The 72,089-nt window shown below is 43.5% G+C and overlaps 1 protein-coding gene across 1 annotated transcript; it reads left to right on the top strand.

Annotated features, from left to right (window-relative positions):
- The first annotated feature begins 3,293 nt into the window (after positions 1 to 3,293).
- On the top strand, positions 3,294 to 27,352 carry LOC115465060 (aquaporin-5-like). The gene is made up of 4 exons (XM_030195458.1): positions 3,294 to 3,656; positions 11,350 to 11,514; positions 23,840 to 23,920; positions 27,030 to 27,352. Exons 1-4 carry the CDS (start codon positions 3,294 to 3,296, stop codon positions 27,216 to 27,218), a joined length of 798 nt encoding a protein of 265 aa, XP_030051318.1. The 3' UTR covers positions 27,219 to 27,352.
- The last annotated feature ends 44,737 nt before the right edge of the window (positions 27,353 to 72,089 follow it).

Genomic DNA, 72,089 nt, shown 5'->3' on the forward strand with positions numbered 1-72,089 from the left:
GCTCTCCCTCCAATTCCTCTGCCTCAGATCTTCCCCTCTCTGACCATCATCTAATAACATTCATACTTAAACTTCCTCCCGCCCAATCCCGTCCAATGTTAACCAATTTATCTAGGAATCTCCAGGCCATTGACCCTATTACCCTATCCTCTAATGTCTCTAACCTCTTCTCTACCACTGCACCATCCAAATTTGTCAATGACGTAATCTCTTCCTACAATACTATTCTATCCTCTGCCTTAGACACTCTTGCACCTCTCATGCCCCGTCCTATAAGACGTACCAAACCCCAGCCCTGGCAAACCCCTAAAATCCGCTACCTACGTTCCTGTACCCGTTCCGCCGAACACTTCTGGGTGAAATCTCGTGCCCTTGCTGACTTCGCACACTTCAAGTTCATGTTAACCTCCTTCCAATCTGCTTTCTTGCTTGCCAAACAGGACTACTACATCCAGCTGATTAATTCTCTCGGCTCAAACCCTCGACTTCTCTTCGCCACACTAAACTCTCTCTTCAAGGTGCCTCCACCCTCAACTCCTCCCTCACTATCTCCCCAGACCCTAGCTGAGTTCTTCCACGACAAAGTTCAGAAGATAAACCTCGAATTCTCTACCAAACCTCCCCCACCTCTCCCTCCCCTTGTCCCTCCCCTTGTCCGTTCTCCTATTTCCTCAACCCCTCCGTCCTTTTCCTCCTTTCCTGAAGTCACTAATGAAGAAACATCACATCTTCTCTCCTCCTCAAAACAAACTACCTGTTCCTCTGATCCCATTCCTACCCACCTTCTTATCACCATATCTCCTACTCTCACCCCTTTTCTGTCATATCCTCAATCTCTCTCTTTCCACTGCGACCGTTCCTGATGCCTTCAAACATGCTGTGGTCACACCACTCCTGAAGAAGTCTTCACTTGACCCTACCTGTCCTTCCAACTATCGACCCATCTCCCTCCTCCCCTTCCTTTCCAAATTACTTGAACGCGCCGTTCACCGCCGTTGCCTTGACTTTCTCTCATCTCAAGCTGTCCTTGACCCATTCCAATCTGGCTTTCACCCTCTTCATTCAACTGAAACTGCACTTACTAAAGTTTCCAACGACCTGTTCCTAGCCAAATCCAAAGGTCTCTATTCTATCCTCATCCTTCTCAATCTATCCGCCGCTTTTGACACTGTTGATCACAGCCTACTCCTTGATATGCTGTCTTCATTTGGATTCCAAGGCTCTGTTCTTTCCTGGTTCTCCTCCTACCTCTCACTTCGCACCTTTAGTGTACACTCTGGTGGATCCTCTTCCACTTCTATCCCTCTACCAATTGGTGTACCTCAGGGTTCTGTTCTCGGTCCTCTCCTGTTCTCCATCTACACTTCTTCCCTTGGCTCTCTGATATCATCCCAGGGCTTTCAATACCATCTCTATGCTGATGACTCCCAAATTTACCTCTCTACCCCTGAAATCTCAACCAGCATCCAGGCCAAGGTTTCAGCCTGCATATTTGATATCGCTGCCTGGATGTCTCAATGTCATCTAAAATTTAACATGGCCAAAACCGAGCTCCTCATATTTCCCCCTAAACCTACCTCTCCTCTCCCCCCTTTCTCTATTTCTGTGGATGGCACTCTAATTCTCCCTGTCTCATCAGCTTGTAACCTTGGGGTCATCTTTGACTCCTCTCTCGCCTTCTCTGCTCATATTCAACAGATTGCCAAAACCTGTCGTTTCTTTCTCTATAACATTAGCAAAATCTGTCCCTTCATCTCTGAGCACTGTACCATAACCCTTATCCACACTCTTATCCCCTCTCATCTTGATTATTGTAACCTGCTTCTCACCGGCCTCCCTCTTAGCCATCTCTCTCCTCTTCAATCAGTCCAAAACTCTGCTGCGCGACTCATTTTTTGCCAAAGTCGCTATGCTCACATTAGCCCCCTCCTTAAGTCACTTCACTGGCTCCCTATCCGTTTCTGTATTCAGTTCAAACTTTTCTTATTGAGTTATAAGTGTATTCACTCTGCCACTCCCCAGTACCTCTCCACTCTTGTCTCTCCCTATGCCCCCCCCCCCCCCTCGGGTACTCCGTTCTGTAGATAAATCTCTCTTATCCGTCCCCTTCTCCTCTACTGCTAATTCTAGACTCCGTTACTTTTGTCTTGCTGTACCTCATGCCTGGAATAGACTTCCCGAACCTGTGTGTCTAGCCCCGTCTTTGGCCGTTTTCAAGTCCAAACTTAAAGCCCACCTCTTTACCACTGCTTTTGACTCCTAACCATTACTCACTTGCCCTGTCCTTATCCTTACCTATTTATTCTCTTATCCTTATTTGTTCTGTCTGTTTACCTGTCTTATCTAGATTGTAAGCTCTTTGAGCAGGGACTGTCTTTTGTGTATGATGTACAGCGCTGCGTATGCCTTGTAGCACTATAGAAATGAGAAATAGTAGTAGTAGCTTTTCAAAAATGTAATTGTGTGCTTGCACTTCCTATTTTACCAGGGCATGCACACAAGAACTGCGTTTACTGTGAAACTCTTGTGCTCATGCTCCAGGCACGTTCCTCCCCCTTAACTTCCCAATGCTCAACGCTAACAGCGTGTATATAATTTGCATGCTATTAGTGTTGAGCTTTGGGAAGTTTTTTTTCTGCACAATTCCTGCAGTATTTCCTGGCGCTGTTTCCTACAGTGCTGGAGCTCCGTGCATCGGGCCATTAAAGCGCTATACATCTCTGCTTATCTCCCTCCCTCACCCTTCCCACTGTTTCTCCCCAACTGGATTGAATTCTATCTCTCTTTTCCATCCCTCCATCTGTGCTGGCAAGTGGTTTCAGGAATCCATTGCTCTCATCGAGTTGAAAGTGTTTTTAAACCCTGGACAGCAAAACTAGTATGAAAGAGAGTCAGCAGGAGAAACTAGCTCACTGCACTGTTGTTGCGTGAGGATAAAAGTTTATGAACTAGATAAAGAGTGTCACTGTTATACTAGATATGCTGTATAAAATTCCTTTAATGTGCGTCATTGGTTTAAAAAAATGTGAGCTTTTTCCAAATTGCTAATGGGTGGTGCAAGTTCTTTTAGGTTGGAACATTTTTGGCTGGTATAAGAAGGGGTGGGACAAGTTGATGTTTCTGTTCCAGCCCTTAATGGAATTACTGCCAGCTTGTCTTCTGTGTGTGTGTGTGTGTGTGAGTGAGTGTGTGTGTCTGTATGTTTATATAGATATCATTACCACCTTTCTGCTAAAATAAAAGAAGAGTCACGAAAGGTGCTTCCTGTTGGAGTTTTCTTCTCCATTAACACAATGAGGAAGGAACTATGCTCTTTCGCCTTTGCCCGTGCTGTTTTCGCCGAATTCCTTGCCACGATGATATTTGTCTTCCTCGGACTGGGCTCTGCTCTCAAATGGCCATCAGCTTTGCCCAGCGTCCTGCAGATCGCACTGTCCTTTGGCCTTGCCATTGGCACCCTGGTGCAGTCCCTGGGGCATGTCAGTGGCGCCCACATCAATCCTGCTGTGACAATGGCATTCCTCATCGGGTCCCACATTTCCATCTTGCGTGCCTTATTCTACATCATTGCCCAACTGGTGGGAGGGATAGCTGGAGCAGCTATACTCTACGGGTTGGCACCAATTGGTATCCGAGGAAATCTAGCTATGAACGCGGTATGTATATACAACTGATAAATGTATTGTTAGTGATGCAAAAGCTGTTAGTCACAATTAGGAGTGGGAAGCCAGTGGGATTTTTTGATCTTGCTGAGTATGGACTAGGCAGATGTTCTGACAACATCTGGAAGTTCTTTAATGGGAGATTGGCAGGGGTCAAGCAGATAAAGATGCCTCAATAGTTTCTAGAAGTGCAATGGAGAGATGGAAACTCTAAACAGTAGTAACATTGAAAAATAGAGTTTACCTGCTTGGGAGCTGACACCTCTAAGGTGGCTGATAATTGTACACAGGGAATAAACAGAAGCAAATGGTGCACACCAGGATATCTGGACTAAACAGAGGATCAACAATATATGACCAATTCAGAAATATCCTAGGCTGCCTATGGACTCGCTATTATTGTGTGGTGACATTTGCCATATTCTGGATACTAGGGCTTCACCGATTTATGATATGTATAATAAATTTATCTTTGGTGGCATTGAATTTATACAGTTATGGATGCCCTGATTGAAAAGAATTACTATTCCTAGGGTATTTCTGAGTTGGTCATACATCATTGGTCCTCTGGTTCTGAAAATTATATATGCAATTTGTATTGTAATGTGAGGACTGTAACAAGAACAGTCATTTTGTCCCTGACAAAACATGAAGCTGTCCAGAAAAAAAAGAAATGATGAATGGGAATATATACTCTCAAGATATCTTTGGTCCTTTGCTCTGTTTTTATTCTGCTGTCTTTGAGGTGTAGCTAGGGTCAGGGGTGATGCATTTAATTCTGGAAAGTAATGGAAGGCAGCTGCCACTACTGTGATGGCACCTCTGCCTAACTAAGAACCACTGAAAATCCCATAGACTCATTCCTACAACTTTATCTGTCATTAGGCACTAAGGGGTTAACAGACAAGCTGGACAACTTGCACAGAGATAGTAATAATTACCTTACGCAATGCCAATGTTAACATTATCTCAGATTTCCCTGATAAGGAGAGATTAATGCAAACTGCAAACACTGTGCTGCAAAACAACAGGATTGTTTTCACAAGTGCTGTAGGATGTCAATTGGTAATCAAATCAAATCAATTCTTGTATACCGCTAATATCCCCTTTCCAGGGTTCAGTGCGGTTTACATTCTAGGTGAGACAAAAACCGATAATGTTAGTGTGAGGTATGAGAACAATTAGAGACCATTGGTGTAATGCATCTCTTTTCAGTGTGAACAGGTTATACAGAGTAGTTAAGCACCTGTCTGTCAGAGGGACTACAGCATCGGCACTGGCAGTAGGATGCCATAGATAGAAGACTGTGTATGTCATAGGTTCATGTGGGGGGGGGGGGGGGGGGGGGTCAATTGAACTTATATTTAAAAAGGGGGTAGAGATGATAGAGGGGATGGTGGAAGCAGGGGAGGACAAGGAATCACACTGCCCTTCTAGCCAGCAGTTAAGTTAAACCGTTTGAAACGAAATACTCATGAGAAGCTTACCAGCTGGCTCCATTATTTTACAGGACTGCCAAAGGGATCATATTGGGTAAAGACTGCTGGCACAAATGTACATAAAAGAGAGGAAAAGTTCATTCATCTCTCAGAAATAAATCACCCAAAAATATTTAACGGTTCATGGAATTTGAAAACACCATAGCAGTGTGAGTCTGTGGATCTGCAAGAGGACAACTGATTTTGCTACTGTAAACTTCACCCCAAAGCCTATATTATTTAGGGTTTTACAATTTCTGTCTTGTGAGGTGTGCCTCTAGGTGGTATTTTGGGACTTGTTTTTAGCAGTTTGATAGTTTGTTGCAAAATGATGTTCATTGGGTTGGAGAGCCCAAAGTACATCGTCATGAAAACTGTAACATGGGATGTCAGTTATGCAGAAGCTAGTTGTGTTAAGAGGCGGTGCAGTGACTGTCTAAGGGACCCTTTGAATAAAGGGTTGCCACATTGCAACCTGGATCTACCGCCGGCCCAACACGGGTGCCAGCAGTAGTTTCACCCCCGTTGGTTTAGCACAGGAGCCCTTACCACCACCTCAATGGGTGGCGGTAAGTGCTCCCCCCTGAAATGGCCACACGGCAAGTGCAAACTTACCACACAGCCATTACGTTTTTGGTAATTTTTACCTGTTGTAGTAAAAGGGGCCCTGGCACGCAGCAAAAACGTCTGCGCAGGGCCCCTTTTACTGCAGCTTAGTAAAAGGGCCCCTAAATGAGCTGTAATCTACTTCTGAGACACATACATAATTTTAAGGTGCCCCAATTAGAGCACCACCTATAAACCAAAGATATATTTAATAATACCTAACAAAAGGAACACAATGAATGCACCAGTCACATATCGAACTTGTTACATAAATCAAAAGAAAGACAGAAAATGCCAGAACACCCAACCAAACCTGGCCTAACTGAATGCTTGCATTTTGCCCACTTTTCCAATTGCCCTGCTCCCTACCCTTAAATTACTGTTAGAAAAGTGCAGTAGTCCAAACATTCTGAGATGGGAAAGAGCGTTACATGCACCAGATGCTATTTCGTAAAGTGAATGTCACTAGATACACCGCTCTCAGGGATTGATTTCTTCTATATGACATTTTTATCTGAGACTTAGTACTAACAGTTTCTTGAAATTGGTACAATATATTTTTGTAAGTATCTTATATTGTACCAGGAGGTTTTCCACAGAGCTAATTACCTGGTCATCGATTGATCTGTCTTTACTGTATCATATGATGTGCATGTATATTTATTGACATTCTAAGAATTTAAAAGAAGTACATAGGAATGCAAAAATCTGATGCTCAATGTGTTCGACTTGGTATGAGTCATCTTGAAAAATATGATGTACTGATGTACATTTACTAAGCTTATTGGTGCTTTAGAAAAACAGGAATCGAAGAATTACCATAAAGTGTTGTAGCCTGTGAGTCGCTTGCTTAGAGATTTACCTAAGGAACTTTTCACAGAAAAAGGAAACATAAAAAAGCACTTGCATTTTTACCCCTTGTAGATTTGCCGTGTTTTGCTTTATTTCCCCATGCAAATTTTTACCAGATTCCGACTATTCGCACACAGCTCCCATTTCTACCCCTCTCCCTCACCCCCAACAGAGTGAGAACCATTTTGTAGCTAAATTTTACATGCCAAAAATGAACAATCTTCTGAAAGGTATTTGTAAAGGGAAGAATCTATACTTTCCAGATGTCCTTGTTGGGAAGCACTAGAGCCAATTATCCAGTGAGTACTGTGTCTCTGCAGCAGAGAACTACACCTGGGGATGACTATTTTCAAAGCCATTTGTATAGGTAAATACCAATTTATAGGAGTTAATTCTATAAAAGTCACCTAGAGTTAGGCAATTGACACACATGTGCTGAGTTAATTCTATCATGACAATCCCATGCATAATTCTCAATATAACATACTAGCAAGTTTGCATTTATCTGCTTAAGTTTAAGTGCATCCACTTATGTCAATCTTTTTGAATGTTTGTGTCATGCATGATCTTGCTCGGCCGCTTACCTTTCCTATCCAAGTAATGTATTTCTTTCCCTTATTATCTTATTTTGACTTTATTTTTAAACTTTTGTTAACCGCTTTGACCTATTACCGTAAAGACAGTATATCAAATAAAAGTAAAGATAAACATAAATGCCCTGAATGACATATGTAACTGACGGAATTGTAACAGTTAGTGCACAAGTGTTTGGCATGGCCCTGTCCTGACCATGCCCCTTCCACCTTGTCACTCCTCTCACAGTTATGCAGTATAGAATTCATGCACTAACATTATATACATGTAAGTGAAAATTGGTGCCAACTAAGTAGAAACGTAGAAAAATGAAGGCAGATAAAGACCATATGGCCTATCCAGTCTGCCCTTCTATGCCATCTACTCTCCCTATTACTCTTTTAGAAATCCTATGCACTTGTCTCAAGCTTTCTTGAGGCTGTTCCATGAATTCACCACCCTTTCCACGAAGAAGTATTTCCCTAGGTTACTTCTGAGTCTATTCCCTTTGACCTTCATCCTATGCCCCCTCATTCCAGAGCTTCCTTTCAATTGAAGAAGACTTGCCTCCTGTGCATTTATGCCAGGTAGGTATTTACACATCTCTATCATATCTCCCCTCTCCCACCTTTCTTCCAAAGTATATATATTGAGATCTTTAAGTCTGTCCTCATATGCTTTATGATGAAGTTCACTGACCATTTTAGTAGCCACTCTCTGGACCAACTCCATCCTGTTTATATCTTTTTGAAGGTACGGTCTGCAGAATTGTACACAATATTCTAAATCAGTTCTCACCAGAGTCTTATACAGGGGCATCATCAACTCTTTTTTCCTTCTAGTCATTCCTCTCCCTATGCTCCCAACCATCCTTCTAGGTTTTGCTATCACCTTTTCTACCTGTTTGGCCACCTTAGGATCATCACATACAATCACACCCAAGTTCCGCTCCTTTTTCATGCACAAAAGTTCTTCACCCCCTAAACTGTACCATTCTCTTTGGTTTCTGCAGCCCAAATGCACAACCCTGCATATTTTAGCATTAAATCTTAGCTGCCAAATTCCAGACCATTAGTCTAGATTTGCTAAGTCCTTCCTCATGCCAACCACAAAGAGGCAAACCTTACCAGATAGCCCTCCAGCAATATCACTCACAAAGTTGTTAAAAAGAACCAGCCCAAGAACTGAACCTTGCGGCACACCACCGGTAGCATCCTTTTCCTCAGAATGAGCTCCATTTGCCACAACACTCTGTCGCCTTCTATTCAGAACCATGTCAAAGGTTTTGCTAAAAACTAAATACACCACGTCTAGCCATCTTCATTGATCCAATTCTCTGGTCACCCAGTCAAAGAAATTAATCAGATTTGTCTGACAAGACCTGCCTCTAGTGAAACCATGTTGCCTCAAGTCCTGTAATCCATTGGATTCCAAAAACTTTACTATTTTTGTTTTAAAAGTGTTTCCATTAATTTACTTACCAGAGAAATCAGACTTACTGGCCTGTAGTTCCCATCCTCTTCCTTACTTCCACTTTTGTGGAGAGGGACCACATCTGCTCTTCTCCAGTCCTCAGGGACCACTCCCGACTCTAGAGAAGTATTAAAAAGGTCAGCCAGTGGAGCTGCTAGAAATTCCCTAAGTTCCTTCAATACCCTCAGATGTATGCCATCTGGCCCCATCATTTTGTCCACCTTCAGTGTAGCCAGCTCCTCATGAACATAGTCTTCTGAAATTCATCAGGGACTACCACCCCTCCATTCCTATTTGTGATTGTCTTCTGCAGTCCTGCTCCCGGCTCTTCAGCTGTGAACACAGAACAGAAATATCTGTTAAACAATTCAGCAGCTTCTACATATTCCTCCCCTTCACCAATTATCACTCATAATTGGTTGTTAGTGGCAATTTGTGCCATATTAATTAACTTGCATGTGTAACTGTCAAGTGTATTCTGTAACGTGGTGCGCTTAAATTCTAAGTCACATAGTCGAAAAGGGGGTGTGGCCGTGGGTGGGGCATGGGCGTTTCTAAACTCTATGCACTTTGTTATAGAATAGACCCGATCTGCACCTAATTTAGGCATCAGGATTTATGCCAAGTAAAACATGGTGCAAATGGCCATGACTAAATTTGGTCGAGTGGAGAGGTGCTCTGTGTATTCTATATACCGTGTGGAAATTTAATCCTATTCTATATAAAATATAGGCGTGTTTTAGGGAATATAGCTAGGCATACTTGTTTTCCACCTGGAATTTTCAGGTACCATATATAGAATGTAGCCCAAGTGTGAAAATATGGACACAGGACTATAGAATTAGAGGAATGGTGGCACATAAGAGAGGCATTCCTAGGGATGTGTTTTGGGTGGAATCAAATACACCTGTAGTTTGTATTAATGCTTTTCACTATTCACAGTTTTTACTTTATTGTTTGTATCTGGATTTTATGTAATTAGAATAGTGGTTAACTAATTGTTACATATGTATGTATATCTATCTATATCTATCTATATCTATATATATATAGAGAGAGAGAGAGGCATAGTTTTATGCATTTTGTGTATTTTTTGTTTTTAGAACATTCTGACCCCTAAGGCAGGCAGTTCTCCTCCGAAGCATGGTCCTGTGTCAGGTCTCTTCTAAATTTGGATGCTTTGTCAATAAAAATTCTGATTGTTTTATGCCTGGCAGCTGGAAGTCATTTTGGTCCACCCCTCCTTTTCCCTCTAGGTGGAATCATAAAACCGCATGGGTAGATTATATTTTCAAATCTACTTGGGTTATTCCTTTCATAATCCATCTAAACAAAAATCAGGTACAAAGATCCACAGATACTCTGTACCTGTAGCAAGTTGCAAAGTGAAAGTGTGCATGTACTTTCTCTTTTTAAACACGAATCACAGAGCGTGAGTATAAGGTACCATTACATTTTCCCCCATAGCAGACAGTCCGTAATTCTTCCAGTGCAAAAGGCACTTCTTTGTATCAGAGACATGAAGGCTGCTGCCAGTTGTGCATCCATCTTTAATATTTCTCTCATGGAGACAAGGACTGTATCAGAATTTAAGAAAGTGTGCAACAGACACGTGAGATCCCTTAGGAAAGGAAGAGTTAGTGGTTACTAAGGATGGGCAAACTGGATGGGCCACTTGGTCCTTATCTGCTGTCATGTTTCTCTGTTTCGAACTACATGGTCCTTGTTGCAGGTTGTTTACCCATTCCATTCCATTTAATTAGCAAGATAGACCATTACTGTATATGCAAAACAATTAAGTGGTCTACTATAAAATATTAAAACATTTTCTTCCATTCTTAGATTATTTTTCCTTAACTATTCTCCTCCTCTAAAAATATTAGTGGTCTTTTTACAAAGGCGTGCTGAAAAATGGCTTGCGGTAGTGTCGGCGTGGGTTTGGGGCACGTGCCAATCCATTTTTCAGCACACCTGTAAAAAAGACCTTAAAGTTTTTTCCAAAAATGGATATGCGGCAAAATCAGAATTGCCGTGCGTCCATTTTGAGTCTGAGACCTTACCACCAGCCATTGCCCTAGCAGTAAAGTCTCACGCGGTAACCGGGTGATAATGACATACACACATCAAATGCCACTTGGCATGTGTCCGATATGCATGGCTGAAAATAAAAAATATTTTTCAGACGCGCGTATCGGACACGCACCAAAAATTAAATTACCACAACAGCCACGCAGTAGCCGGGTGGTAACTGCATTTTGGGGAACATCGGGCACATGCAGACGCTTATGCATCTTAGTGAAAGGGCCCCTTTGTGAGGTTTCCAAAACCCCCACCTGAAGAAAGAATTGCACACTCTCTCAACAGCTTGTGTATATCATCGTCTTCGATATGTCTGATAAATAACTGTCTATCTAATAAAGCTTAAGGCAGTAAACAAAATTCTCAGAGTGGTGTACTATAAGATGTAACAGTTTGCAAAGAATGAATAGTCCAGTCTTCATTTAGACCCACATGGTTTACAAGTTTGTTCAGTGAGTATCCTCCATATTGCTTGGTTTTGTCTAGCCTCACCAGCATCGAGTACTTTGGGTCATTAATAAGCACATAACTGGCGTCAGCAGCAACCCATGTATATCTTTCTAACTCCATCTCTCAGACTAGGGAAAGCACTGTCAGGAAGTTGAAGGTGTTTTCTTATTCTGCAGCTCAACAACAACACTACTCCTGGACAAGCTGTAGCCATTGAAATCATTCTCACCTTCCAGCTGGTTCTCTGCATTTTTGCCTCTACTGATGGGCGCAGGACTGATGACCTGGGGTCTCCAGCCATATCCATTGGCTTTTCCGTTGTTCTGGGACACCTGATAGGGGTATGTACAATGCCCAAAATTTACAGCTATGATTTTTTAAATATATTCACGGATACTCACAAACTCCAGACCATGTAGTAGAAAACTGATGTAGGGAATGGTGAAGAGCACTGGCTATGTGGAAAGCACAAAAGAGAAGCCAACCTTATGAAGAAAAAGCAGTCTATTAATTCACAAAAGCTCCCAGGAATTCAAATACAGTTGCCTGACATGGCCATGTTTCGTCAAAATGTGGCTGCGTCAGAGGCAGAAAACCAGCTGGTTCAAAATCTCAGACTTCTCCACAGCTGGTGAAAATAGCCTCCCCGCAGAGATCTCTTGACCAGTTCTGGTGAAGTTTGAGATGTTATACCAGCTGTTTTTGTCTGCCCCTGACGCACCCAGATTTGCCCAAATCCAGCTGCATCGGGGGCAGAAAAACCAACTGGTGTAAAACCTCAAACTTCACCAGAACCGGTCAAACTAACTGAAAACGGCCACCCCGCAGAATTCTCTTGACCAGAGATCTCACCCCATCAGACATACTCGTGCAAATAAATTGACTAACGAGCATAGAAACATCAATAATTGGGTGCTAGCGACCAATTCATGATGTTAATTGGCAGTCTTAATAATTTATACGTGCATCTCATGGCACATTTTTCTATAACACATGGTGCCTAACTTCAATCGTGCATATCTGAAAGGGAGCGTGGCCATGGGGTGTATCAGGGTGTTCCAAAACGTTGCACACAGATGTATAGAATTCGTCCAAAGCGTGCCTAAGTTGGACACCGACATTTACACTTGCTTTTAGCAGGCATAAGTATAGCACCCAAAAGTTAGGCCCCAGATCTGTGCAGAATGCTACTCTGTAAAGGGTGAGCTCCCTGTATAGAATAACGCGTAGTGTTCAATTTTTAGGGTGCCAAATTTTCAGCGCCATTTACTGAATTCCCACCATATTCATTTTTGGCTAAAACTGAAAACACGGCAGAAAATTAAAATAACCTTTCAGTAAAAACTGAAAACAGGCAGAAAAATGATTTGGGGCCTCTAATAGCCTTGAGTCACTATCCATATAGCTAAGGAGTCCTTTTACTAAGGCTAATATAACAAACCAGTAAAATGGCTGATTTTTAAATATATTTTATTAATGGCCATGCACTAATTTCCCCATCGGCGCAAGGCTAGGTGGTGGTAAGGGCTCCCACGCTTCTCATGCGCTAATCAGGTAGTGTGCAGTAAATGTGCCCATGCTACCAGATTAGCACGGGCATGCCTGCTTTCTGGCCCCAGACATGCCTTCCGCGCCAAAAAATTAAAAAATATATTTTTAGATGTGGGATTAGCGCACGCTAATGCAAAAACCACTGCAGGATGCCTTAGCGCATCTCACAGTAGTACCCTTTTGGCACACGGTAGGCCTGTGTTAGGCCTACTGTACCTTAGTAAAAGACTACTTAAGGGGGCCCTTTTACTAAACTGCGGTAGGGCTAATAATGCATATGTAGCACACGCCAAATCGATACTACTGTTGGGCTAGCAAGTGCTCGCGGCAGTAATTTCAAAGCTGGCATGCGCTATGTCCCATGGTAGAAAATATTTTTTTATTTTCTACCACGGGGGCCTTCCCAGCGGTAATCAGCAGCTCAGCCACATTAGTATGTGCTGAATGATTACTGCTACTGTGACAGGAAAACAGCTCGCAGAAACCTTTTGTGCATGTTTCACTGAACTCCGTGCTCGCTAAACTGGCTAGAACCAGTGTAAAAACCACATTGCTGGCTCGTTAGATTTAGTGCATCTGGGTCTAAGTGGCTTCATTTAAAATAGCCTTTTTGTTGGCCTAAATTAAATCACTTAGAGGACCTTTTACTAAGCTGCGATAAAAAGTGTCCTGTGGTAGTCTGGATGCGTGAAATTGGTGCACACTGGGCCATTTTGTGCCATAGCTGGGAAAAAGGGCTTTTTAAAAAATGGGCCAGTAAATGGCCGTGTGCTAAAATTAAAGGTAGCGTGCAGCTATTTACGGCCTGAGCCCTTACTGATTGCTGACTGTGGCAATGAAGTAGATTGGAGGCCCACAGCAGTTTTGAAAAAACAAAAAAGCTGCACTGGCTTTCATACATACAGCTTCTTTGTATGTAGGAAACCCATATACAAGCACCGCTCTGATCATGCACAGGGCAGCCACACTTAGCGATTGGCTGTTCTGCGCATGCTCAGCTGATCAACTGGCTTCCCCCCTATCGAGCTGCTTGCTGCTTTTGCGAGCAGCTCATTTGCATACGAGTTGCTTTGGGAATCACTCTGTATTTCCAAATCAGTAATTTACCAAGGTGGAAATACAAAGCAATTCTTTATGGGGACCTTTGGGCATCTGGGCCTAAGTTATACAGAGAGCGGCTGAATATCAGCACTATACAAATAGCTGCCAATAGTGAGTATTTTTCACATATTTTCAGTGCCACCTATCCGATAGTGGTACTGTGTAAATCCTTCTGAAAGTAATTATTGCCTTCTGAAAGTCCACTTATTTTTGGCAGTCTCTTGTTCGTGTCATGCTGTTGACAGGGCAAGTTGCAACCAGCTCTGTGTTTATGGTTACAATGTTTCAAGTGTCAAGCTCTCATATAGCACAAAATGATGGTGACGCCAAACTATGGGGCCCTTTTACTAAGCTGTGTAAGCATCTATGCACGTCCAACGTGTGCCACAATGGAGTTACCGCCCAGATACCACGTGGCTCTTTCGGTAATTTCATTTTTAGTGAACGTCCGATACGTGCATCCAAAAATATTTTCAGACATGCGCATCAGACGCGTGCCAAGTGGCATTTTTTTTTTTTATTTATGAATTATTAGATTTATATTTATGCAATAATACATAGATACACACTTCAGACATTAACATATTAAGTATATATCACAGAAAGGAAAAACATCTCTTATTTAGTCCACAAATTATTGTTCCAAGATCTAGGAAATAAAAATAAAGGAAAAAAGAAAAAAAAAAGAAGTAGATAGAACCTTCAGTATCACAGCCGGGTTAAGCGCAAGCTATCAAGGAATTCACAGCAGTTATTCTTTAGTTGTAATAAACTCATTTAACTTCGCTGGATCAAAAAAAAAGTAATTAACAGCATTCAAGGAAATATAACATTTACAGGGAAACTTTAGTATAAAGGATCCTCCTATTCGGAGAACCCTCTCTTTTAAGGTCAAAAACTGCTTTCTTCTTTTTTGAGTCTCTCTACAGAGATCCGGAAATATCTGTATTTTTGATCCAAGAAAAGGAGAGTTCATGTGTCTGAAATAAAGTTTAAATATATTGTCCCGATCTAATTGTAAAGCAAATGTAACCAGCAGTGTAGTTCTTTCAGTAACTACCTCCAGAGATTGCTCTAAAAATTCTGTCAAGTTAACCTCAGATTGGGGCTTTATAGGCAACTTACTCAAAACAGCACCCGAAATATATTGTGTCCTGGTAATAGGTGGTAGTCCCTCAAGGGGGATACCTAATACCTCAAGAAAATATTTTTTAAGCATGTCTAGGGCTGGAGTAAGGGGAGCTTTAGGAAAGTTAAGAAATCGTAAATTGTTGCCTCTTATCTGGTTTTCTAGGTATTCTATTTTTCGCTGCTGGAGGTTACTATTATTTATCAACGTCAAAGATAAAGAGTTCACTGCTACTAAGTCTTTATCAAAAGTCTCCATTTTGATCTTCTGTTCTGCAATTTCAGATTTTACTACTATTTGATCTTGCTTTAGTTCAGTCACTTCTCCCCTCAATATACCTGAAATTTGCTGCAAATTGATGTTCAAACCTTGAATTGCTTCCCATAATAAGTCAAGTGTAACAGTCGGTGGTTTAATCAACCCTCCAGAGTTCCACAGGGGTTCGCCGGGCTTCCCTTCAGACAGCGAACCTGCCTGAGCTGTTGTTCTCACCGGCGTCGAAGAAGCGACGGGGTCTCCAGCCGCGCCTGCAGGGGACCGACTTCCGGATTCTGCCAAACGCTCCCACGTCGTCTTCGCCTCAACCCCTGGTCTGGGGGGCGCTGCTATCTGTGGAGGGCTTAACGAGATTCCCTCTGCGCTCCGGTCTTCAAGATCTCCCGGACCTCCCAAAGTGTTGCCTCCGGTTCCAAGCACTCGAAGGCCTGATTCCTGCAGCGTCTTCTGACGCAGCGGAGGTGGGTCGACCTTGCCCGTGGAGATAGGTAAGCCAGGCTTCCCTTTCCTCTTACCCATCGCGGGTTTGAGAGAACTCAGTTGCGCTAAAAACGAGCAGGGTTCAGGAGCTCCCACAAGTGCGTCTACTCACGCCGCCATCTTGGAACCCATCCCAAGTGGCATTTGACACACGTTGGTCATTGCCGCCCGGTTACCGCGTGAGTCTGTACCAGTAGATCAATGGCTGGTGGTAAAGTCTCAGACCCAAAATGGATGCGCACCAATTTTGATTTTACCACACGTCCATTTTCATCAAAAATTTTAAAAAGGGCATTTTTTGCAGGTGTGCTGAAAAATGGATCTGTGCGCGCCCAAAACATGTGCCTACACTACCGCAGACTATTTTTCAGTGCACCTTAGTAAAAGGACCCCTAAATCCCTTGCTTATTAGTTCAAAACAATTTGTTTCAATAACTCTTTGAAAAAGGTATTAGAAAAATTGGATGAATAGGTTTTTTTTTCCCATTTCAGTAAGGAAAGGGAAAAAAAGTATGCTCATAGCTCCAGTCTATCCTTTAACTATAATAGGGGGAATTAATTGTAATCATTATACCACAGAGAAGAAAAAACCCCATCCGTTAGCTTAGTAAACTGGTAAAATGTGTCAGATGTCAGGTATATTATCCAATATGTTCAACTGTGAAAAAACAAAACAAAAAAATATATAATAATTATTTTCTATTAAACCCAATTTGCCTTAACTAAGGGTATCTTTTACATTACAGAGTAATAGGGGCCCTATGGTAGCATCAGCACGTGGATTTGTCGTGCCAATGCCCCTTTTACCTCAGCAGGTTTTAAATTTGTTTTTATTTATAATCAGTTTATAATACATCTCAAGTATAACACTTGAAAGCAGAAAATGTCAGCTCTTCCAGGATAAAGGATAATAAAAATAACAATTAAAAAAAAAAAAAAAAACAAAGAAATTCAAACATGGGCATAGGCAGCATATACAACCTCAATAAAAAGGAAAAAGAAAGAGAAGGGGGCAAAGGAAAAATGGAGAAGGAGGAGTACTTAATCCAATATAAAGTAACATAACAGGAAATTTCTTCCAAAGGTTAACATTTGCATATTTCTACAAAAGACTATCTAATCTGTGACAGCTGGGAGAGGACGCTACAGTCAGAGCTGGTTTCTTCCTGTTTTTTTTTTTAAGGAAATGGCTGTGTAGTAAGTCTCTGCCAGGTCTCTCAGTCCTTGGCAATAGCAGGACCGGTGTAACCATTACACAAACTAGGCAGTTGCCTAGGATGGCACCTTCTTGGATGGGAGGGGATGGGAAAGAGCAGTTACAATCTAGCGCACGCTAAAAATTATCATGCGCGGGATTATGTATTGCGGGAGGAACGCAGGAGCCGGGTAGTAGTGCGTTTTTCCACATTAGATCAGGTATTTCTGCTGATGCCGTCCCGTTGTAACAAATTAACACAGTGGAGCAGAGTGATCAGAGAGAATCTGAAGGGCATCACCTCCTCAAACTAGCGGCATTGTGGAGCCAGGACGTAGTGGAGGCAGTCACGGTGGACCGACTGGGAGCCATTTTTGGGAACCTGTATAAACTAACTCCAAATGCTTCCTTGCAAGACATACAGTATAGAATTCTCTACAGAGTTGACATCACTAAGGAACGGGGAAAGAAGTTAGGGATGAGGGAGGATGCCACCTGTAATAAGTGTGGGAACAGAGTGGGCACATTTGTACATTCATTTATGGAATGTCCGGCTCTGTATGCATTATGGTCTGGGGCGCTGAGTGCACTGGAAGATATCTTACAATGCACTCTGGAGTGGAAGTACTCCGTCACATTAATGGGGTGTGGGACCTCACTCACGGAACAGGGGTTGGGGGCGGCGCAGAGTGCATTTGTTCTTTTAGCGATGGTATTAATTAAAAAGTGCATCCTGCAAGTCTGGGTTGATGCAGCTCCCCCGTCCTTGGACGCGTGGAAGAATAGCATGAGTGAAATGGCAAAGTGGGTGCTCCAAGCGCAAAAATCTGCTGTTTCTCTGGGCAAGCGGCAATATCGAGACATATGGGGAAGGGCGCTCTCCTCGTTCTCTAAAAACAAAGAGTCTTGAACTAGGAATTCGGGACACAGGGTGGGAGGGGAAGAGAGCGGGAGGGAGGGGTAGGCAGGGGGGGGGGATTGGGGGGGGGTCGACTATGGGAATAAGGGGAAGGGAATAGGAAAAAGCTATGAAGTTCAATATTATAGTGCTCACGATGCATAGAATATGTTTGGATTTCAATGTTGGAACATTTGGGGGGGTTTTCTCTTTTATGCTGTAATGTGGTTTGTGGTTGACTTCATACAACAATAAAGAAATTTAAAAAAAAATTATCATGCGCTAACAATAGAGACACTCATTATATTCCTATGGGTGTCTCTAGCGTTAGTGTATGCTAATTTTTAGCGCACGCTAAAAAGTTTGTGCACCTACAGTGCAGCTTAGCATGGCCCAAAGTGAAATAGATCCTGACTTGTAGAGGGCTTAACAGGGCTTTTGGAAAGATTCGTTTCTGAGTCGGCTTACTTTTGTATTACCTTCAGATAGGGATTGGTTGTTAGGTTTACTTTTGTTTTGTGACTTATTTGTTGGAATTCAATAAAGAAGATGTTCTAAAAGAAAAAAAAATCAAAAGTTCTTTTTACAGTTAAAGTGTGGAATTTTCCCGATGTTTCTAGCGAGACTCAAAAGAAGGGTAAACAGTTCGTGTTACTATGTCCAGAAGTTTTACAACTGCAAGGTTTGCTCTTTCTTAAATTTCCCTGTAAATGCATACAGTCAACTCTTAAAAATATATATGGTTGTAAGCAGGGGCGTATCTGGACTGGCGGTAGGGGGGGGGCCAGAGCCAGAGGAAGGGGGCACATTTTAGCCCCCCGCCATTTCCGGACCCCCCCCACCACTGCCAGACCCCCCTCGCCACCAATGACACTCTCCACCCCCTCCCGCCGCCGCCAACCCTCCCCCGCAGCTGTCACTTACCTTTGCTGGCAGGGGACCCCAACCCCCCACCAGCCGAGGTCCTCTCTTCCATGCAGGCTGCAAGTTGCAATGCTTCCTGTTCTTCTGAGTCTGACGTCCTGCACGTACAACGAGCAGGACGTCAGACTGAGTTCCAAATTCTGAGTCTGACGTCCTGCACGTTGTACGTGCAGGACGTCAGACTCAGAAGAACAGGAAGCGTTGCAACTTGCATCCTGCACGGAAGAGAGGACTTCGGCTGGCGGGGGCTTGGGGTCCCCCGCCAGCAAAGATTGGCGACGGGTTGGTGGCGGGCATGCGGGAGGGAGGGGGAGGTGGAGAGGGTCGATGGTAGGGGGGGTCCAGCACGAAATCTGCGGGGGCCCAGGCCCCTGTGGCCCCACGCAGATACGCCCCTGGTTGTAAGTTCTCAGTTATCAGCTGTGGGAGGTCCTGAAGTGCACCCAGTTAATGCTACTGACTGATATAACTTGACTCTCTTTCAGTGGCGTTCCTAGGGGGGCTGACACCCGGGTCGCATCGCCGATGCACCTCCCCCCCCCGGTGCAGCGCAACCCCTCCAGGTGAAAGGACACCCCCCACCCCGGCGAAAGAACCCCCCCGGGTGCACGTCGCTGGGGGGGGTGCCGCGCGCCGGTCAGCTTCGTTTGTTTCCATGCTCCCTCTGCCTCGGAACAGGGAGCATGAAAACGAACGAAGCTGACCGGCGCGCGGCACCCCCCCCCCCCAGCGGTGTGCACCCGGGGCGGACTGCCCCCACCACACCCCCTTGGTACACCACTGCTCTATTTAGTTAATGGCCTAAGGGGCCCTTTCACTAAGCTGTGTAGGCACCTATGCGTGCCCAACGTGTGTCAATTTGGAATTACTGCCCAGCTACCACGTGGCCTGGGTGGTAATTTCATTTTTTAATGTGCATCCACTACGTATGCCGGAAAATAATTTTATTGTCTGGTGCGCGGGTAGTGATCGGCATTTGAACACACATTGACCATTACCGCCCAGTTAAACGCGTGAGACCTTACTGCTGTGAATGAGTGGTGGTAAGGTCTCAGACCCAAAATGGGAGTGCACCAATTTTCATTTTGCCGCATGCCCATTTTTGGCCCCCAAAAAAGGCATTTTTTACAGGTGTGCTGAATAATGGATCTGCGTTCATCCAAAACAGGTGCCTACACTAGCGCAGGATACTTTTCAGTGCACCTTAGTAAAAGGACGCCTGAGTTTCTAGAGCAGGGGTTCTCAACCCAGTCCTCAGGACACACCTAGACAGTCAGGTTTTCAGGATATCTACAATGAATATGCATGATATACATTTGCATGCCCTACCTCCCTCCATTGTATGCAAATTTCTCATGCATATTCATTGTAGGTATCTTGAAAACCTGACTGTCTAGGTGTGTTCCGAGGACTGGGTTGAGAACCCCTGCTCTAGATGGAAGTCATTTAACCCTGATGTTTTGTCAGATTGCTTTTAATACCAGTATTTCCCCTTGAAATCTTGTGATCCTCCTTATGTGTGGACTTTAGGGAGTTATGAGGTGTGTTATTTTATAAGTAGTTTCCGTTAATTGTTTTGCTTCTTTATCTCCATTTCTGTACATGTAATTTATTTGGGGGCCCTTTTACAAAGGCGCGCTGAAAAATTGCCTGCGGTAGTGTAGACGTGTGTTTTGGGCGCGCGCAGAATCATTTTTCAGTGCACCTGTAAAAAATGCCTTTTTTAAATTTTTCACCAAAAATGGACGTGCGGCAAAATGAAAATTGCTGTGCATGCATTTTGGGTCTGAGATCTTTCCGCCAGCCATTGACCTAGCAGTAAAGTCTCACGTGGTAACTGGATGGTAATGACCTGCGCGCGTCCAATACTCACGTCTGAAAATAAAAATTATTTTTCGGACGCGCATATCAGACACACACCAAAAATGAAATTACCACAAAAGCCACGTGGTAGCCGGGTGGTAACAATGCAAACAACAGAGGAAACCAGTCTTCGCAAAACCATATACAGAAAACAAAAAAAACCAGCGAAGATGACCAAAAAATAAAATAGAAAGGACGATGCTTCAGTTTAAAAAAATCAAATAAACCAATTTAATGAAATACAATAAAATGTTTGGTGAGTTAGACTCGACACAGGTGTGTTTTGGCCTGTCTGGCTGGTGGTAACTCCATTTTGGTGCGTGTTGGGCACGTGTAGAACGGCTTAGTAAAAGGGCCACTGTATATTTTGAAATTGTATAAATAAAAAAAAAGAGATCTTGAGAACTACACAAACTCAGAAAACCATCAGCCTAAACTTGTAACTAATTAAGGTCCCCTTTTAATAAGCCGCATAGGCGCCTATGTACAGCCAATACGCGTTAAATTGGAGTTACTGCCAGGCTACCGTGTGGCCCTTCCAGTAATTTCAATTTTGGCACACATCCGCTATGCGTGTCTAAAAAATATTTTTTATTTTCTGTGGCGCGTAACGGATCTTACACGCGTAGGTCATCACCACACAGATTCTTTACTGCTAGGTCTATGGCTGGCGGTAAGGTCTCAGACCCAAAATGGACGTGCGGCAATTTTAATTTTGCTGCATATCCATTTTCGGCTAAAAAAAGGACTTTTTAAATGGTGCGCTGAAAAATGAATTGGCACACACCCAAAACCCAAACCTACACTACCGCAAACCACTTTTAAGCGCACCTTTGTAAATGGACTCCTAAATTTTAAAAGTATGCTGTCCAGCTCTGTTTTTCAAGGATCATTCTGAGAGGGATGATATTGGGATAATCATGTGGTCTTGGAAGCTCGCATACAAGATCTTTGGATAAGGCACCAAGCAGTGGAACTCAAATGAAATTTCTTTTAAATTGATCTGTGAGAGAGTTAAATGCAGACTGTGCTGTTACCAGAGAATGAATATCCAATGACTGACCTAATAGATAAGGTACCCTACTCTCATCCAGCAAAGCTTTAACACTTATGAGATGTTTTAATGTTTAATTCTAATTTTCTAAAGAGGTCAAAGTGGTTTATGATTACAATAGCAATAATATTTAGAAACCGTCGCCTCATTCGTGGATTATTTGTCTGACTCCTCTCCATTAGTAACTACTCGTGTGACCAATAAGGTAATCATATACAATGATAAACAAAAATTAGCAACATAACAATAGCATTATAATATTACCTAAGCAGTGTCTGAATAATAGCCTTAAAACATATCTAATAATAATTAATTTTTATTTATTTAGTTAGTTAGTTATTAGGATTTATTTACCGCCTTTTAGAAGGAATTCACTCAAGGCGATGTACAGTAAGAATAGATTGAACAGGCAGTTGGTAAAAATATTCAAAAAAACAATGCAAAATATGGCATGAAGGGGCATAATCGAACGTCGCTGGCCAAATAGTTCACCGGCGATCTATTGTGGCAGCGGCGCTACAGCTGGCCGGAACCGTATTATCGAAAAAGATGGCCGGCCATCTTTTTGTTCAATAATACGGTTTAGCCCGGCCAAATGCCAGAGTTCGCCGGGTTTGAGATGGCCGGTTTTGTTTTTCAGCGATAATGGAAAAAAAATGCCGGCCATCTCAAACCCGGCGAAATCCAAGGCATTTGGTCGTGGGAGGAGCCAGCATTTGTGGTGCACTGGTCCCCCTCACATTCCAGGACACCAACTGGGCACCCTAGGGGGCACTTCTAAAAATTTTAAAAAATACAAAAAAACCTCCCAGGTGCATAGCTCCCTTCCCTTGGGTGCTGAGCCCCCCAAATCCCCCCCCAAACCCACTCCCCACAACTCTACACCAATACCATAGTCCTTATGGGTGAAGGGGGGCACCTACATGTTGGTACAGTGGGTTTTGTGAGGGTTTGGAGGGCTCAACACTTAGCACTACAAGTGTAACAGGTGGGGGGTGGGGGAGGTGGACATGGGTCTGCCTGCTTGAAGTGCACTGCACCCATTAAAAACTGCTCCACGGACTTGCATACTGCTGTCAGGGAGCTGGGTATGACATTTGAGGCTGGCATACAGGCTGGCAAAAAAGGTTTTTATTTTAATTTTTTTTAGTATGGGAGGGGGTTGGTGACCACTGGGGGACTACGGGGAGGTCATCCCCCATTCCCTCCAGTGGTCATCTGGTGAGTTGGGGCACTTTTTTGAGGCTTGGTCGTGAAAATAAAAGGACAAAGTAAACCCAGCGAAATACTGATGAACACCGCTTTTTTTTGTTCCATTATCTGTGAAAGCCGGCCATCTGATAGCCACGACCATGCCCGCCCATGTCCCGCCTTCGCTAAGCCGCCGACACGCCCCCTTGAACTTTTGCTGGCTTGGCGACGGGAAAGTAGCGATGCTGTCAAAAATGCCGCTTTCGATTATACCGATTTCGCCGCTTTTGAGAGATCGCCGGCCATCTCCCGATTTATGTCGGGAAATGGCTGGTGATCACTTTCGAAAATAAGCCTGATAGTAAACTACTTACAATGTCAACATAATAGATAATAGAACATTTTAATTGATAGTGAAGGGTAAAGCATAGATGTCACATATAAATATATAAGAGAGTAAGAAGAGTTAGAAAGTAAAGTGACTGATTTAAAGAAAGTTGCACATAAGGTCAGAGAGATGGTTAAAGATCTCAGCTAGGGTAGGAGTGGATAAGCATAATATTATATATATCATAAAACATAGGCAAATTTCACATAAATATGAAGGGGGAAGTTATTAATTGGGTTAATTTATGCAATGTGACCTGTGCTAAAATAGAACAAATTGTGGTAAAATGACCCGTCTTAATGGTACCCTATGTTGATAATTTCCCCCCCCCCCCCACCACCACCACCAAAATGTTAATAAATCATACTACATAGGTTGTATGCGTAAAACGTCTTTATTTTAAAAAAAGAACATAAAAATAATTAAAAAATAGAAACAACAGAGCACATTAATAAATATCAGAAAGTATTTATATTCATGTATAGTATCAACAATGACAAATGCAGAAAAACAACTGGGCAACAATTATGCCTCTCTGTTTTCTATTCTCTTTTTTGAGTCTCTTTCTTCCTTTTTTTTCTCGTTTTTCTTTTCTTACGGTCTTTTTTCTCCCCAGATCTACTACACTGGCTGTTCCATGAATCCTGCCCGATCCTTTGGTCCTTCAGTAATAGTGAAAAAGTTTAACAACCAGTGGGTAAGTGAAGAACTTCTCCCCTCTAGTGGATAGCGGAGGACACATGCACTATACAAGAGAGGCTTTCATAATCACTGCAAAATAATTACATGCTGTTATGCAAGACTGTAGCAGCAACCTGGCCAAGATTAGCTTTAATCTTTGAACCAACACCAGTTCAAGGAAGGTGACAACAAGTTCAGAACTTCTTATTGACTAATATTAGGAGAGATTGGAAATTCATTCTAGGGTGACTGCAGAAGGGAAGGTTACCCACAATATTATGGGACTCAGGACACTGTGGGGCTCTTTTACTAAGCCACGTAGGCGCCTATGTGCACCCAGTATGTGCCAATTAAGAACTACCGCCCGGCTACCGCGTGGCTTTAGTAGTAATTTAATTTTTTACGCGCACTGGAAAATTTCCAGCATGCAGCACTAACCGGGCAGTAGTCGGCACTGTACACATGCTGACAATTACCACCCAGTTAACAAGTAAGAACTTATGGCTAAGAGAATGGGTGGCGGTAAGGTCTCATGCCCAAAATGGACGCGCACCAATTATCATTTTGCCGCACGTCTATTTTTGGCCAAAATAAAAAAAGTCTTTTTTGCAGGTACGCTGAAAAATAGACCTGTGCGTGCCCACGCATCTACACCAGTGCAGGCCACGTTTTGACGCACCTTAGTAAAAGGACCCCTATATATTCCATCAGGCTTTTCTTGTATGGTAGACAGAGGGCACTACATCCCCTGGCAAATGTACTGCATCAGGACACATTCAACTAATTCTAGTTTTATCCCCATTGCATCTAGGTACTTGCCCTGCTTTTCTTAGGTTAATAATAATTTTTAAAAAGCTAAAGAAGTAAAACCAGAATTGTCTGAGCACATCCAAATAACATGAGAACAGTTGCTATAATTCTATTGAAACAAATGATCTTTTGTATTCTTGGAAGAGTAACAGAGGAATGCTAAGTGACCCAGTTTTTTTTACCGCAATGGTTCCCGAACCTGTCTTGGGGGGATCCCCAGCCAGTTGGGCTTCCAGGACATCCACAATGACCATGCATGAGATAAATTTGTATGCAGTAGATGTAGAACATGCAACTCTATCTGATGAATATTCATTGTGTCTATCCTGAAAATCTTGTTGGTTGGGGGTCACCCATTACAAGATTGAGAACCACTGTCCTATGGGTTTGAACTTTCATTGTAATACAGGGTGGTAGTTAAAGCCCTTTCTTCTTCCATTTGAAATAAAGGGTAGGTCCTAGCAAGGACATTTTTGGGGTATATGACCTCTACAGCCACACAGGGTGCCAAGCACGAGGGGCTGCTGCCACATGAGTAGAGTACCACTTCCTCAACACTCTTCCACAACAAGGAGCAAAGAGATGGATAATGGTGCTGGGCAAGAAGTTAGGGATATAGCAAGAAGTGGAGGCTAGAAAGGGGGAGACCCACAAAACAGGAACTATGCTGGAGCCAACACCACTACCACTGAGGGGTTGGAAAGAACACTGGGCTGGAGATGCCACTGCCAAATGGGAATAGAGGCATCAACTTCCGTTTTAAACAGGGTACAAGTTACCTAGAGTGGGCCGCCCATGGTACTACAATACATCAGAAAAGAGGATAAAAAGAGTTCTGACTTTAAAGTCTCCTTCCACAAACTGTGTCACAAATTCTAGCCTGTCCATAATCATGGCATCCCTCCAAGTGAATGTAATTCATTGGATCTTGGTGACAAACAGATGACTTTGGGACCCATTTACTGACCTGCATTAAGCGCTAATAGGAGCTTAATGCAAGAAAATTGACCTAACAGGATGCGGTAAAGCATTTTGCATTAGTTTTGCCATTTGCACATGCTAACTGTGCAGTATTTATTTTTATTTTATTTTAATTTTGGATCAGGTGTATTGGGGTGGAGAACGGGCATGGAAGCACTATTCAGCTAGCAGCGTCAACTGAATAATACTGAGTTAATGCAGGAGCCCTAAGCCATAGGAGCCGACTGAACTAATTGACTTACCAGTTAGAAACACAATTGAATCAGCCAGAGCGTACTTCAGGCCCTTAAAACTTGGGAAGTGAAGGGTTAATATACTTAACTCTTCACTTCCCAAGTTGTAAGGGCCTGAAGTATAAATCAACATACATGTCAAGTTTCTCCTACATGTGCACACAGCTCTGGAATACACTACCAAAATGCCTGAAAACCAAGAATAATCATCTAAAATTCTGAAAAAACCTAAAGACTCACCTTTTCAAAAACGCATACCCCACAGAACTGACATAAATACCAAATCATGAAATATAACCAGGAAACGGACAGTACTCAACCCCGAAACATGATCCCACCCTAGTATTCTGCTTGGGATGAACCACCCCAACCTATTTACCGATACGTCTTTACTGTATTTGTCACTGTAACGGTACCCTTACACTGTATTTGTTCACACCGAGAGTCTGTAATCACCTCTCTGGAACTATGTAAGCCACTTTGAGCCTACTAATAAGTGGGAAAAGGTGGGATACAAATGTAACAAATAAATAAATAAAACTTTTCAAAATTATTGGGGGGTGCTAAGCCCAATGGAAATAACCCCTTGCTAGACACATACAAGGAATTTTCTCAATATTGGGGGTGCTCAAGAACCCACACACCCACAGAGCCGGCTCCTTTGCCCTTAGCGCCTCCTAAACAGGCCATGCTATGGCCATGCTAGAAATGTGCTTAGTAAACGGGAAAGTCTCGGGTTAGGATGTGCTAATCCCATTTACTAGTCCAGCATAGTAACAGGGCCCCTTTGTAATTTGTTTAAACCCAAGTTCTTGGGTTCCTGCAATCACTGGCCCATAGGTGAATGGCCATATTATGGATGGAATTTGTGATCATGGGTTGTAGGTCCTTCTTTACTTAAACCAGAGACAGTCTGTCTTTTTCATATGAGTAATACAGAAAGATGTGGATGGGTCAATTCCCACATTCTGGGGGGAAGCTTGGTATTTATCATTTGACTATCAGAGATAAAGGATCTGTTCAAATCCCTGCAGAGATATTTTTTCTCATTAACAAGGACCACTGACACTGTTAATAATTTATTTTCTTCTTGTTCACCAGGTGTTCTGGGTAGGACCTTTGGTTGGTGGAATCTTGGCTTCTGTGGTTTACAACTATCTTCTGTTCCCATACAAAAGGACTGCATCAGAGAGGCTAGCCATACTTTTAGGCAACTTGGAGCCTGAGGAAGAATGGGATGAGCGGCAAGAAACAAGGAAGAGGCGTTCCATAGATCTCCCTCCCCTCTGAAAACTGTGCAGAAAATCAGAACCCTGCATCTCAAAATCCACTGAACAAGTAGCTTACGGCAACTGTTAAGAAACCACACCGCCCTGTATCTCTTTTTAAAGATAGCCTATGTATATGTGAAAGGTAAACAAGCTGCACTAAAAGTGTATTAAAGCACTAACCTTTCACTCGTGGAATCAGATTTCAAATCCATCTTAAAGGCCTTAGGTGAGGAGACTTGACAGACTCATTTCCCCAGGACAGTTGGCCAGTTGAGCTCCATGGTGATAACTGATATGAAGACTGACGCTCTCCATTCCACCAGCCATCCTCAACCCTCTCAGTCAAGGACAAAGATAGGGCTATTGCTCGGGATGAGGGCTCAACTTGTTGATAGGGAAAAGTATGGTTTAAGTGGCTTCTGCTTTTACTGCTGGTGGCTCTTAAGTTTCCCATTCACTTAATCAAATATAATTTAAAACTGTAATCTCATGCTGTTCCCAAATGAATCTGTCAAAGACCTTTTAAACTTTGTGTACAAACATTTGGAAAGGAGAGTTCATGCATTCCAGGTCTCGCCTTGACATACAGCCTTACCCCTACCCCTAGGCTTTATGTACAGGAAGCAGGGGGTATTGGTTCAGTTCTTGGTTCAAGAAATGCCTCTCCTTCACTTAGTTGCAAGAGGTGGCTTCTGGGTTCCTGTCTAATTCTGAATCAACCCACTTCTCCTCTCCCTCCACTTTCTATCTCAGTCGATGCACCCTCAACCTCCCCGTCTCATCTGCCCGCAACCTCGGAGTCATCTTCGACTCCTCCCTCTCCTTCTCTGCGCATATGCAGCAGATAGCCAAGACCTGTCACTTCTTTCTCTATAACATCAGCAAAATTCGCCCTTTCCTCTCTGAGCACACCACCCGAACTCTCGTCCACTCTCTCATTACCTCTCGCCTTGACTACTGCAACCTACTCTTTACTGGCCTCCCACGTAGCCATCTATCCCCCCTTCAATCCGTTCAGAACTCTGCTGCACGTCTTATCTTCCGTCTGGACCGAAATGCTCATATCACCCCTCTCCTCAAGTCACTTCACTGGCTTCTGATCAGGTACCGCATCCAGTTCAAGCTTCTCCTACTAACCTACAAATGCACTCAATCTGCAGCCCCTCATTACCTCTCTACCCTTATCTCCCCTTACGCTCCTACCCGAAACCTCCGCTCACAGGACAAATCCCTCCTCTCTGCACCCTTCTCCACCACTGCCAATTCCAGGCTCCGCCCTTTCTGCCTTGCCTCTCCCTATGCTTGGAATAAACTTCCTGAGCCCATACGCCAAGCCCCCTCCCTGCCCATCTTCAAATCCTTGCTTAAAGCCCACCTCTTCAATGTCACCTTCAGCACCTAACCATTATACCTCTATTCAGGAAATCTAGACTGCCCCAATTGGATTGTCTGCACATTTTGTCCATTAGATTGTAAGCTCCTTTGAGCAGGGACTGTCCTTTGTTAAACTGTACAGCGCTGCGTAACTCTAGTAGCGCTCTAGAAATGTTAAGTAGTAGTAATAGTAATCATCCTGTATGGAGCTTATCCACATAATAATCAAAAAATATTCCAGCTCCCTGATTGCAGAGACTAAGTGTATGCCTGCAGATGGTTCTTATGGAATGAAAGTAGGTTTTAGCCCAAGCCTTACTGTGGATCAGTCCCTACTGTTTAGACACTGAATCTATGTGAAGTGGGAGAGTAGCCTAATGGGTTAGAGCCACAGATTAAGAAGCAAGGAAGTCAGTGTTCAAATCCTACTACTGTCCTTGTAATCTAGGGCAATTCACTCCCCCCCCCCCCTCGTTGCCTAAGGTACAAGATATGTTTTTTAAAAAAATGGCCTTAACACACTTTTATTTGAGCCTTTCCCATACACCATTACCATTTTTACCACGGCTATAAAAATATGATTTTTTTACTTATTTAATTAACGGTCATGCATTAATGTTGCCATTAGCATGTGGCCATTTAAAAAAATTACTATGGGAGCACTTACCGCTGACTATTTTGCAGGCAGTAAGGGCCCTCCGTGTTATCCATGCACTATCCAGTTAGCACCCAGTAACGTAGATACATTACTAGTTAGTACAGGAACTAAGAAATCACAAGAAAGGGGACGGGACTTGATATACTCCTTTTGTGAGGTTACAATCAAAGTGGTTTACATATTATATACAGGTACTTATTTCTTTTGTACCTGGGACAATGGAGAGATAAGGGGTCCCTTTACCAAGCTGTGGTAAAAAGAACCCTGTGGTAGCAGCAGGGGGCATTTTTCATGCGTGCCAGGGTCCTTTTTACCACAGCAGGTAAAAAGCCCGTAAAAAAATGCCCATGCGGTAAGACTGCGTGGCCATGCAATGGGGATCCCTTATTGCCACCTCAATGGGTGGCAGTAAGGGCTCCTGCGGTAACCTAGTCATAAGGGTTAGTGCCACAGTAAAAATAACAAAAATATTTTCCAGCACACTGGAAATGGTGTGCGCTCGAGGCAGAACTACCGCCAGTGGCTTCACTGGGCCGGCGGTAGTTCTGGTTTGTCGTGCGTGGCAAACCTCTTGTAAAATGGCCCCCGATTGACTTGTTCAAGGTCACAAGGAGCTGCAGTGGAAATTGAGCCCAGTTCCCTGAGTTCTAAGGCCACTGTTTTAACCATGTTCTAACCAAGGTTTGTGTGTACACATATGGGGGAAGGGACAGTTTGATCTGATTTCAAAGTCATACTGCAGATCACAGCTCCTTCAGGAGGTAGATATAGTGGCAAGATGGTGTTGATATGAAAAATAAGTAGCTGATAATCCCAGCTGAAGGAAGGCACATCATACAGCATTATAAAGAAGGCCAAAATAATTTCAGATTATTTTCTGATTCTTTGGCCAGGTTTTCAGAGGTTTATGTGCACCTTTTGATATTTTTTTTTCTAAAATGGGTATTCCTGCCACACGTAACTAGTGCATAAACATCCATGTCTCCATGTCTCTTAGAATGGGCTCTATGCTGGCAGCTCCTGTTCTAAAATACTTGATGTCTCAATTGCAATGTATATATCCTTTCTAAAATGCTGCTCTTTACGTGCATAAAATCAATGTTGTGCACATTCTTGACGTGTATAAAATTTTCCAAAGTGAAACCAGAATCTGAACACATATTCCTAGTTCTTATACATGTGCTGCCACTCATCCATGTTTCTTGGAGGACATTAGCCGGCTGATATTCAAAACCATTTAACTGGCAAGGAAGAGCACCTGGCTGGTTAAATGGTACTTAGCCAGCTATCGCCCACTGAATATCCCCAGTTAGGGCTTAGCAGATAGCCCATTGTTTTGCATGATATGACCAGCTGTCCGCCAATTTTCAGCTGGCTAAGTTTGGCAGCCAAATCTGGCAGCATCAATAGCAGGTCTATCTTTGGCCATGCTGAATATCAGCTTGGCTGGCTATGTTCTTAGAGGACAAAAATAAACTGTATATTCAATGCCACTCACCGGAAACGGCCTGGCATTGAATATTTGGGCGCAGCACTGACCGCGGGAGGCAGTCCGGCTACTTCCCATGGCCTGACTATCAGGCCCTAGAATTTTCTTACTAGTGTGTATGTCTCAGTGTGCCAAGAGCAGCCTTTAGAAATTGATCTCTGCAACATAGCCAGAGCTCAATTTCTAGGTGGGCCTGAAGGTGGAGTGGGTGGGCACAGCCCTTGCATTTCCTCTATGCCTGCTACACCCCCTCCTCCAAACTGGTAAAAAATAATACCTTGGCTCAAAACCCTGCCAGCTGGAATTCTCTCTGAAGCCCTGCCCCCTCTGAACTGTCTCAAACCCGGGGCAGTCAGCAGCTCGCTTCCAGCTGACGATGCTGACAATCCGCCCACACATGCTCAGTTCACACGCATGAACTGAGCATGCGTGTGGGAGCCGTCAGTGTCGGGAGCTGGAGGCACACCGCCGACTACCCCAGGTTTCCTTGACAATATCCTAATTCTCACCACCACCACCACACTAAAAGGATGATCATCACTTATCAGACTGTGCCTATGAAGAACTCAATACTGAAAAATCCCTCCCCTCCAAAACACACACACACCACACACACACACACACATATTTCTTTACAACTTGTGCTATATTTTTGGCATGATTTGAAGGACCAAGATTTATCTGTGTTGAACTTAATTTAAGAATTTATAGCACTCTATTTACTTACTCTGCTGCACGACTAATATTCCGCCAGTGTCGTTATGTTCATATTAGCCCTCTCCTCAAGTCACTTCACTGGCTTCCTATCCGTTTCCACATACAGTTCAAACTCCTCTTATTGACCTATAAGTGCATTCACGCTGCAGCTCCTCAGTACCTCTCCACTCTCATCTCTCCCTACATTCCTCCCCGGGAACTCCATTCACTGGATAAATCTCTCTTATCTGCACCCTTCTCCTCCACTGCTAACTCCAGATTCCGTTCCTTTTACCTTGCTGCACCATATGCCTGGAATAGACTTCCTGAGCCAGTACATCAGGCTCCATCTCTGGCCGCAGGGGCGTAGCCAGACAACAGATTTTGGGTGGGCCTAGGCAAGAATTGGGTGGGCACCAAGTGTTCTCCCTCCCTCCAAAAAAAAAAAAAAAAATTATCTCAGCTAGTGGAAAAACACTTCTTTCCACCTTGGCAGCAGGCATGCACTGAAAACTGAGCATGCGAAGGTGCCGGTGTTGTGGAGAGTAGTATTTTTGTTACCATCAGGGGGAAATCTTCAGCTGGCGGAGCTTGGGATTCCCACCAGTTACCACTAAACATGTGCTACTGTTGGGTGGGCCCGAGCCATAAATGGGTGGGCCCTGGCCCACCCAAGCCCACCTGTGGCTACGCCACTGTCTGGCCGTCTTCAAATCTAAGCTAAAAGCCCACCTTTTTGATGCTGCTTTTAACTCCTAACCCTTATTCACTTGTTCAGAACCCTTACTTTATCATCCTCACTTTAATATTCCCTTATCTCTTGTTTGTCTGTCCTAATTAGATTGTAAGCTCTGCAGGGACTGTCTCTTCATGTTCAAGTGTACAGCGCTGCGTACGTCTAGTAGCGCTATAGCAATGATAAGTAGTAGTAGTACTCCTGTGTTTTTGACTTTGAAAAAGTGATTATCTTGTAAAGCAGCAGGCTGACACGCACAGGTGTTTGAGAATACATAAGGAAATTGTTCCATGGTCTTGTTTGGAGCCCATTATTATACATAAACAAACTGGAAAAGATGGGATCAACAGTTCCCTCTTTTGCGTTCCCTCACCTTCTTCCCAATAGCTCTGTCTTTATGCTGCAAAGCACTTAAATGATGTAGACTTCATGTGTAGGATCTATGGCCTGCTGGCTTAGTATAGCAGTGATAGCCAGACACAGCGAAGGTGACTGGCAGAATCAAGACTAAACAAATTGTGTTTTGGCCGTAAGGCCTTCCTCAGGAGTCTTCAGCTGATTTTCCAGAATCGTTTTGTTGGTGAGCTAGCGATATTGTTGCTCGTTTTGCTGGTGTTCCAATTTTTTGCTTTTTAAGTGAGGTACTTGATGGTTATGTTGTATGAATGTGTATGGGTTTTTTTTTTTTTGTTACATTTGTACCCCGCACTTTCCCACTCATGGCAGGCTCAATGCGGCTTACATATTGTATACAGGTACTTATTTGTACCTGGGGCAATGGAGGGTTAAGTGACTTGCCCAGAGTCACAAGGAGCTGCCTGTGCCTGAAGTGGGAATCAAACTCAGTTCCCCAGGACCAAAGTCCACCACCCTAACCACTAGGCCACTCCTCCCTTTAGCACAACAACCCAGTTTTTCAGCGAGACTGCGGCAGTTTCACAGAGACTCCTGAGGAAGGCCATATGGCCAAAACACAATTCATGTACAGTCTTGATTCTGCCAATTAAATAAAGTCTGCTTTTACACCTTGGTATTTTGTTTAGCGTCATTCTTCACTTCGCTGTGTCTGGCTATCTTCAGTTTTGCAGAGGATTGTTCTTGTTTTTCTGTTAGTATTTGAGTGACTAATTCTGGTGCTAAAGGTCATAGGCCTGACATTTGGACTCTCAGCAATGTTTATGCTGCAGAACGAGTGGTCTAAGAATCATGTCCAGTTGCATATTTTTCTATGCTCACATGACAGACCTGCTTGTGGACCTTAAGGACCAGAACTCACCGTCACAAGCTTAGCCATTATTGCCGTTTCCTGTGATGTGGTGAGTGCAAAACTAGCATTTTTCACATTCTGGAGGATCACTGCTTGCTTTTAGAAAGATCATACTCAGCTCTTCTCGTGGGATTCCATGGAGCAGTTCAGGGCAGTTGATTCAAGCATGAAATTTCAGGGAACATGCCCTCAACGTTGCCAACTAGAATGTGCTACTTGATTTCTGATCCATAACAGTTCTGCATAAACAGAGCTTGTAATCAGTGGGAAAAGGCACTGTACTAATTACTCAGAAAAACGTTACCTGTATCTCACAGTTCCCCATGCATATGTGAATTATAAAAAGTGCAAGAAAGCATTTTTTTCCCTGTGTGCAATACATGTATCCTGAAATTTGAACTCTATTTCATGGACTGTTGAAAGGGTGCTTTTGGATTCATCTCTAGAGTCCACAGGATCTCTAAGTCACTGAATTGTAAGAAAGTATTTAGCCTGATGATCTCTTGTATATTTTTCTTGTCTTTTGGTTTGCCTGTTTATTTGGTGTGTTTTAAAATCGTCAATAAAAAGCCAAAAAAAACAATGGTAAAGTGAGAACAGAAGTTATTTTTTTCACCTGGCCAGTAGACAGAGTTCATTACAAGCTCATTTAGGCCCCAATATTCAAAGGATAGGCTCCTAACTTTCAGGCACTTTTAATAAAGCTTGGCACGCGCTAAATGCTAAGAAGCCCATTTATAACTATCGGCTTCTTAGCATTTCACACACGCTAATAGGCTCATTTTCGAAAGAGATGGACGTCCAAAAAGTGACATAAATCGGCACTTGGACGTCCATCTCACAGAGTTGTCCAAATCGGTATAATCGAAACCCGATTTTGGACGTCTTTCTCAGAAGTCCATCGTAAAGATGTCCAAATCTCAAGGGGGCATATCGGAGGCGTGGTCGAGGTGGGACTTGGGTGTTCCTAAGACTTGGATGTCTTTGAGCCATAATGGAAAAAAGCAAAGACGTCCAGGACTAAAACTTGGACATTTTCACCTAGACCTGTTTTTATTACGAATAAGGCACAAAAAGGTGCCCGAAATGACAAGATGACCACTGGAGGGAATCGGGGATGACCTCCCGTTTCTTCCCCAGTGGTCACTAACCACCTCCCACCCTCAAAAAACATGATTAAAAATATTACTTGCCAGCCTTTATGCCTCAGATGTCATACTCAAGTCCATGACAGCGCATGCAGGTCCCTAGAGTAGTTTAGTAGTAGGTGCAGTGCACTTCAGACAGATGGACCCAGGCCTACACCCCCCTACCTGTTACATTTGTGGAGGAAACAGCGAGCCCTCCTAAACCCACCAGAAACCCTCTGTACCCACATATAGGTGCCCCCTTCATCCGTAAGGGCTATGGTAGTGGTGTACATTTGAGGGTTTTGGGGGGGGCTCAACACACAAGGTAAGGAAGCTGTGTATCTGGGAGCATTTTATGAAGTCCACTGCAGTGCCTCCTAGGGTGCCCGATTGCTGTCCTGGCATGTCAGGTGGACCAGTGTACTAAAAATGCTGGCTCCTCCCACGTCCAAATGGCTTGAATTTGGATGTTTTAGACTTGGATGTCTTTGGTTTCGAAAATGGCCAAAAATCAAAGACATTCAAATCCAAGGATGTCCAAGGTATTTTCGAACACAAAGATGGATGTCCATCTTTTTTCGAAAATGACCTTTTCTCCGCCTCCGAATTTGGACGTTCTACAAAGAGGTCCAAATTCCAACTTAGACATTTCTTTCAAAAATGCCCCTCTAATTTTGTTAGCACATGCTAAGCTTTAGTCCAAGGGCCTCTTTGAGAGTTATGCTCATAAATTGGCCTTTTTGGAAATTTACTAGGGTTGAGTGCGTAAAAGTTTACTCAGAATTCCAATAAACTCTTATATTTAGGGGCATAAAACCTGGGTGGCAACAGAGGTGGATTTAGGGCGGTGAAAAGAAGCTAGGAAGTTAGCACTGATATTCAGCACTAGGTTCATAAATTAGACTCATAAATCTAGGCAAACAAATAGAAACATGACGGCAGATAAAGGCCATATGACCCATCCAGTCTGCCCATCCTCTGTAACCCCTAATTTTTCCTGTTCTTAAACGATCCCACATGCTTATTCCATGCCTTTTTAAATTCTAGAACAGTCCTTGACTCCACCACCTCCACCGGGAGGCCATTCCACACCTCCACCACCCTTTCTGTGAAATAGTACTTCCTTAGGTTACTCCTAAGCCTGTTCCCTCTTAACTTTGTCATATGCCCCCTCATTCCAGCGCTCTCCTTCATTTGAAAAAGGCTCTCTTCCTGTACATAAATGCCCTTGAGATATTTAAACATTTCTATCATGTCTCCTCTCTCCCTCCTCTCTTCCAGCGTTGAGGTTGATGTTGAGGTTTATAAGCCTGTCCCTATAATTTTTGCATTCAAGACCGCTTACTAATTTTGTAGCCGCCCTCTGGACCGACTCCATCCTGTTTATATCTTTCCGTAGGTGTGGTCTCCAGAACTGCACGCAGTACTCTACTACTACTACTACTACTTAGCATTTCTATAGCGCTGCTAGGGTTACGCAGCGCTGTACAATTTTAAACAAGGGGAAGGACAGTCCCTGCTCAAGAGAGCTTACAATCTAAAGGTAATAAACTATGTAGTCAGTGTAGGTATCATGAATGGGGAAGGTGGTTAGGCGCCAAAAGCAAGGGAGAAGAGATGGGCTTTGAGTAAGGACTTGAAAATGGGCAGGGAGGGCGCATGGCGTATGGGCTCGGGAAGTCTGTTCCAGGCATAAGGTGATGCGAGGCAGAAGGGGTGGAGTCTGGAGTTAGCGGTGGTGGAGAAGGGTACAGATAGGAGTGATATGTCCTGAGAGCGGAGATTACGGGTGGGGACATACAGGGAGAGGAGGGTAGAGAGGTAATGGGGGGCTGCAGATTGAGTGCACTTGAAGGTCAATAGGAGAAGCTTGAACTGTATACGGTAGCGGATCGGGAGCCAGTGAAGCGACTTGAGGAGAGGGGTGATATGAGAGTATCGGTTCACGCGGTGGATAAGACGTGCGGCGGAATTTTGGACAGATTGGAGGGGGGATAGGTGGCTAAGCGGGAGACCAGCGAGGAGAAGGTTGCAATAGTCAAGACGAGAGGTAACGAGCGAGTGGACGAGGGTTCGGGTGGTCTGTTCAGAGAGGAATGGGCGAATTTTGCTAATATTATAGAGGAAGTACTCCAAATGAGGCCTCACCAGAGACTTATACAACGGCACTATCACCTCCTTTTTCCTGCTGGTCATGCCTCTCTTTATGCACCCAAACATCCTTCTGACTTTGGCCGTCGCTTTTTCTACCTGTTTGAAAGCTTTAAGGTCATCAGACACAATCACCCCCAAGTCCTGCTCTTCCTTCGCACACTGACGCACTACACCCCCTATACTGTATCGTTCCATCGGATTTTTGTGACCCAAGTGCATGACCCTGCATTTTCTGGGATTAAGCCTTAGTTGCCAAATATCGGTCCATTCCTCTAGCTTTGCTAGGTCCTTCCTCATGTCATTCACACCCTCCAGGGTGTCCACCCTGTTGCAGAGTTTAGTATCATCCGCAAACAGACAAACCTTACCAGACAGCCCTTCCGCAATATCGCTGACAAATGACAGGGTCAATATTCAGCCAGCGGCGGTGAGCATTTTGCTGACCTTCTCCAGCATTATTCCTGGATATTTAAGGCTGGGACATGTCAGGGTTTCGGTATTATGAGCCGGCTAACACATAGCTGGTTAAGTCAATATTCAGCACTTAGGGGACCTTTTACTAAGCTGTGGTAAGCATTAACAGGCATGCGGTGGGGCGCACTGAGGCATTATGCAGTAATTTTGCCATGTGTGTGTGCTAAATAGCAAAAACCCACCCAAAAGGATAGATGAACATGTAAAAAATAATCTAACTTTAAGAAAATTTATTGTAAAATACTGGAAATTCATCAGTATGGACTCATCCGAGCCCGAGAGCTTAACACGAAATTGCCTGAATAATAGACCAATAGACAATGGGTGGTGGTAAGGTCTCAGGCCAAAAATGGATACGCACTGGTTTTAATTTTGCCGCACATCCATTCTTGGCCACAAAAAAAAATGCCTTTCTTCCATGCGTGCTGAAAAAATGACCTGTACATGCAGGACGTGAGGGGAAGACAGAGTAGGGCAGGCAACATGGAGGCGCTGGAGACTGGTGCTGGACAACGCTTCAGCTGACAGGGGTTGCTGCGGTAGTTGGTGGGGAGCGGCAGGGCAGTGGGGGTGTGGCAGGGTGGCGAGGTGGCAGGGGGCAGCGAGGCAGCAGGGGGATGGCGGCGGGGCAGCACATCAAAATGTGGCCCCCACCTCTGGCTCTAGCTCCCTCCCACTGTGAGGTCTGGCTACGCCCCTGCTCTGAGCATACACCAGGATCCTTCTTACAGGTAAGTGCCCAATGTGGGGAAGGCCGTAGCCGAGGCCCCATATTAATACTCTGCATCACACACAGGCTGCCCTTGCATGTGTTGTGTTTGAGGAAACTCTTGAAGAAAGAGATTTCTCAAAAGGCTGCCTATGTCTTTCTTGACAAGTAAAGACTAGGGATGTGCATTTATTTGAGCTCATTCAGTTCATAAATGCGCCTTAGTGCACGCAAAAATCAGTTTTACATGCATTAGTCTATGAATTAATGTGTGTAATATCAATTAGTATGCTTTTTAAAAGTTTCCAAAGTATAAGCATGGGTAAAAGATAACAAAAAATTCTTAGGGAGGGGGCAGTCAAATTGTTTTCTTGGGGGTGGCAGAAAACCTATAGCCAAGCCTGCACTTCAACTTCCTTCCTCAGACTAAGCACAGTGAGCAATGTTTCACAACCTCTAGAGATCTCACCACAGACAGACAAAGGTCAGGGGTCTCACTAGATGATCAGCTAGGGCGTAAAGGTACATGCACAGGTCATACCAGAAGGGTCTCAAAAAAACATTCGGAAGCATCTGGCAATACCAAGACAGACAGTGTTATTCAAAGTACTAGGTCAAGTATTTAAAGTACATATAAAAATAATGTAAATTTTAATACTTAAGTAAAAGAATAGTGAAGAACATATTAAAAAATGTACTTAAGTGAAAGTAAAAAATGTTATTGCCAAATATAATACTTTTTGAGTAAAAAGTAAAAGTACCACAACTACAATGAATGCAACTGTTGTTACTGTGTATATCCAACAACTTTATTGCAATACAATGCAATCCATTTTGCTTTCAGTAAAACTACATTTTGAGAATGACTGTCACTCATGAGGTTGTAATATTAATATCATCTTCTGACTGGGTCTGCAGGTATTGATCAGGGGAATCTCTATCTGGAACACTTGGGGGCCCTTTTACTAAGCCACGTAAGGCTCTCACACGCCCAATGCGTGCCAAAATGGAGTTATTTATTTATTTATTGCATTTGTATCCCACATTTTCCCACCTCTTTGCAGGCTCAATGTGGCTTACAATACATCATGAATGGTGGTCTTAGGCAACACGATAATGATAAAACATGATATTAGTATAACAAGCAGATATAGTAAGACAGTCCTGAATATATGTGGAGAAATTGTGTATATTCACATTGGTTGATCTTTGTGGTATGCCTTGTAAAAGAGATGGGTCTTCAGTAGTTTGCAGAAGTTCGTTAGTTCATAAATCGTTTTTAGGTTGTGCGGCAATGTGTTCCATAACTGTGTGCTCAAGTAGGTAAAGTTTGATGCATGCATTAGTTTGTATTTTAGACCTTTGCAGTTAGGGAAGCGCAGATTAAGGAATGTGCGGGATGATCTTTTGGCATTTCTGGGTGGTAAGTCTATCAGGTCTGACATGTTACTGCATGGCTACTGCGTGGCTCTTGTGGTAATTTCATTTTTGGTGTATGTCCGATACGCATGGACGAAAAATACTTTTTATTTTCAGACGCGAGTATTGGACACGCGTCAAGTGGTATTTGGTGCACATAGGTCATTACCACCCAGTTACCGTGTGAGACTTTACCACTAGGTGAATAGCTGGCATTAAGGTTGCAGACCCAAAATAGACCCCCAGCAGTTTTGATTTTGCTGCATGTCCATTTTCGACAAAAATGGATCGGCGTGCGCCCAAAACCCACGCCTACACTACCGCAAGTCATTTTTCAGCGCACCTTAGTAAAAGGAACCCTTGATTTCCTTATGGTAAAGAGTCTTTCTATCATCATCATTGTCATTAGCATCTGCTGTCTAATTCATCACTTGCATCTTCATCTTGATCTTTGTTATCATTATCTTGCTGTCTAATTACACAGAAGGCTTTCAGAAAGTTAGAATCATTGTTGATGTTCTAACAAATTTTCTTCTGATGACAAACGGTTTGAATAACTTTGAGAACTGATGAAAGAATATCACATGTGTGGGAACCCTTAATTTCAGACAAGGATGCTTCTTCTCTAAAGACCGTCAATCCAGTGGACAGTCATTCCTCCAATGAGAATTTCCCATAGGATGACCAGCAGTCTGTTGTGATAAAGACATATGTCCATTCATCAAGAATTGTAACCAGATTCAGCTTCATCTCCGCTTCAAAGTGACCCAATTATTGCTTTTCTGTTTGGGTGGAGACTATAACCAGTTACATAGTAACATAGTAGATGACGGCAGAAAAAGACCTGCACGGTCCATCCAGTCTGCCCAAGAAATGTGCCACTTTTTTGTTTATACCTTACCTTGATTTGTACCTGTCTTTTCATGGCACAGACCGTACAAGTCTGCCCAGCACTATCCCCCCCTCCCAACCACCAGCCCCGCCTCCCAGTACAGGCTCTGTTATTCAATCTCGGCTAAGCTCCAGAGGATCCATTCCTTCTGAACAGGATTCCTTTATGTTTATCCCACGCATGTTTGAATTCCGTTACCATTTTCATCTCCACCACCTCCCGCGGGAGGGCATTCCAAGCACCCACCACTCTCTCTGTGAAAAAATACTTCCTGACATTTTTCTTGAGTCTGCCCCCCTTCAATCTCATTTCATGTTCTCTCGTTCTACCACCTTCGTATCTCCGGAAAAGGTTCGTTTGCGGATTAATACCTTTCAAATATTTGAACATCTGTATCATATCACCAGTTCAACAAATACAGGCAACTCCACTGTACAGCTAAATTTAAGTTGAGATGATCCAATGTTTCTGTGCTGAAGTTTACAATAACAAAATCCTGTTCCAAATTTTGCTGTTTTACTTGGTTTATTGAGGAATTGTCATTTACATCTCACTCTGATGTAACTCAGTAAAAATAGTAAAATTTGGGGAAATTATTACTTCAGTAAAAGTAAAAAAAATATTTTCTGTACTTTTTTACAAGTAAAAGTGACAACAAGTTTACTTAAGAACAGTAACTAGGTACATTTACTTAGATACTATACAACACTGAAGACAGGTTTATAGAAAAGCAAACCTATCTTTCAGTGTGTTGCTTTTCTCTAAAAGATCCCATCAGGAGTTACTTTATGTTCTGAAAACAAGGTTAGATTATGGAAAAGATCAGCTTACACAGCTACCAAATTCAGAATGATAACTGGTTGTGTTAGTGAAACTAGAGTCTTTGTTGGAACAGGCTGTTCTGATACTTGCTGAGAAGTTCCTGCCAAAATTGAAAATGCCAAGCAGAGCACTGGCCAAAGACATGTGACGTTCAACACTGCACTAGTGACATGGCATTTAAAATCAGAATAAGAGTTTTCTGGCCACAGTGCATCTATTGTAATTGTCATCTGAACCGACACGAGCTCTGCTTCTCCCAGCTCTATCCCTCTATCAACTGGAGGGACTGGCTTTGGATCTGATGCCATAGCCTAAATCAATTTTTAAAAATGACAGCCCATTAGTGGTTGTTTTTCTACCAGGTCTCACCAGGTCATCGACTTGGAAACTTTTTCAACCGTGCCAAATTCACTTTTCTCTAATTTACTGCAGTTCAAGGCTCTGGAGACATCATGGAAATCTCTAGGCGCCAGGAGCTCTTAAGGAAACTCAAGCAGAGACACAAAAATTGGCATAGAAGAGGACCTCCCTTCTTCCCCACCCCCAGTTTCTGTCTCTCTATCTCTCTCTCTCTCCTTCCCTTCCCTTCTCTTCTCCTCCTCATCCTGATGCTGCACTGGCTTTTGGGCATCCAAGCCCGCTCCTCCTTGCACAGTCTGTGCCAGCCACCTACCATATCAATGTTCCCTCTAAGAACTAAGGGGCACTTTTACTAAAGTGCACCAAAAAATGGGCTGCACTAGTGTAGGTGTGTGTTTTGGGTGCATGCAGATCCATTTTTCAGCACACCTGTAAAAAGACTTTTTTATTTTCGCCAAAAATGGATGTGCAGCAAAATAAAAATTGGTGCGTGTCCATTTTGGGTCTAAGACCTTACCGCCAGCCATTGACTTAGTGGTAAGGTCTCATGCGGTAACCGTACAGTAATCGTCTACGTGCATAGACAGTTGGGTACAGTAGGATTTTGATGGGTTTTGGAAGGCTCACCATACAATACAAGGGGGGAAAGGTGAGATGTGTACCTGGATTTCTGGACTTTTTCCGTAAAACAGTTCCTTCCTTCCATACGTTCATGCATTGGTTATTCTTTGTCAGTATACAGTGTAACCCCTCTTTCCCGAAACCCACCGAGATTATCATTGGCCATCCACCATATAATAGAAATAGAAAGACTGAGAGCTAAAGTGAATTTTAAATCTATTACCCTCCTAGAATAACTGGCTATGCCCTGGTACGAGAAGTGATGGAGGGGAGCGGGACTGGCAGCCGAGGGTATGTACAATGTGGCCCCATGATGTTTGTACTTTGTTTCGCCGCTGCTGCTGCTGCTGCTGGAGAACAAATGGAGAACAAAATAACTACTAGTACTACTTATCATTTCTATAGCGCTAATAGATGTACGCAGCACTGTACACTGAACATGAAGGAGACAGTCCCTGCTCAACAGAGCTTACAATCTAATCAAAATAGACAAACAGGACAAATAAGGGATAAGAGAATTACTGAAAGTGTGAATTATAAAAGACATGAGTACTGAACAAGTGAATAGGGCTTAGGAGTTAAAAGCAGCCTCAAAAGGTGGGCTTTTAACTTAGATCTTAAGACAATCAGAGCTGGAGCTTGATGTACTGATTCAGGAAGTCTGTTCCAGGTGTATGGTGCAGCAAGATAAAAGGAACAAAATCTAGAGTTCACAGTGGAGGAGAAGGGTACAGATAAGAGAAATTTAGTTGATGAATAGAGTTCCCAGGAAGGAGTGTAGGGAGAGATAAGAGTGGAGAGATACTGAGGAGCTGCAGAGTGAATGTACTTGTAAGTCAATAAGAGGAGTTTGAATTGTATGCAGAAATGGATAGGGAGCCAATGAAGTGACTTGAGGAGAGGGCTAATATGGTGGAATATAAGTCATGCAGCAGAGTTTTGAACAGATTGAAGGGGAGAGAGATGGCTTAGTGGGAGACCTGTGAAAGCAAGTTGCAGTAGTCTACGTGAGAGGTGATAAGTGTGGAAAAGGGTTTGATAGTGTGCTCAAATGGAAGGGATAAATTTTGGTGATGTTATAGAGAAAGAACTAAAACCTGTCATTTCTTTCTCTATAACATCACCAAAATTTATCCCTTCCATTTGAGCACACTATCAAACCCTTTTCCACACTTATCACCTCTCACGTAGACTACTGCAACTTGCTTTCACAGGTCTCCCACTAAGCCATCTCTCTCCCCTTCTGTTTGATATGTGCTGAGAAAGAGAGAGAGGAGTCAAAGATGATCCCAAGGTTACAAGCTGATGAGACAGGGAGGATAAGAGTGTTGTCCACAGAGATACAGAATGGGGGAAGAGGAGAGGTGCGTTTAGGGGGAAAGATAAGAAGCTCAGTCTTGGTCATATTTAGTTTCAGATGGAGGTGAAATATCCAGGAAGCAATGTCAGGCAGGCAGGCTAAGACTTGGGCCTGGATTCCTGTTGAAATTTCTGGTGTGGAGAGGTAGATCTGGGAGTCATCAATATAAAGGTGATACTGAAAACCATGGGAGGAGATCAGAGCACCAATGGAAGAAGTATAGATGGAGAAAAGAAGAGGTCTCAAGACAGAGTCCTGAAATCCAAATGAGGACAGCGTATCAAGGAGTAGGTATGATCAACAGCACCAAAAGCAGCAGATAGGTCGAGAAGGATGATGATAGAGTAGAGAGACCTTTGGATCTGGCCAAGAATAGGTCATTGGAGACTTTAGCAAGGGCTGTTTCAGTTGAATGTAGAGGACGAAAGCCATATTGAAGTGGATCAAGAATAACATGAGATGAAAGAATGTCAAGACAATGGTGGTGAACAGCACATTCAAGTATCTTAAGAAAAGGAGGAGGGAGATGTGCTCCCCATCCCATTTTGGATGTACAGTGGGGGAAATAAGTATTTGATCCCTTGCTGATTTTGTAAGTTTGCCCACTGACAAAGATATGAGCAGCCCATAATTGAAGGGTAGGTTATTGGTAACAGTGAGAGATAGCACATCACAAATTAAATCCGGAAAATCACATTGTGGAAAGTATATGAATTTATTTGCATTCTGCAGAGGGAATAAGTATTTGATCCCCCACCAACCAGTAAGAGATCTGGCCCCTACAGACCAGGTAGATGCTCCAAATCAACTCGTTACCTGCATGACAGACAGCTGTCGGCAATGGTCACCTGTATGAAAGACACCTGTCCACAGACTCAGTGAATCAGTCAGACTCTAACCTCTACAAAATGGCCAAGAGCAAGGAGCTGTCTAAGGATGTCAGGGACAAGATCATACACCTGCACAAGGCTGGAATGGGCTACAAAACCATCAGTAAGACGCTGGGCGAGAAGGAGACAACTGTTGGTGCCATAGTAAGAAAATGGAAGAAGTACAAAATGACTGTCAATCGACAAAGATCTGGGGCTCCACGCAAAATCTCACCTCGTGGGGTATCCTTGATCATGAGGAAGGTTAGAAATCAGCCTACAACTACAAGGGGGGAACTTGTCAATGATCTCAAGGCAGCTGGGACCACTGTCACCACGAAAATCATTGGTAACACATTACGACATAACGGATTGCAATCCTGCAGTGCCCGCAAGGTCCCCCTGCTCCGGAAGGCACATATGACGGCCCGTCTGAAGTTTGCCAGTGAACACCTGGATGATGCCGAGAGTGATTGGGAGAAGGTGCTGTGGTCAGATGAGACAAAAATTGAGCTCTTTGGCATGAACTCAACTCGCCGTGTTTGGAGGAAGAGAAATGCTGCCTATGACCCAAAGAACACCGTCCCCACTGTCAAGCATGGAGGTGGAAATGTTATGTTTTGGGGGTGTTTCTCTGCTAAGGGCACAGGACTACTTCACCGCATCAATGGGAGAATGGATGGGGCCATGTACCGTACAATTCTGAGCGACAACCTCCTTCCCTCCGCCAGGGCCTTAAAAATGGGTCGTGGCTGGGTCTTCCAGCACGACAATGACCCAAAACATACAGCCAAGGCAACAAAGGAGTGGCTCAGGAAGAAGCACATTAGGGTCATGGACTGGCCTAGCCAGTCACCAGACCTTAATCCCATTGAAAACTTATGGAGGGAGCTGAAGCTGCGAGTTGCCAAGCGACAGCCCAGAACTCTTAATGATTTAGAGATGATCTGCAAAGAGGAGTGGACCAAAATTCCTCCTGACATGTGTGCAAACCTCATCATCAACTACAGAAGACGTCTGACCGCTGTGCTTGCCAACAAGGGTTTTGCCACCAAGTATTAGGTCTTGTTTGCCAGAGGGATTAAATACTTATTTCCCTCTGCAGAATGCAAATAAATTCATATACTTTCCACAATGTGATTTTCCGGATTTAATTTGTGATGTGCTATCTCTCACTGTTACCAATAACCTACCCTTCAATTATGGGCTGCTCATGTCTTTGTCAGTGGGCAAACTTACAAAATCAGCAAGGGATCAAATACTTATTTCCCCCACTGTATCTGTCGTGATGAATATAGTTGATTTGGGGGGCTGGAATGGAGCGCCTACCGTAAGGTGAGTTAAATGAGTTCACCAAAGTAAAGGTGTACTGAGGTAAGGAGTTACTGGAATGTTTGAAGAAAGGGGCTGATGAGATTGGGACTAATGATCTCTCAGATACCATTGAAGAGGACGCATCTTAAATCATGCTTGTGGGAGGACATGTACCATGGCAGCCATGTGACCCAGTGAAAGGGCAAGTAGGGTCAAATTAAAGTTTTTTGAGGAGGGGTGCAACTTTTGCATATTTGAATGCATCAGGAACAGTTGCAGTGGAAAGTGAAAGATTGAGGATATGACAGCGCTATAGAAATGCTAAGTAGTAGTAGTAGTAGTAGTAGATAGAAGGGATGACAGTAGGAGAGATAATGCTGAGTAAATGGGTAGGAATAGGATCAGAGGAACAGGTAGTCAGTTTGGAGGAGGAAGGTGTTGAAGGAGGGTTGACCAACATTGCTCTTGCTGTCATTACTTGGAGAGTGGACAAATGTTGAGCTAATTGAATGAGAGTATGTACTGTGTGTTGGGGGAGTTTTGCTAGGGCTAAGGGTGTTACTAGCATGGCTCCTATAAATTCCAGTTATTGTGTGGGTTGCAAAAGTGACTTTTCTGCGTTGATGAAGAAACCCAAAGATATGAGAAGATCGACTGTCACTTGCAATGTGTGGAGAACTTGTTGAGGAGAGTGACCTACAATAAGCCAATCGTTGAGATAAGGAAATATGATACGTTCTTTTTGACAAAGATGGGCTATAACTGTAATTACACACTTGGTGAAGACTCTGGGTGCAGAGGTGAGACCAAACGGAAGGACTTCATGTTGATAATGAACATCCTGTACTGTGAATTGAAGATACTGGTTGTAATTGAGATATATTGGAATATGGAGATAAGCATCCTTGAGGTCTAAAGACGCTAGCCACATCCCTTGCTATAGAAAGGGTAGTATATTCATCAGAGTACACATGTAAAATTTCTCTTTTTTGAGGAATATGTTGAGATTTCTTAAATCCAGGATGGCACGGAATCCCTCTAATTTTTTTGGGTATGAGGAAGAAACTGGAGTAAAACCCTCTTTTGATTTCATCTTGAGGTACCAATGCTATCGCTTGAGCATGCAACAATCTTTTTATTTCTATTTGTAAAATCTGGTGTCACACTCCTCCTCACCTCCACTCTGCGGTCTTGCTCCGCCTCACCTCTGCTCCCGCGTTAGGGGGGCACAGGCTGGCCCTGGCCTTATCTTGGAGTCGGCACCCGGGTCGTGCCACGGGTCCGGGCCGTTGTTCTGGCCCTTTCCGGTTGGGCACAGGACTCTCATGGGCGGGGGATTCGGCCCTGCTGTGAGCTGAGAGGCTGCAGGCGTGCTTGCGCGGCGGCGCTCCCAGCTGGCAGCGAGCCTACACGGTCGCGAACACTAGTTCCTCCCTCACCCCGCCTCCGGCATCTTCCGATTGGTGCCTTCTGCCTCCGCCCCGCCTCTGCCGGCGACCTGCCTATCGGGACCTCCTTTGACCAGCTGTATTATTCCTCTTGATGGTGGGGGCTCCTTAGGGAGCGTCTGCTTTCCACTCCACTGCTTCGGATTCTACTTTGGTAGATGGGATTGTACTCCTGTGTGACTTTGTCTACTGCTTGCTGACTGACCTGATCTGACCTCGGCTGGGATCCTGACTACGCTCTGCCTGCTGCCTGACCCGACCTTTGCCTGAACACCGGATTACGCTCTGCCTGCTGCCTGACCTTTGCCTGAACACCGGATTACGCTCTGCCTGCTGCCTGACCTTTGCCTGAACACCGGATTATGCTCTGCCTGCTGCCTGACCTAACCCCTGCCTGAGTCCTGACTACCTTCTGTTTGCTACCTGACCTGTTACCTGCTTGAAGCCTGTTTGCGTCCTGCTCGCTGACTGACCTGGTTCCTGCTAGATCCCTGACTCCACTCTGCTTGGTGCCTGACCTACGACTGCCTGTACCTAGCTGCTCTCTGCCTGTTGTCTGTGGCTGTCTGACCCCTGCTTGTATCCGGAAGTCCTGTCGGTTGCCTGCACCTGGGGGCTCAACCCTAGGGGAACGGTGGTCACCTCAGGTGAAGCCGCGGGGTTGCTCGGCTGCCTAAAGGAGCACAGGTTTGAATCTTCACCTCTGTGCTCCCAATGGGCACAAGAACTCACGAACGCAACATCTGGGAGTTTTGTTCCAGATGGATGCACGATATCAGTGGATTGGGTGGTGGAATGTGATGGAAGTTGAGACGATATCCCTGTTCTATTATTTGTAGCACCCAAGAGTCTGTTGTTATAGTCTTCCAAACATTTGAAAAAAGTGATAGACCTCCTACAGGAACGTCATTGTGCAACACTATGTCAAAAACTAGGGTTTGGTTTCTGCTGCTGAGAAGTGGCAGGTCGAGACTGCTTTCTGTCATGGCCTAGCTTAACAAGGGATATTGTTTTTGTCTCGATTGTTTACCTTGATAAGGTGGTCTTTGATAAGGATAAGGTTTTTTACTAGAAAATCTGGATTTTGATTGATAGGATGGAAGATGTTTAAGACTGGATTTGGAAGTCTTTGATTGACCTTCCTCCAAGGTGTCTAGTGTTGTGCATTCATCTTTAATACTTGTGATCATTTCTGCTATCTTGGTTCCAAAAAGGCTGTCCCTTAAAGAAGAAAGATCTGCTACTTTATCAACAAGATCTTCAGCCAACGAGGAGGAACGTAGCCAAGCCATATGTATCATAGAGATAGCAATAGCAGAACTACAAGCTGTCTCATAACAGTCGAATGCTGCCCTGATCATATATTGTGAACAGAGCTCCAAATCCTGCATGACAGTAGATAATAAAGAATGGGTGTTTGGATCTGTAGTATTTTGTAGTTTCGAAATAGAATCCATAACGGTATACAAATATTGTACATAGTGGAAAGAATGGACTGCTATTCTTGCTTGCATCGTAGCATTTTGGTAAGATTTTTTGCCTAATAAATCCATACATTTGAGATCTCTGGGCGGTGGATGAGAAGTGCTCTCTTTTCCCATCCTATGTTTTCTCATTGCTGACTTAACTACTACAGATTGATGGGGTAACTTGAGAACCATGCCCCAATACACTCTGTACTTCATATTTATTATCCAAATTGCAATTAGTAGCACAAATGTTAAAAGGAGTGGACCAAATTTGCTTATGATGGTCCTGTAAGATGCTATCAATAAGAAGAAGTACTGATTCCCTGGTAGTATTAAAATACTTGAAGACTGAACTTTTTTCAGGTTCTGCAGATGCAGTTTGAGAAGAAGCTGGGAATTGCAGGGCTGTGGCAATTTTCTGTAAGAATTGAGGGTATGAGGAATCTACTTTAGTATGTGAAACAGAAGTGTTTCCAGGAATATCATGAGTGCTATCTGTATGACATGATCTTTTGCTTGGGGATTGGTGCGATGTAGGGGAAGATTCTCTAGAGAAAGATTCAATCTGCACCGGTGAGTGTGAAGCTCCTGGTAAGAAGATGATGGAGATATAGACCATGGTCTTTTTCTGGGTAATGTGAATTGAGAAGAAGATTATTGTTGAGGAGCAAGGTCCAAATGAGCATCGCTCTGAGATGGGTTGTGTTGCTTAAAAAACAGAGACATAAGCTGCAAAAAGTTGGATGAGACAACTGCTTGGCTTCGACCACATGAGACATGTGGAGTTTGATTAAGAGATAAGGATGCCGACTGTCCCGATGTGGAATGCTTTGATTGAGATGAACAACTCCTTCGGCATTGATGGCATCAATCGCGTCTGCAGTGTCTAGAATGCAGGTGGTTTGAGTGCAAAGGGGAAACACTACTCTTAGAATGAAAATAGTGATGCCTTCTGTTTTTAATTGAAGAAGAACTGCTGTGAGAAGTGGATGAAGTCGATGATGTCAAGGAAGTAGCTCTTCTCTCCGACATTGGGCTGAGGCAGGAGAGCGAACAGCTGTTGACACTGACGGCTCCACTGACTTCAGTGAATCAGCTGAGAAGTCAGTTCGGAGCTGAGAGGCAGTCTGCAGGTTTACCACAGTACTATTATCGGTGATCTGAGAAACGACCGATATTGACTGCTATTCAGGTATACCCTGATCCTGTTCCCTGAGCATAGCAGCAGGGGGGAAAACAGAAACTGCAGACATATGAATCTCTATTTGTTTCACAGTTTTGACTTTGCTTTCTTCTTTAATGAGGAAGCGTCTGAGACTGATAGAGCGGCAGAGATCTTTTAACGTAAGCAAGCAGTTGTCAGTTGTATGTTGCTGTCCTAGACAGCAAAGATATTTTACATGGGGTCTGTGAGAGACATTTTATGGCTGCATTCCTCACAGTCTTTGAACCCTAATACAAACTAAAAACAAAGAAAATAAAAGAATCTAAGTAATTGAAATATGAGGGGAAAATATGGAAGTGCAGCGGGTCGTAATTGTACCGCGGACTTAATATAACTGATTTGACAGGTCTACTTTACTGTATTTATACTACTGTATAGTGGCAGGAAGCTACAGGCATGCGCACAGGGCTTTTTAAAGTTCTGTGCTATTGGAAGGCTGGGTCACCCAGATGTCAGTTCAGCTGTGTGGCTAGATGATTACACTGTCCATGAAGAAATTGCCCTTCCCTCTAGAAGAGCTGGCAGCTCACCTCCCTCTACACAGCTTGATTCTGGCTGTGTCCTCCCACAGCTGTGCTTACTTGTTAGGCTTGGGTTTGGGGAGAGACTTCCCACTCCATTTCACCATTCTGTCCTGCAGGTTCTGGTGGTATTTCCTTCCCCTCCTCTGTGTATTATCGAAACGAAAGATGGACGTCCATCTTGTTTCGATAATACGGGTTTCCCTGCCCCTTCGCCGGGACGTTTTGTGAGGATGTCCTCAGCAAAACTTGGGCATCCCTTTCGATTATGCCCCTCCATGTCATCCTGCCCTCCAGAAGACATGGCATGTCATCCCCTTTTGCCACTGAACCAGTGTTGTGGTGATATATGAGACTTTGTGGCTCATCCCTTGAGACTGATCCTGCAGCAGCAGATGATGTGAAATTATGCGTTTAAGAAGAATCCCTTGGTTCAGGGCAGTCCACAAGCAGTTTCACACTCCAGGGCCCCATAGAACATTTATTTGATTCTGGCCCTCTCCATCTCTTCACTCAGCACATGCACATTGTTCTCCAAGGGAACAGATTCTCTCTGGGGGGTGGGGGGGAAGTGATATCTCATCAAGGCCCAGGAATAGATTTCCCTCTTCATCCCAAATAATAAGAAACAGATACAAGGAACTCCAAGTTCAAGTTCCAGGTTCCGTCGTTATTTGATATACCATCATAGGGTCATTCCATCAAGGCAGTTTATAATACAACCGAAATAAAATACAACCATAATAGAAATGTTAGTCATATAGAGAAACTCCAACTTTTACTGAAAACTCATGCAAAACATGTGCAGTGCCATTTTATAAAAGTCGTGGAAGTCTAAATATAGACGTTTTTGCCAATATGTCTAGAGCTTGTGACATATTTTACATATGCAGGGCTGAATGTATAAGAGTATAATAAAACTGACATATCTCTTTCGCCAAACCAAGACATTAAAAAGTCCATTAAAAATGTATGGTACATGAATAGCAATTTGTCAACATGTTGCAATGTGAAACATATAAATAGAGAAGTGTACCCAAGGGTAACCATGAAACTGAAAATGGCCAACATGAGCCCACACCACCATGCCGTGCCCACACAGGACAAGTACAAAGTATCCGAAGGTCCCCTTGGCATCCCTGGTTTCCATTCAGTACCTACAGAGGAAAGCATTTAGCGCTGTCTTTGGTGGCAGTACAAACATCTAGTGCATGCAAAACATTTAGCACTGCTCTGAGGTGCAAAACATTTTGCACCCCAGGGCAGTGCTAAATGTTTTGCACTGCCACAGGCTGCAAAACGTTTAACAGTTAGCTTTGTAAAATGTCAGGCAGAGACATTTTGCAACCCTAAATTTTCAGAGCTTCCGGAAATTTCAGAAACTTGGAAGTACCAAATATCAACTTTTACAGCCCTCCTACCTAGACATTTTAGTGAGACATATTTGTGATGCTTGCCATTTTACAACCTGGCAGAAGCGGAATGGGAAGGTTTGTACTGGCTCCAAAGCATCAGCTCGTCTCACAAGGGAAACCTAACCTCAGATGAACATGTGTGTGATGTGTGTGTGCAAGGGTGGGGGAGGGGGGTGGAGTGCCGAGACACTGCAAACATTGTTTTTTTTTTTGTGGCAGGGCAAAGGCTCAGCACTTATCTCTCTATATAAAAGGCAACACCAACGTTCTATGAAGCCTCCAGCCGGAAGTGTGAAGGGGGCGAGATATCCAGTTTCCCTATGAGTGTCTGCCCCGCCCTCTCTGTAACACAGTCAGTGAAGGAAAACAGCAGAGCACGAAATCAAATCGCTGGCTCTAACAGTGAAGGACTCAGAGGGGGGAGGGGAGAGAGGCCAGAGGGCAGGGACACACACACTCCCACATGCACACAGAAGAAAACATTGCAAGCCCCGTTTCATTTGCATCAGAAACGGGGCTTTTTTACTAGTCCCACATAAAAGGCATGGGTTGGGATCTGCATGGTAATAGAGGACTGTTCCAATGCCTCAGACAGTAAAAGGGGCTGTGGGCAGAGTGATGAACATGCTGAGAACCAGACCGGATCACAGAAAGGATCCAATATACCTTAGAGGGGGAGGAGAAGGGGGTGAGGAAGAGATCAGATGAGGGGCAAGAGGTGGTTGGCATGGTATTGGAAGTGTGTGTGTGGGGGGGGGGGGGGGGGGTACCTTGAAATGAAGTTGCTTACTTGTGTGGTTGCAATTCTAAAACAAAAAGAACAGGATTTGTGATGGATATAGAGATGAGATTGGAGGTCTTTAGTGTCACACACTCTGCTTTAACCTGCTATAACAGAATTCAGCATGAGGAAATGTTTAAATCTTCCTTCTTATCCCAAGATCAACAAATTCTTTTGGTAGTCTTATTCTGAACTCTCAGCACTTAGGAGCTATCAATTTCTGAAAAACAAATATGCTGGAATGCATGTTTTAACTGATAACATGGAAGAAAATGAAAGAAGGTATTATAGCCAAGCAGGAATAAAGCAATTTAAACCTAATTCAAAGGTGAGGGTCCCCCATGTAAATGCACAGCAGAAGGAATTATTAATGATGAGAGCTCACAGACTGATAACCAGTTACTGAAGTAATGTAACCAACCTACAATAAAATATTGGAACAGTTTTATCCCAGCAATTCCATATAACATATGATGGGTTAGCAGGTTAATTGAGCTGTGATTTGGTATGTCGTGTTTATCATTAAAGGAGAACTCAAGTACTCATGCTGGTTATGAGCAAGTTTATTTATTTATTTGTAGCATTTGTATCCCACATTTTCCCACCGATTTGCAGGCTCATTGTGGCTTACATTTGCCGTAATGGCGGCTGCCATTTCCGGGTAACAGAATTACAAAGGTATTGCATTAAGGTGCATTACATACATGGAAAAGGAGAATACATTATAGTATTGTATATTGTATTCTGCTTTCCAAAAGATGTACAATATATCATTAGTTCATTTCCTTGAGCTATTCACAGGGATATCTGTCTATGTCCTGGCAGATCTGAGAGTGACCCCCCTCCCCCCCCCCCCCCCCCCCCCACACACACAGGATAGGAATGATTAGACTATAAAGGCATTATTATACGTCAGATTACTTGCTCCAGTTAAATCTCCTCTTTACAGGTTCTCTCTGTTCTCAAATCTCAAGGCTTTTACTCTTTACAAGGCTAACACGCTCACCCTGGGGAAAGGAAGAGAAAGAGTTAGTTTATTCAACAGTGGCATATATGAGGGAAGGTGGCTACTTTGCCAGCACTTCCCAGCAGGGCCGCAGAGAGACTGAACCGGGCCCGGGGCAGGGCCGCAGCCCCCCACCACCAGATTGCTGCCCCCCCCCCCCCCGGATTGCTGCCGCAATTGAAATGCCTTGTTGGCTGGTGGGGATCCCGATGTCCTGCCAGCAGAAGACATCTTCTTCCAGCGCTGCCCTTCTGCCATTCGCCTGCCCCTGGGGCTGCTTTTCCTCTCAGGGCATGTTTGGTTTCAAAACTGAGCATGCACGCCTGAGAGGAAAAGCAGCCGCTTAGCTGGGCAGAAGAGCAACGCTGCAATGTCTGCTTCTCTGGGTCCTCCCCAGCCTCCAAGGGGGGCCCGGCCGTGGTGCCTGAGTTTTCTCTCTCCTGCTCCTGTCGGGACAAGATCACTCAAGTCCCATAAGGAGCAGGAGAGAGAGAGACCCCGGCGTCGGGCCCCCTTGGAGGCCCGGGACCGGTTAATTTTCCCCCCTCCCCCGCCCTTCGGTGGCCCTGCTTCCCAGGTTTTTCTGCGTGCTTGATTGGAACACTCGTGCTTCTGAGTGATCTGTTCTTTGAACAGTACAGTGCCTGGAGCTGTCTCAGATAGGTACTGGCTTAAAAACATTTTGGAAGACTCTGTAACGTTCTCTGCTGTTTCCTAGCTCTAACTCCTTCTTTTCACCCTATGTAACAGTGTTACCAAGAGAAATAAAGGAACACACATATTGAATTAAAAGTCTGTATCACCTCTCTTATCAGCAATGTACACTGGAAACGGATTCTCATACAAGCTTATGACAGAATTCATTGGCCCTTTAAATCTCTCTGATACCTGAGAACATAATGCCCTGGGAGAACTGAATACCTTGCACACGCCTGGGGAAACAGATTGGATGACCAGAAACCCAGGTGTCTCTGGTGACACAACTCCAGATAGGGAGCCAGGCAGGACCAGTTCCTGAGCTCCGAACTGTAATAACAGAAATATCAGAAATAAAGCTTTAATCTCCTTTCTTCCCTTCTGAGCACATACAGTAAATCCCTTGAAGGGGCCTCTTGTCCCACCACCACCACCCCTCTCCTTGGCAAAAGAGTCCTATTTTCCAGTCATAGCTTGTTTATGGCCCAGGGGTGTAGCACTTGGTATTGCATGAGGTAACCCGGTACCTGTGGGTACAGAACACATTCCCTCACTTGCCTTAATTAGAGTCATGCTGTTTCTTGATTCCAGCATGTTCAGAAAATTTACTACTGTGGCTATTATCTTTCCCACCTGTCAAAATTCTATGCAGAATAGATGCTTTATCACCTTTTGGACAGGTTACACGCTGGCTCAAATGGGACTGCATGTCCATGTCAGAGAAATAGCAACTCTTCTCTCTCTCACCTTTAGTGGAGGATATACTTGAATTATTAGTAGGCTCTGAACCTTGTTTAGGTAACTCTTTTAAAGTTCCCGCTTCCTAAATCTGCCTCAGCTGCAGGTTGGACAGAGACTATGTGCAATGCACCCTGTTTCTGAACACTGTTATTAACTGCCACTGATAGATTATTAGAATTATATGGGACAAAATCACAAAAATTTCCTTCTGTGTTTCAAAATGGAGACAGCTTCTGAGAAATGAAGAGATTTGTTAGTTTCCATTGAGTTAACAATGGGACTTTCAACTCTCCCTGACTTTGATATGGGTGGCTTTACGACTTAGGATCTGAATAGCCAGACACAGGTATTTTGATGACAATATTTTCCCCAGTAGGGGGAGAAGTTGCAGTTATCTCTGGTTCTCTTGTTGCAAAGCCAGATTCCTGCTCTAATCAACTGTGAGTTTGCTGAGCAGACAGTGAACTAAATGACTCCCTATTTTGGAAATCTGGAAGGGCTCTGGTCCTGAACAGGAGCTCCCCTCAGTGTCCCCAGTTATGGGAGAGACTGGCTCAGTAGAAGGTGACGGTACTCAAATGCTAGGTCACCCTTCAGGAGTGGGGTGATCACTGAGGGATCCACCCCAGAATAGCCAGGCCCCCTGCAACCAGTCACAGAATCTATGACAAGGCAGAATTGTTGTGTAGAGCCTGAGCTCTTTCATTAAAACTTGGGGTCCATGGGTCAATTGTAGCAGACAATGGAAAAGGTGCCAGTACTCAGTACCCCCTCAAAAAATGCCCTCAGCATTTCACTCTGGCAAAGGTCACAGAAACAGCGTCAGTCTCCTACTGTCTCATGACTCCTGTAAAACTAAATGCAAGGGAGTCAGCATTTGTGCTTTCCCCCTAAGAATTGCATTCCTCCTTCCCTTCAGGAACATCAGACAGGAAGACAGAATCAGTCCCCTGAGTGGAGAAATACAGTTTTGGCAGGACAATCTTTTATGCGCATTAGTACGTTATTGTTTCTACCAAAGAGACTGTTTGCTGAAGACACATTGCTTATTGTGCAGTGCCTCTCTAGCAAGACACCACCGGTTTTCGCTGTGGTGTATTTAGCATTTTAGACTCCTGAAGTAGGAGCTGTTACCAATAGACGGCCATGTCAAGTCACATGAAGATTCACAATAAATACATATCTGGCCACTCTTGTTACCTCAACTGTGTTGTTTGTTTTGGTGTTGGACTGTGGAGTTTGGTTCTTCTATGTTTTGCATAAAGTGCTCTTCCACAGACTCCCCCCTCCCCCTCCTGCCTTTGCAAACAATCAGTTGGAGTGCATTCTGACTGAGGTCTGCGTTACAGGGGCTCCTGTTTTTCTCTGCAACATGTTTTATGTTTATGTTTATTCAGAAGCTTGATAAACTGCCTTTCACTACAAATCAAAGCGATGCCCAAAAAAAAAAAATAATAATAAGAGCAACAGGAAAGGAACACAAAATTTAATAGGCCAGAGGAAACAAAAGAGATAGAAAAGAGAGAAAAAGGAATAGCTCAAGAACAGGGCAGGGAAGCGAAACACAGAGACAACTGATTGTTTACCACCACCAGCTATGTGAAACTAAAATTTTAAATTAAAAACTTACGGAAATACCTGAGAAATAAATGGGCTTTGAGGAGGCAGCGGAAGCAAGAAAAAGAAAGTTCAGTTTTCAAAGCAAGGGGTAGAAAGTTCCAAAGAGAAGGAGCCAAACAAAAGAAGGCCAAAGTGCGTGTACAGTTAAGACGAGCACAATGAACAGATGGTACAGAGAGGTGTGAGTCAAAGGCAGAATGGAGTTCACATGAAGGACAGTATGTGGTAATAAGACTTGCCAAATATGGTGGAGTGCGCAAATGAAGGGCTTTGAAAGTAATGGTCAAAAACTTATGAATAATCCGATATTTTATGGGAAGCCAATGATTTTCTTTCATAAGTTGAGTAATATGATCATTACGGCAGACATGGGTAAGAATGTGGGTAGCTGTATTCTGTACTGTCTGAGTTTGCGAAGAGAAATATCAGGAAGACCAGCATAAATGATGGTTACAATAATTCAATTTTGTGGCAACCAATGCATAGAGTAACGTAGCACATCTGTCATCAGAAAGAAATTTTCAAAGTGAACACATCAAATGAAGGGAACAGAAACATTTCCTAACAGTAGCTGAAATGTGAGAAGAGAAAGTCAGGGAATTACCAAAGTCGACTCCAATATATTTCATAGATTCAACCAATTGTATGAGGACCCTGTCAATGGTAGAGAAGGGTGAGATCGGTGACTAGTAAGCCAAATCGCTGCGGCTTTCTGTTTATTTAGGTGAAGATGGTGAGAGGTAAACCAGGATGATATTCTGTTGAGACCCCTTTGCAGAGAAGTGAGATGATTCCTGAGAGGAAACTAAAAGGACATCATCCGCCTAAAGGTAGCATTTAATGTGAAACTCATGGATAAGGGAAGCTAGTGGAATAAACATTAAAAAGCAAGGGGGAAAGAACCGAACCCTAAGGAACACCACATTGAAGGGACACTGGATCTGAGAGAAAAGACAGGAGAGACACTTGAAAAAAAAACAATCAGAGAGAAATGAACAAAACCAAAGGAGAACTGTGCCACAAAGACCCACAGAAGACAATCTGGATAATAGAAGACAGTAACTAACCAAATCAAATGCAGAAGAAAGATCCAATGAAACAACCAAGAGAACATTACCACATTCTATCGCTGTGTGGCAATCATTCAGTAGGGAAGCAATAACTGTCTTGGTTGAATAACTGGGGCAAAACTCAGACTGGGATGGATGAAACATATTAGAAGACTCAAGATGTTGTGAGAGCTGTTTAAAAACACATCTCTCTAATAGTTTGCTCAAGAATGGTAAGTTTGAAACAGGACAATAACTACCCAACAGGACAGAACCAAGGACAGATTTTTTTAACAGAGGGTGAACCAAGGCCATCTTCCACTGTGCAGACATTGTCCCAGAAGTAAGCCTATTAATAATCATTGAGCGATCAAGTGGGCTAAGACAGTGTGAAGTGAGAGCCATTGGGATGGAACAGAATCAAGTGATTAAAGGATCTTGCCAAATTGGACCAATGATGGAATATTAAATTCTGACCAATGACGCGTCAAAGAGACAGGGGGCCCCGAGGAGGAAGTAGGAGAACTGAATGAGGGACTGAGGACAGAAGAGGGGTACTAATCGGTTTAGGAATCGAAGGGGAAAGAGCAATGGGAGAAGGTGGTAAATTGGACCATACGTCTAGGACCATAGAAGAGATAAAAGCTGCAAAATCTTAAGCAGACAGGGCTGCAGGGAAGTTGTAAGATGGAGCCAGGGTAGTCAATCTAGAAAAAAGAGAAAATAACTGACAAGGGCGATTAGAAGACTTTGCATTCATATCTGAGCAGTATCGAGACCGCACATCCGTGATTTCAGAACGGTAACATTTTAGAAGTAGCTGGAAAGTCTGAAGAGTCGAGGGATCACATGAAGCTCTCCAGAGCCACTCAGTCCTCCTTAGTTGTCATTTTGAAAGCTGAAAATCTCCCTTGTACCATGAGCAAAAGGAATGATGTGACATCTGATTATTAGTACTAGTGTGAGTAGAGATGGCTGACCAAAGAGTCAAGTTTCAGTGAAGGGCCAAAGAAACAAACTCAAGTGGAAACGCCAAGAATAAAGGTAGAAGGGAAGAAGAGTCACAAGGAAAAAATGGACAAGAATAATAAGTGAAAAAGGTAGGAAGAGAAGAAGAAAGAAATGGAACAGTTAGCGAGAAAGAAATTAAGCTATGGTCTGTCCAAGGTAAACAATTATAAGAAAAATTAGAACTAGAAAAGGATTCCAGACCATGTGAGAGAACCAGGTCTAAAGTATGACCTGCAGAATGGGTTGGGGCTGAAACATGTTGGGAAAAACTTAAATTACAAAAAAGAGAACAAAGACGTTTATCAAAAGGGTGGAGGGGAAGGTCAAAATGAACATTGAAATCCCCAAGGAGGAGAAGACATGGGTATCTAACTGCGATAGAAAGAAAGGATACAAAGGCCTCCTGTACAGATAATGAAGGAGCAGGAGGTAGATAGGCTAGCAAGATATAAATCCTGAGAGAAGTATCAAGTTTCAGAAACAGCACCTCTGAAGCAGGAGATACAGGGAAGACAGAAAGTGAAGAAGGAGCGAGTAAGGCAAGACCACCCCCCCCCTTCTCTGAGAAGGTCTGGGCATAGAGAAAGCAGAGTAGCCAGGGGAAGACACTGAGAAAGATATACATCCTCACCCTCACAGAGCCAAGTCTCAGTGAGAAAGAGAAGAGACTGGGGATGAGTAAGTAGAATGTCGTTGAGAGAAGCAGTCTTTGACCAAAGTGAACTGCAGTTCAGAAGTGACAGAGACAAGGCGAATAGAGTAGCGGGGAGCTGAGTGACCAGTAGGGCTGAGGCAGGAGGAGGGCTGAAGTCAGAAACGGCAAATAGGAGATAGAACACGAGAGCAGGGAAGGGAAAATAAAGTATTATGGGGTGGGTGATAGTATAGTCGCCATAGAAAAAATAGCTGAATCACAAGCTGGAAAAGAACTTAGCAATAACCAAAGAGAAACAGAAAAAAAAAGACTGTGCTGCCGCCCTCGCGCAGGAGTCACCCTAAGTAGCTCACCCAAGGAGCGCGACCTGCTCCTTAGGCGCATGCCGCCATGGCATAATCATAAGTACATAAGTATTGCCATACTGGGAAAGACCAAAGGTCCATCAAGCCCAGCATCCTGTTTCCAACAATGGCCAATCCAGGTCACAAATACCTGGCAAGATCCCAAAAAAGTACAAAACATTCTATACTGCTAATCCCAGAAATAGTGGATTTCCCCCCAAGTCCAATTTAACAATGGCCTATGGACTTTTTCTTTAGGAAGCTGTCCAAACCTTTTTTAAACTCCACTAAGTTAACCGCCTTTACCACATTCTCTGGCAATGAATTCCAGAGTTTAATTAAACATTGAGTGAAGAAATATTTTCTCCGATTCGTTTTAAATTTACTACATTGTAGCTTCATCACATGCCCCTAGTCCTAGTATTTTTGGAAAGCGTAAACACACGCTTCACATCTACCCACTCCACTCATTATTTTATAGACCTCTATCATATCTCCCCTCAGCCACCTTTTCTCCAAGCTGAAGAGCCCTATCTGATTTAGCCTGTCCTCATAGGGAAGTCGTCCCATCCCCTTTATCATTTTCGTCGCCCTTCTCTGTACCTTTTCTAATTCCACTATATCTTTTTGGAGATACGGCAACTAGAAATGAACACAATCGCCGCCCAAAGAGCACGACCTGCTCCTTAGGCACACGCCACCGTGGCATGAACGCTGCAGATAGACTAGAAGAAATAGTGGCAGAAGGATGCGTCACTTACAGGAGACACTGAGGGGGTAGAGTTACCCATGGGGGAAGCCAAGGACAAGCTGGGCAAACAATTGGGAATTTGAAAAACAATGCACAAGCAAATAAGGCAAGCAGTATTCACACAGAGCAGCAAGAAGACAAATGTTAATTTGCAGAGAGCCAAAATCTATATCAGTTTAAATGGCCAGGAGAGGCCCAGGAGGGAGAAAGTGGGAAAACATTTCATATTTTACAAGAACATCTCTCTGAAACTTTCCAGTGTTGATTTTTGCATATACAGCAGGTCCTCTAATTTTCAGAAGGCACTAAGTGATAGGTAAATAGACAGTCATGAACATAAAATTTTAGAATACAGTAGGCAGATTCACAAGTTACCTGCAGGGGGCAGTAAAGAATTATAGTTAGCAATGTAATATCCATCCAACTATTGCAAGGTGTTGACCATGTTGTAGGCTTACAGTAGTCAATGGGAATTTGTAAGTGCCGATTAAGTAAGTAATTTAATCTTATTCTCATGAAAAGTCCAAACTTAAAAATAAAGAAAAAAAAGTCCAGGTTTATGCAGTTTATTGCATCCTACTAGAAATCCCAAAAGGACCATTTTATCCATAAATTTGCATATCTTATCTTCTCAAGCTCTCAACCCACAAACTGTGTCATAGTAAACATATGGAAGCTTACATGCTAAGAAATATGCAAAAAACGTTTGTGTGTACACCACAGCAATTTTATCATGCACACTTACAAAGTCATTCAGGTGGCAATTCTATAAAGAACCCACCTCATTTTAGGCAGCAGAAACACTTGTAAATTGTGGGGTTTAAAAATTTTTTTTTCCTTTTTTGCAGTGCTAAAGTACAAATTTTTCCAGATGTAAATTGTGGGGGTTTTGTCACTTACACACAAAAAAGACCTTTTATAGAATACCAAACAGCAGAAAACTATGCCCATGTTTTTATGGTACGTGTTTTGACGGTAGGTGTGCACATGGGTGGAGCACACATCAATTCTAGAAAACTATAACTTATGTGCTTCTGGGTAACTTCTAGATGTGGGCATTTACCCCAGGTATAGGGCTGGTATAAGTGATCATGCTTTAAATGTAAACATGTGTTCTGCCACCTGTGCTAACAGGCAGCTCCTTGTGACTCTGGGCAAGTCACTTAACCCTCCATTGCCTCATGTAAGCCGCATTGAGCCTGCCATGAGTGGGAAAGCGCGGGGTACAAATGTAACAAAAAATAAAAATAAAAAATTCTATAAAACAAAGGAGGCACTTTTCTTTATAGACTAGATTTGAACTAGGTAAGTGCTTATTCTCTTACCCTAGGAGCCCTGTTATAAAATGACTCTTACCCCCTAATTCTATAAGGGGTCCTTTTACTAAGCTGCGGTAGGCTCTATGCACATGCAGTGCACACCCAAATGAGACTACTGCAAGGCCAGCGCACTCCCTAGCGGTAATTTCAGATTTGGTGTTAGCTCATAATATCTGGATGAATTATTTATTTATTTCCTCCCATGCGCGCTGTTTCCGGCGGTCATCGGCAATTGGCACACGCCGACTGGTCACTGCAAGTGTAAAGCGTGAGTCCTTAGCGCTAGATCAATGGGTGGCGTTAAGGGCTCAGGCTTGTTTTAGACACACGCTGGTTTCAGTTTTACCGCATGCCCTTTTCCCGTCACATTAAAAAAACCCAAAAAACCTTTTTTGCAGACACGGTAAAAATCGGCTTGGCGCATGCCTAATATACGCGCCTAAACGTCTGCAGGCCACTTATTACCGTGGCTTAGTAAAAGGGCCCATAAATTTGCATGCCCAACTGTGCCACCAGCGTGCAAAGTTGCAAGTGCAATTTATAGTCATTACTTAATTAGCTTATGAGCTGCTAATTGGCATTAACAACTAATTATTGGCATTCATTGATGTTAATTATTGCAATAATTAGCAGTTATGGGCATAACTGTTTCTAGTCCGCATTCTATAACCCTCTCATGCAAATTCCAAAGTCTACAACTGCAAGGCGGGCAAGGACCTGGGAGAGATATGGGTGGGTCAAGGGTTTTCCTAGCAGTTATACACGTGAGTTATAGAACACTTGCAACTGCTTATAGGTAGGCACATAAATGTGGACTTATGCAAGTGTTCTTTAACAACGATTGTGTGCACAATTGCTATTATAGAATCTGGGCTTACCATGGAGCATCACGTTAAGGCCGCAAAGGGGGGGGCACAAGGGGGGAAGGATTCCCCGGGCCCAGCCTCCAAGGAGGACCTGGTGCTGGTGATCATGAGAGACTGCTCTGCCGGCCATGGGTCTTTCTTCCTTCCATGTTCTGTCTATGCAAAAACAGGAAGTTACTTCAAAGGAGGCAGGACGTGGCAGGAAGAAAGATCAGTGACCAGCAGAGCAGCCTCTCACGATTGCTGCTCTAGGGGTGGTGGCAGCAAGGCCCTAAAGATTGTTTTCCCTGGGCCCAGCTTTTTCTCTCGGCAGCCTTGCATCACAACACCCAACTTTAGGTGACCTTTTGAGAATTACCCCCCTCAGTGTATTTTATGCAATGGGCCCTATAGCGATATGTCAGCTGTTAGTAAATAACACCCTTAATGCACAATACACATGAAGGTACATTTTGTGTAGAACATTGAGATTGGAATTCAGGCATCCAAGTTGGGATGTGCTCAGGTCCAAAGGTATTTTACAAAAGGCTCTGCTAAATGTGAGGCCTTTTGTAAAATACATATAAGAAAGTGCAGCAGTCCATGTGTATTTGCTGACACATACAGTGGGAGGAGTCATTTTACACATTTACTCTTGAACAAAGAGTGGCATCAGCTTGGCATTTTTCACATGTGGAAGCAGCAATTCTGCAGCTTTCATGTGTAACTGCTGACATCTGCACAAATAGGAACAATAACAATTAAAATACAAATTGTCCACAGGATTACAGTAAATTGGTTGCAACATTGATCATATCACTTCTTTAAAGAAACAAGGAAAAGGCTCCTTGGTGTGATTTTACTCATTTCCAGCTACAGCTCTTTCACACATTTAGCAACAGCAGAGATTGTAAAAATACCATTCCTTATCATAGTCTCTATTTCATATACTATATTCCTGTAGTATCTCTCTTAGTTGGACGACAACAGAGTTACTGTGCTCTTATTTCCTGTAGAAGTTATGGCCCTGGGTGGGTGAATTATCCCCTGATGCTTCTAGGAAGTCGGCACTCACTGATTCCACTGCTTCCAGCCCTCAGTCTCTTCCCCAACTGGGATTTCTAGTTGTCAACATCTTCACCCATTGCTCTTCTCTGACTAAAGTTTAGGATCCTTCTGCCTTCTGCCTTACAGCACTCCGTGCCCTTTTACAAAACGTAGGTAAGCCAGAACTACCGCTGGCCCAACGAGGCCACTGGTGGTAGTTCCGCCTCGAGCGTGAGCCATTATTGTCATGCCAGAAAAATTTTGTTGTTTTATAGTGCAGCGCTATTGCCGCTCGCTGTCCAGTTACCACCAGGTTGCCGCAGGAGCCCTTACCACCATCTCAATGAGTGGCGGTAAGTGCTCCTCTTGCATGGCCATGCATTAAGAGTAATCTTACCTCATGGCCATTTTTTTAGGGGTTTTTTTACCTGCTGCAGTAAAAAAAGGCCCTGGGGTGCTTGAAAAACTGCCCCTGCCGTTACTGCAGGGCCCCTTTTTCCTGCAGCTTAGTAAAAGGACCCCTCTGTGCCTTAGAGGGTGAGCTGTAGGTCAGACTGACTTCTCTGAACAGTTCAATGAAGGTGGGAAACATTTAGCTCTGCTACAAAGCTTCAGAGACAGCTGATTAGCAAGCAAGCAGCATCTGCATTATTATTTCTGCCGCTCTCTTAGTACCTTAAGCAGGGAGCTGGGCTCTGATGGGCCTCTGTGCAGGGTCCCCCATTTACCCCTGGATTTTGTAAAGGGCGTGGATCCCAGATCACTGCTTATTTCTAGGATAAGCAGCATAAAATGTATTGTACATTTTTGGGATCTTGCCAGGTACTTGTAAACTGGATTGGCCACGGTTGGAAACAGGATGTTGGACTTGATAAACCTTCGGTCTGTCCCAGTATTAAACCTTCGGTCTGTCCCAGTATGACAATACTTATGTATTTATATTAATAGTTAATGGGCTCCAATGATTTAATTATTGGAGCTAACAAGCACTTAATTGGCACTAATTATGATTGGGCGCCGATCTGGCTACACAATATTCTTTAACAATGGGTACCTAAATTGGATTGTGTGCAACTCAGAAGGGGGTATGGCTATGGGAGGGGCATGAGTGGGTCAGGGGCATTCACATAAGATGAGTGCAGTGTTACAGAACAGCAGGGATCCATGCCTGATTAGTGCTTCAGAATTTACACCAGGCTTCAGCTGGCGTACATCCTCACGAGCACAGAATTCGGCACCCAAAGCTATTTTATAAAGAGTGCTCATCCTGAAGCGACCTTTATAGAATATCGCTGAGCGCCAATTTTTGGTACCATTTATAGAATCTGGCCCTTACTGCTCCTCTACATCTTTCTTAGCCGGACTCTCTCTAGGAGATGAAAGACGTGGAAGGGCATAATCGAAAGGGACACCCAAGTTTTCCTGGGGACGTCCTCGCAGGACGTCCCGGCGAAGGGGCGGGAAAACCCATATTATCGAAACAAGATGGGCATCCATCTTTCATTTCGATAATACGGTCGGGGTCGCCCAAATCTTGACATTTAGGTCGTCCCTAGAGATGATCGTCCTTAGCCTTGGTCGTTTCTGATTTTTGGCGATAATGGAATCTAAGGACACCAATCTCAGAAACAACCAAATGCAAGCCCTCTGGTCATGGGAGGAGCCAGCATTCGTAGTGCACTGGTCCCCCTGACATGCCAGGACACCAACCGGGCATCCTAGGGGTCACTGCAGTGGACTTCAGAAAAAGCTTCCAGGTACATTGCTCCCTTACCTTGTGTGCTGAGCCCCCCAAAACCCACTACCTACAACTGAACACCACTACCATAGCCCTTATGGGTGAAGGGGGGCACCTAGATGTGGGTACAGTGGGTTTCTGGTGGGCTTTGGAGGGCTCATATTTACCACCACAAGTGTAACAGGGGGGGGGGGATGGGCCTGGGTCTGCCTGCCTGAAGTGCACTGCACCCACTAAAACTGCTCCAGAGACCTGCATACTGCTGTCATGGAGCTGGGTATGATATTTGAGGCTGGCATAGAGGGTGGCAAAAAATATTTTTAAAAAACTTTTTTTTTGAGGGTGGGAGGGGGTTAGTGACCACTGGGGGAGTAAAGAGAGGTGATCTCCCATTCCCTCCGGTGGTCATCTGATCAGTTCGGACACCTTTTTGTGGCTTGCTCGTAAGAAAAAAATAGGACCAGGTAAAGTCGTCCAAGTGTTCGTCAGGGACACCCTTTTTTTCCATTATGGATCGAGGACGCCCATGTGCTAGACATGCCCAAGTCCCGCCTTCGATACACCACTGACATGCCCCTGGGAACTTTGGTCAGCCCCGTGACGGAAAGCAGTTGGGGACGCACAAAATCGACTTTCCATTATACCGATTTGGGCGACCCTGTGAGAAGGACGCCCATCTTCCGATTTGTGTCAAAAGATGGGTGTCCTTCTCTTTCGAAAATAAGCCTGATAGGGGTCCTTTTACTAAGCTTCATAAGTGTCCACGCATGCCCAACACGTGCCAAAATGGAGTTACCACTTGACTACCATGTGGCTCTTGCGGTAATTTCATTTTTGGTGCGTGTCTGAAAAATATTTTTTATTTTCGGGCGTGGGTAACGGACATGTGCCAAGTGGCATTTGGCATGCATAGCTCATTACTGCCTAGTTACAGCATGAGTCTTTACCGCTAGGTCAATGGCTGGCAAGGTCTTAGACCCAAAATGGACGTGTGGCAATTTTCATTTTACCGCACATCCATTTTTGACAAAAATTTAAAAAAGGCTTTTTTTTACAGGCGCGCTAAAAAATGGATCGGCATATGCTCAAAACTCACGCCTACACTACTGCAAGCCATTTTCAGGGTACCTTTGTAAAAGGACCCCATAATTCCTTCCTTGTTCCGAGGTATTTTACTTCCCTCCAAGAGCTCATAGTTGGATCTTATTGGATCGGATTCTTTGAATGTACCTCCTATTGTTACACTTAAATAGGCAGCTCTTTTCTGAATCAAAGACCAGAATGTTCTGTCTGCAACTGCAATGACCAAGAATTTTCGGCAGCCTTCTACATTAATATAAATGTGTATTCCCTTTGTAAAATGAAGAATAGGCCTGAGATTTTTGACCCACCCAGGCCACACCCCTTGAATGCTTTCTATCCTGGTGATCCCCACATGCAAAAAGTGATGTACATAGGTAAATGTCACTGGGGCTGATATTCAGACAATAGGAGTTAGCTCGCTAACTCCCGCAGTCACCACTAAACCCAGATATTCAATGCCGGGCCGTTTCCAGTGATCGGCATTGAATATGCGGTTTATTTTTCAGTGGTTAGAAAATAACCGGCTATGTTGATATTCAGACTTAACCAGTTATCTTCTAACCAGTCAAAGATATCCCACATAGTCACGCTGCCAAATATAGTCGCTAAAGTAGGACTGAAAATTGACAGATAGCCAGTTATGTTGGCCGATATAACCGTCTATCTGCTAGCCGCTAACTGGTTATATTTGGCAGGAGATAGCCAGCTATCCCCCGCTGAATATCGCCAGATAGCCGATTATGGGGCATTTAACCAGCCAGGTGCCGATCCTGGCTGGTTAAATGCTTTTGCATATTGGGGGAGGGGGACTAAGTATATGTAGAAATGTTTTAGTTCATGCAGTAAGAAAACAACCTCAACATTGCATAAACACCATTAGCATATATGCTAACTCTGTATTAATGTCCAACAACTTAATATGTGGCAAAAAAAAAGCCTCTGCTGGTGCCTCACAAGTCATGCATCAAAATCCAAAAATACTTTATCTGAATTCCAGGCGCACTCAGCTCCAATCAAACAGCTGTATGTTCTCTTTAAAGTTTATTGAGTATAAGGTGATGAGCCTCAGCCGCGCCGCAATGCAGAGACTTTGTTAAATTATAAAGAACAGCAATGGATTTTCCATTTTAATACGGTTACCCCTGGGGGTTTAAATGCAGAGATTGAGTGGATGTCTCTGGTTTAAAAATACCCCTTTAAGTTTAGCCTTCCCTGTGATTGGTGGAATCTTCATGAATTGATAGTATAAAAGCATTTTGGTTAGAACGCCGCCGCCATCTTGGTTAAGGCAAGAAGTCGGCAGGCTATGGTAATCTGATCAGTAGGTAAGAGTTTGCTTATTCTTTAAAATTATTTTCATTTTTAACATCAAAAGGGAGAGTTTAATACGTTTGCCCTTATTTTTTAGGGGACCTCCTTGAAAAAGCTTGTTGCGAAACATGTGCCGTGTCGGAGCACTGTGCCCCTATTGCCGACATATTTTGAAACTTCTACTATAAGATGAGTATACTGTTAATTTAAAAAAGTCATAATATTGGAAGACTTAGGTCAGCTATAAGTACAATTTATGCTAGGGAGGGTTGAGGTGGTTGAGCCAATGACGATGCGGGCGCATAAGACTCTGCTATAAGTATGTAAGCAGTGCAGCGCGGCTAAGGCTCATCACCTTATACTCAATAAACTTTAAAGTTCTCTTTAAATACAGCTGTTTGATTGGAGCTGAGTGCGTTTGGAATTCAGATGAAGTGTTTTTGGATTTTGATGCATAACTCCGTATTAATAACATCTGTTCATTGGCATAGTGCGTCAGCATAACAAAAATGGTGTGCATGCCATAAACCGACCAGACCTCTTTTTCAGCCCCCTAGCAGCACACTTGCAGGTCACCTAAAATGAGAATATCACCCTGGTGAAGCAAGACGTGAGCCTGTAGCCAGGACCTGTCCTCCAGAGGATGCAATATTTTCTAACACCAAAGATATATTTCTCCAGGGGCTTCTGCCCAGGAGGGAAAGATTAGGACAGCCGTTTTTAGTTGGTGATTTGATGATTAGGCATATAGATAGCTGGGTGGTTGGTGGACATGAGGATTGCTTGGCCACTTGCCTGCATGAGGTGAAGGAGGCAGAGCTGTGGAATTGGAGTTGGAGTTAAAGTCAGAAGCAATTTTAGGTGAAGTCAGAGTTAGTAAAATGTACCAACTCCAATTCCAGTTTCAAAATAAAAACATACATCATAACATTTATCACTTTATACTTATAAATACTTGTCACCTAGATAAGATTTTAGCCAGTGCATATAATTTCAAACGGAAAGAGGCTCCCATTGTAAGCCATAGTTTAGATAAGTCTCATAACTTTAGTGACTACAAATCTGCAGTGATTGATCATATTCCCAGTTCAATACGAGGAGGAGACAGGGATAGAAAACTAATACAAACCGAACAAAGATGGATATGCAGACTAGGGTCTTTGACCCCAGCAGAATTAAATAGTCGATTTGAATGGAAGGCTTTTCTGTGAGAGGAATGTGGTGAGAAAAGAAGTGCATAGGATTTATAGTGAGGAGGTCTCTTTAATTAGAATCTAAACAGCGATTGGCTAAAAGCTGAGTGTCTGACGTGTTAAAATCAGCTGACAGGCGCCATTTTTAAATAATTAGAGAAGCCAGAAGATACATAAGGTGGAACACCAGAAGAGGTACAGCTAAAAGCATAAAAGAAGAGTGAGTATATGAGTCCGAGATACACAGCTTGATACTAAAGAAAAATTGTTTGTTTTCAGGGCAACATTGATAGAGGTTCGGCTCCTAATGAAGCGGAAGCGAAACAGGAGCTCGCTGTAGAGCAAACCTACCAAAAAAACGCCCATAAAAAAGATAAGTGCTAAAATTGCAAAACATTTATATAGACTGTATAACAGCAGTTAATAGAGGAAGTTTTGACTGATGAGGATTCCCGCATGCTACTGCACTGGTATTTGTAAAAACCAGCGGCAAAGCGGAGCAGTGCTGTTCAAAAGAAAAGGAATGGCACTGGGGATCTGAAGTCTTTTTACCTCTTAACTAAAATATGTGTAGGTACATATAGTTTGCTATAGAAATATTAGATTGTTGAACTCACAGAGCAAAAAACCAGATGGTTTAAAGGTTACTAAGGGCAATCTGATTACTGAGTTAGCTTCAAAGAGTCTGTTTGAAGCAGTCTCCTTAAAATCAAACTACATATACAAGAAAAGTCCCACTCAACTCTCTTTCTGAGAAGTTCTGAGAAAAGAAGATATTTCTCTGGTAAGTGAACATTATTTTGCTCTGTGCTTTGGGATCTTAAAAATTGGGGTTTAAAGGAGGAATTGTAGGTTATTGATAGACAGAATTAAAAAAAAAAAAAAAGCAAACATTATTAACTAGTCTCCATACCCTTTTCCCCCTATCTTTAAAACTTGAACTTTGTACCATAGCATTAACAGATAGTCTCTAGCAAGCACAGCAGGGCCTAGTTCAGTCTTCATTAACACCTCATCACCATCTCCCACCCACCCCTACCACAACTCTTCATTTATAATCAACTATTCTAATTAGGATAAGAAGAGGAGAGTTTTTTAAATTAGAGTTTTAATTACATATATTTAGTTTCTGAGAAGCAAACACTAAATAAATTATACATTATACCATATATATATATATTTTTGTTACATTTGTACCCCGCGCTTTCCCACTCATGGCAGGCTCAATGTGGCTTACATGGGGCAATGGAGAGTTAAGTGACTTGCCCAGAGTCACAAGGAGCTGCCTGTGCCTGAAGTGGGAATTGAACTCAGTTCTTGAGTTCCCCAGGACCAATGTCTACCACCCTAACCACCCTAACCACTAGGCCACTCCTCCTTAAGGGTCTTTATATTCATCTAATATCCCTAGTACCTTAAAAAGTCTTAATTAAACAACTCTGTAATACTAAGATGCAGACAGCAATCAGCAGCGTGAGGGGTACTATCCAGTGTTTTGCATTGAGTGTCACATATATGATTATTTCCCAGTTGGTGAGACTTTATATGTGTGTGCTCAATGCAATGAACTCCTAACTCTAAGAGAATGAGTCCATTCTCTTGAGGCTAGAGTAGAAGACTTGGAGGAGCTGAGGGAGTCAGAAAGGTACATAGAGGAGGCCTACAGAGACATTGTAGAGAAGTCCCACCTCCAGTCTTGCAGCCCCTGTGCTGCCTTGGAGGAGAGATGTCTCCTAAAATGAAAGCATCACCCTGGTGAAGTTGGAGGTAATCCTGTAGCCAGGACCAGCCCACCAGAGGGTGCAATATCCTCTCACACCAAGGATGTGTTCAGGAGGGAAGGGTTAGGATGGCTGTTGTAGTTGGTGAATTAATTATTAGGCATGTAGATAGTTGGATGGCTGGTGGATGTGAGGATCATCACTTGCCTGCCTGGTGCAAAGGTGATGGAATTCATGCGTCACCTATATAGGATTTTAGATCGCGCTGGGGAGGAACCGGCTGTCTTGGTGCATGTGGGTACTAACGACATAGGAAAATGTGGGAGGGAGGTTCTGGAAGCTAAATATGGGCTCTTAGGTAGAAAGCTGAAATCCAGATCCAGCAAGGTAGCATTTTCAGAAATACAGCCCCTTCCATGCGCAGGACCCAAGAGGCAGGCAGAGCTCCGAAGTCTCAATGTGTGGTTGAGACAATGGTACAGGGATGAGGGATTTAGATTTGTTAGGAACTGGGCAACATTCTGGCGGATGGAGAGCCTGTCCAAAAGAATGGGTGGTGGAATGGAACCAGGCTGCTGGCATTAATTTTTAAAAAGGAGATAGAGCAGCTTTTAAACTAAAATTGGGGAAGGGGGGGGGGGGCAAACAACAGTTTCCCAGGAGTGCATGATTCAGTGTGGAGTATCCTGGAAGGATACTACTGAAACAGGATCTTTAGGAAAACCCAATAGAGAGGTTGCAATAATGGTGAAAGACAGCCAGTAGTGTTTAACGGGAGAACAGAGTAAAGGATGCAAATTATCACTATGAACTTCAAAGCAACTTGTAAATGTTAAGAAAAAACACAATTTGATGTGTCTAAATATGAATGCCAGAAGTCTAAAAAATAACATGAAAGAGCTGGAGTATATCAAACTAAATAAAGAGGCAGATATAATAGGCATCTCAGAGACCTGGAGGAAGGAGAACAATGGGACACTGTGTTATCATGGTACAAATTATATCGTAATGATAGAGAGGATCAAATTGGAGAGGGGATTGCGCTATATGCTAAAGAGGGAATTGAGTCATGAAGGCTAAAAGAGAATATGAAAAACAACTTCCGTGGAGACAAAAACTCATAGTAACACCTTTTTTTAGATACATCAGAAGCACAAAGCCCGTGGGAGAATCTGTGGGACCGATAGATCATGAAGGAGCAAAAGGGGCACTCAGGGAGGACAAGGCCATAGCGGAGAGATTGAATGAATTCTTTGCTTCAGTCTTTACCAAAGAAGGTGTAATAGATTTACCTGTACTAGAAATGGTTTTCAAGATTGACGATGCGGAGGAACTGAAAGAAATCTCTGTGAACCTGGAAGATGTACTGAGCCAATAGAGTGATACATCACCTGGACCAGATGGTATACACCCCAGGGTACTGAAAGAACTCAAACATGAAATTACTGATCTGTTGTTAGTTATCTGTAACCTCTCATTAAAAACTGTCCACAGTACCTGAAGATTGGAGAGTGGGTAATATAATACCAATTTTTAAAAAGAGTTCCAGGGGTGATC

This window comes from Microcaecilia unicolor, chromosome 3, assembly GCF_901765095.1.
Source record: "Microcaecilia unicolor chromosome 3, aMicUni1.1, whole genome shotgun sequence".
Taxonomy (NCBI): Eukaryota; Metazoa; Chordata; class Amphibia; order Gymnophiona; family Siphonopidae; genus Microcaecilia; species Microcaecilia unicolor.

Excerpts from the sequence above, each read along its gene's own strand:
- LOC115465060 (XM_030195458.1), top strand. The coding sequence starts at position 3,294 with ATGAGGAAGGAACTATGCTCTTTCGCCTTTGCCCGTGCTGTTTTCGCC. Across the intron at positions 3,657-11,349 it reads GAAATCTAGCTATGAACGCG|CTCAACAACAACACTACTCC; the intron begins GTATGTATATAC and ends CTTATTCTGCAG. Across the intron at positions 23,921-27,029 it reads AAAAGTTTAACAACCAGTGG|GTGTTCTGGGTAGGACCTTT; the intron begins GTAAGTGAAGAA and ends CTTGTTCACCAG.